Genomic DNA, 72,089 nt, shown 5'->3' on the forward strand with positions numbered 1-72,089 from the left:
TGATTAATTAAAATTTATAGTACTATATATGATTATTTTTTTATAAATACGAATCAAATATAACTTAGCAAAAATTTGACAAAAACGCATGAATCAAAATGGCATTTTATTAGCTTACAAAATATTATTTTTCTTGATTTTTTTTTTCATGTGTATATAATTGATTAATATTGAAATATATTATGTTTTATTTAAAAAAAAATCATACAATATTGTAAATTATATATTTTGGAATGGAAAGTTCATAGTTTTTTCCCTTGTGACATTATGTCCAAAATTTGGGAGAATCATAAAAGTACTTGGCCCTAATTGTCTTGTTATTGTTTATTTGTTTTCATATATACAGAAAATATAGATTAAAAATCTATGTATGGGTTCAATTTAGAGTTTTCCTAGCCACAATATTTTTTTAGGTTGGATGTGACTTGAGATATGAAGCATGTGAGTTTTTTGTACTATTAATCCCTATCCTTATATAAATAATAATCCTAATTAAAAATCCATCTCACTCCTCACTAACTTGATGTTCATTAATTTAAAACCAAAAAGTGGTCCTCACATTGGCCCTATAATTAATTAATACTACATAAAACCTTTTTTTAGTCCCATTTTGTAATGTAACAGAAAACAGAGAAACAGAGCAAGAAAAAGAAAAGAGAGAATTGAACAGCTCAATCTTTATTGAATGAATTAAGGCAGTATATATACAATGGAAACAAGAGGAGAACCAAAACGGAAAATAACAGAATTCTGACAGGTGTAACAGAATTCAACAACTGCCTACAGTAAAACTATCTTAACCACTAACTGAATTCTCAGTATCTGTTACATCCCCCCTCAAACTAAATGGGGTTGAGACCATGTTTAGTTTGGTTTTTAGATAAGAAAATCGATCTGTGGTTAAGGACTTGGTAAGTAAATCAGCAGCTTGGTCAATGGCCGGGACATAGCAAACTGAAACTTGTTTGTCCAAGATTTGATCTCTTACAAAGTGCAAGTCTATTTCAATATGTTTAGATCGAGCGTGGAAGACGGGATTAGCAGCAAGGGCAGTGGCACTTTGGTTGTCTACCCAAATGACAGGGCAGTGAACCAATGGGACATGAAGTTCAGTAAGGAGAGATCGAATCCATTTGATTTCGGCTGCAGCATTTGCTAAGGCACGAAATTCACTTTCAGTACTCGAACGGGCAACTACTTGTTGCTTTTTAACAGACCAACTGATCAAATTGCCTCCCAAGAACACCAAGTATGCACCAGTTGATCTACGATCATCAACACAACTCGCCCAGTCTGCATCAGAGTATGCATGAAGAGTGGGAACAGCAGCTGGTTTAAGCCAAATACCTTCTCTGAGTGTGCCTTTAAGGTACCGAAGCAGCCTCTTACAGGCTTCCCAGTGAAGTGTAGTAGGAGCTTGCAAGAATTGGCTGAGTTTGTTGATAATAAAGGCCACATCCGGACGAGTAAGAGATAGGTATTGAAGAGCCCCAATGGTACTTCGATATAGAGCAATGTCATGAAACGGATCTCCTTCTTTTAATGATAATTTCGTAGTGGCACTTGCTGGATTGGGACACGACTTTGCCCCCTCCATATGAACTTTTTGAAGAAGATCAGTAATGTACTTAGTTTGACTTAAGTACATGCCTGATTTGTCCCTGTAGATTTCGACTCCTAAGAAATAGTGGACAGGACCAAGATCTTTTAGAGAGAAGCTCTTGTTGAGATCCGAAACAAGCTTTGTAATCAAGTTGGCATTAGGTCCCGTTACCAATATGTCATCCACATAGACTAGGAAAATTACCAAACGGTTGCCTGAACCATAAACAAAAAGTGAACTATCTGATCGTGACTGAGTGAAACCCCAGCTGAGAAGAGTCTGTCTCAACATGTCATTCCACGCACGGGGTGCCTGTTTGAGACCGTAGAGTGCTTTGTGTAATTTGCACACATAGGTGGGGTAGTTCTTGTCTTCAAAACCAGGCGGTTGTTGCATATAAACAACTTCAGTTAATGGACCATTTAGGAAGGCATTTGCAACATCGAGTTGAGATACCTGCCAGTTGTTTGATACGGCTAAAGACAGAACAGTGCGCACAGTTGTGGGCTTTACTACGGGACTGAACGTCTCGTCAAAGTCTATGCCAGCCTCTTGAAGATACCCTTTTGCTACCAAACGCGATTTGTATCGATCAAGAGATCCATCTTTGTTCAATTTGACCCTATGAACCCACTTACATCCTATGACATGCATAGAGGGACTGTATGGAACTAAAGTCCAAGTTCTTGCTTTGTGTAAGGCTCCCATTTCTGTACTCATTGCATTATTCCAAAGTGGATTACTCAAAGCCTCTCTGAGTGTTCTCGGTTCAGATGGTAGCAGTGATTCTGGTAAAGGATGCCGTGTAGACAAGTAGGATTTCGGTTTAGAAATACCATTTTGAGACCGAGTGCGCATATGATGAGTTCTAGTGCCAGTGACAGCAACCTGTGGGACATTGGATGAAGGAGTGGCATTTGGGAGTGAAAGTGCAGTATCCTGGGGTAATGGTTGAGATGCTGTGTTTGTATTGGGTGATATTTCAGTAGCAGGCATGTTTGTGGGAGATGTAGGGTCTGGGAGATTATTTATGTTGGTAGCAGGGAAGGCCAGTTGGCTTGTTGCTGAAGTAGAAGGCATGACAGTAGGTGATGCATGGGCAAGTTGCTCAGTAACAAATGAGCCAAATTGATCCACAGGAATATGAGATGAGTTAGAAGCATGATTAGAAGGCCTGGAAGTAGAAAAAGTAGAACTAGGAACAGCAAAAGGTGGGTCAGAATGTACCTTGGTTGCTGATGCTACTGAAGTTGCAGGAAATGTTGTTTCATCAAAAATGACATTTCTTGCAATGAACAACCGGCCTTGAGAATTTTCACACAAATATCCTTTGTGAACAGAAGAGTAGCCTAGAAATGTACACTGCTGAGATCTATATTCCATCTTGTGGTTGTTGTAGGGTCTCAAGTGTGGATAACATGCGCACCCAAATGGTTTAAGGATTGAATAGTCAGGAATTTGGCCGAGCAAACACTCTAGAGGAGTTTGTTGTTGAAGCACCTGTGTGGGGAGCCGATTGATTAGAAAGGCTGCTGTATGAAATGCATGCCACCAGTATGTAAAGTCTAAGCCCGATTGTGCAAGCAAGGTAAGTCCCATCTCTGTGATATGTCTATGTTTGCGCTCTGCCCGTCCATTTTGTTCACTTGTTTTTGGACAAGGATGTGTAAACTGAATTCCTTGATCAGTGAGAAACTTAGCAAATGGTCTATATTCACCTCCCCAATCTGCTTGAACTCTCTTAATAGGGAGATTAAATTGTTTTTCTGCCATGCTTTTAAATTTAATAAAGGTGTCAAAGGCTTGGGATTTGAGGGTGAGAGGGTAGATCCATGTAAACCTACTATGATCATCAAGAAAATGAACATAGTAGTAATAGCCATCTTTAGATTTTATGTGGGAAGGGCCCCATAGGTCCGTGTGGATGAGTTCTAAAGGTTGAGAGGCTCTTGAGGTTGAGATGGGGAATGGAAGTTTATGGCTTTTACCCATTTGACAAGCTTGGCAAAAGTCTAACTGGTTTAAGGAACCAGTAGATGAGACATGAGGTAATATTTGACTTAGGACATTTTTAGAAGGATGTCCAAGTTTCTGGTGCCATAGGTTGATATCATGCTTGCAAGATATATAAGCAGTAGGACAAGAATCATTCTTTTTATTGCTTGAAGGAAAATTACAAGTAGTAGAATTGGGTACAAAGCTACTGTCAACAGCACTATTACATAGCATAGCAGTTGGATTACAAGCATAGACAATAGACTGAGGTGACTTAGGAGCAGTAGGTTCTTGGACACATTCAGCAAGCATGTATAGACCATCTTTAAGCATTCCCTTGAGCAGCACCTTCCCCGTTTGCTTGTCCTTGACAAAGCAACATGTTTTATGAAATTCAAGAAACACATTATTATCATGAGTTAGTTGAGATACACTAACTAAGTTCTTTGTCATTTTAGGAACATGAAGTACAGAATTTAATCGAAGAGACATAGATGTAAGAGATGGTAAATGACTAGAACCAATGTGAGAAATGGACAATTTCTTACCGTCTCCCACTGCTACACCTTCAGGACCCGTGTAGGTGATTGCTGTGTCAAGATTTTCAGCACCTGAACTGATATGATTGGTGGCTCCCGAGTCCACAAACCAGCCAGAGTCATCGCCAAAATCAGGCAAGAACGAGGTAGCATAAGCCTGTGGGTCATATTCAAACTCATGTTCAGTGAGAAGGGCACGAGTATTGTTGGATGGGAGTGTTGGTGGAGGATTTGAGCCTGGTTTGGGAGGTACCCAAGTCTTGTCAAATCGGTAATGGCACACAGGGGCAGTGTGGCCAAACCGAAGACACAATTGGCATTGAGGCCTGTTGTTTTGATTGACTCCACGATAACCTCCACGGTAGCCAACCTTTGAACCTTGTGGGGGCCTGTAAGAGTTGGATCTTGAACCAGAAAGAGCCATATGCGCTTGTAACTTCATATTGAGGTCAGTGACGGAGTTGTGGTGTTCCAGGCGGCTTTCGTGCGAGAGAAGGAGAGCCTGCACCTCCTCAGGAGTAAGAGAATCGCTTCGCGATGTGATGCCTGAAACTACGGAGTCAAATTCAGGACCAAGTCCGTTTAGCAGCTGAAGAACAAAGTCTTGGTCTGAAATTGGGGATCCAGCAATGGCCAAAGAATCGGTAATAGCTTGCATCTTATCAACATAATCAGCAATGGAGAGGCCTCCTTTTCTGAGATTAGAGAACTGTCCTTTTAATTGAAGGAGCTTGGCTTTGGATTGGCTTGAGAACCTTTGTTCCAATGACTTCCAAACAGAGTGAGAAGAAGTAAAGTTGGCAACGGAAGCAAGAACTCCCTCTGTCATGGAGGATCGAATCCAAGAAAGGAGTAATTGGTCTTGGCGTTTCCATTGCTGAAAGGCAGGATTGGGACCGCCAGAGACTAAGGTTGCAGGAGGAGGAATCCCTGTGAGCAATATCTCATCGAGATCGTGCCCTATAACCGTGGGAAGAACCTGAGATTTCCAAGAGAGAAAGTTAGAACGATCAAGTTTGATTGTTAAGGTTGAAGAAAGAGAGTGCGAAAAAGGATTCCAGGAGGAGTTCTGCTGGATTTGTGGGGCGCCGGTAGCCTGAGTGAGGACCGGAGAAGCCATGGGAGCTGTGGTAGCTTGAGCAGGATCAGTTGACGTAGACTCCATTGAAGACGTAGGTCAGGGGCGACTGATACCATGTAATGTAACAGAAAACAGAGAAACAGAGCAAGAAAAAGAAAAGAGAGAATTGAACAGCTCAATCTTTATTGAATGAATTAAGGCAGTATATATACAATGGAAACAAGAGGAGAACCAAAAAGGAAAATAACAGAATTCTGACAGGTGTAACAGAATTCAACAACTGCCTACAGTAAAACAATCTTAACCACTAACTGAATTCTCAGTATCTGTTACACATTTCAACTCTTATGAATCATAATGGCTCATTGAAGCCCTCTTTTTTTTTTTTTAATGGATTATTTTATGACCATTTTTTTTATTATTTAAATTCTTAAGCTATCGATTTTTTTAATTAAAATTGTTAAGTTGTACGAAATTTGAGTTAAGTTATAGTTTTACTATTAATTATATTTTGATACTTAGTAGTTTTTGCTCATAAATTTTATTTTATTTTTTGTCAAAAAAAAGGAGAAAATATTATAATCCCATATTTTGCAAAGTGTAAATATATAATAGCTATAAAAATTACCCTTGTTTTTTTTTTTTTAACTATAATTAAAAAATAAAAAATTTGCCCTCCTTTGTTTATGATCTTAATCATAATATATTTTATGGGTCGATTTGAAAGAATTTCACAAAAATGTGTTACTTGGGCCTTGATATATTTCAACAGAAACAACTTGGGCTAAAAAGAAGGCTTTTTATCAAAAATACAAAAGGTTCTTTTTCTTATTCATTTCTGTACAATTATTGTAAATATATACAATAATAACACATATTATTAGATAACACTATACACTATAATGATGTAAAATATATTCCAAAATGTAAAAAAAATCAGTCAACAATCAATTTTTTTTTTTTTAAATGAAGGTCATTATTTTACGATTAACTCAGTTACTAAGCTTGGTAACAACTCAACAAGAATATTGTCTAAATTGAAAAAGCGATTAGGGTGGAATATAGAGGTTCTAGCGAAAGAGTGAGCCACTATATTTGCTGATCGCTTTACAAAGTGAAAAAAAACATTACACAAAGCACATAATAAGGTCTTACATTAATCACTTTGCCAAACATAGAAATCATGACCGGAGAACTATGGATGGCTTGAACCACTAAAAGGCAGTCTGTTTCCAATGTGATCACATGAGGCCACGGATGGTCTTTGATCCAGCTCAACGGGACCCCAATAGCTTCGACCACCTCAGGAGATATCGAACCTTAGAACAACTTTGTACTGCCTTCCACAAAGCCAACTCCATAGTTAGAGGTTTCGCAAAACACTGCCGCATCGACATTAACTTTAATGGTATTAACACCTGGAGCAATTCATTGCTCAGCCCCGTCCCCCGGTATGTAACCAGTGAATAACAAATCATTGCTTGATTTTTGAGCAATAAGCCATTGATTAAGATAGTTCATTACTGAAACCACTCTCAACCCCCACTGTCTTGTTCTGCCATACTTTATTATTCGTTGCATTCCAAATTGCGAAATTGATCATATTTGAAAAAAATTAAGTCTTGATTATACAAATTAAATCTAACTAATTAATATAAAACATTAAATAAAATATTAAGTAGTCTATTTCAAAACTAAAAATATAATTAAGGCAAATTGACCAATTAATAAAACATAATCTATCCTTAAACAACCTGAAACATACCAATCCTTAATTGTAAGGTTTTTATTTCCTTACACAAATATTGTTATTTATGTTGATCTAGATAAAAAAATATTGTTTTGTTTTGACAATATTATGATCATAATATCGAACTGTGTAATGTGTTATACACCCTAATCAATTAAGTTATAAATAATACTTAATTTTACTTAAATAAAAGTTTAATGAGACCTTTGAGCCCCAAAAAATATGGGTCCTAAATATGAGTCTAGTCTAGCCCGCCATGTGCCTAAAGCTAACCCTGTATAGAGTAAATGTTACTATGAAAGCTCAAATCTCGCTCAAGAATATTCACTGTGACGTTTGGTTAGAGGTAATGAAATGACTTTTCCACTATTTTGGTGGAATGACTATTATATTTAGAAAGAAAGATCATTCTAATGGATGAAGAGAAAAAATTTTAATAATTTTTTTATTAATTTTTTTATGCATTTTAAATTTTATTCAATTCTATTATATTTTTATTCCTATATTCTCATTCCCATTTCTATTCTTATTTTATATCTCTTTGCACCAAACGTTACCTTAAAGATACGTTTAGTTGGGGTAATAAAATGGAATGGAATAGAATCAAATTTTATATTATTCTTTTATTTAATTAGTTACATTTGAAAATTCAGGATTGATTTTCACTATTTCTTTCGATCGAAATAAGTTCACACACAATTTTATTTCAATGCAATATAATACGTGGATAATGAGGATATTTAACCGACGGAAATTCCAGAAATATAACTTAAGTACTATTATTACAACTAAAAATTAAAATTAAATATTTTATAATGAGAGTTAATAAATTTATTTATGCCTCAAAAATTATTTAAAAAACTACACATTATAGTTTCATTTGTACGATTTTTTTATGTATAAGAATATTTAATTAATGGAAATGGTCTTGTTTAACTGAATATAATTAAGAAATGAATTAATAATTTATCTCAAAATAATAAGAGATTATTTATTTATTGTTTAACTTTTTTCCGATAAAGAAGATGAAAAAAATTAGATTCCTTCAAATCAATGGATTCCATTTTAAGTATTTTGTAAAGAATAACCCATATATTAATTTTGACCATTTTAAATTGCATGTGATAATAATTAAAAATACAAATATTAATTTCCTTATATATATTATTAATTAGAAGAGGTGATAGTTAATTAATAGTACTTAGTGAGATTTAAAACGAGTGGCTTAATTCAAGGAATAGCCAAAGACTTGGCCCTATTATGCCATCACATCCCATCCCTATATATATACTTAAATTTATATATAATATATACACACATTTTTACACACACTAGAGACCTATATATATATTTTTCTATATTATATATATATATATAAATAATTAAAGAGAGAACTATAATTCTCTACATGTAGAGAGTTAGAAGATCATAATAAATAAATAAATAAATAAATGGAGAAATATTTAAGGAAGAATTTTGACGTGGAAGCAAAGAGACCCTCCGAGGAAGCTTTGATACGGTGGAGATCCGCCGTCTCCGTCGTCAAGAATCGTCGCCGGAGGTTTCGCATGGTCGCTGATCTTCAGAAAAGAGCTGAAGCTGGAAAAAAACGCCTCAAACTTCAGGTATATACATATACATACATATATATATGATCAATATATCTCAATCATATTTTTATATATATATTTTAAGTATATATATTTGGTTGTTGTTATTACATGTAATATTGTGTAATTAATTAGCTTAGATCAAGTAATATTTAACCATATATATAAAATTTTACTACATTAGTCATATATATGATCAAATATACACACGTTATTATATATTATTATTATTCATTCTCATTCCATGTTATTAATTAATATTATATTATTAGATCGATATATGTCTATATAGAGAAAACGCAAGATCTTAATCGAGTAGTTTAATTTGATGATTTAATTTGCAAAAAAAAAAAAAAAACAGTTTGATGATTTATTATTATTATTATTATTATTATTATTATTTATTTAATTAAAGAAATATTATAGTAGAAGAGAGAATATAAATATAGTATTATATTACGTCATATATATATTTATAGGTCAAATGGTTGACGTGGATTCATATCAAGCCAACCATTTTGGAATTACAATATGTTTGATTTCTTTATAACATTTCTCTTTTTGAAATCTTTATTTAAGAATTAAAGATCCAATAATAAAGGAGAAATTTATAAATGTAGTTGAATAATTAGGCAACTTTAAATGTTGATGGACCTTTAATATTTCGTATCTCGTGACATATATATATTTATATATTATGATTTGAAAATTATAATTTTGCTATATATATATGTAACCTCATTTGAAGGAAACTGGGAAAATTATCGATAAAGACTAGGAAATTTTGTGAAAAGTCTTGTATGGTATAGTTGGTAATTGAATGAGAAATTTTTCCATATGACATTTTTATATCTATCTATATGTATTGTTTTTTTTTTTTTAAGGAAATTTCTTAGCTATAGGCTTTAGCTAGCCCCCATTTCGACTACTTTTCCACTCTGATATATACTAATTGAATTTAAGCTTATTAATTCATGAGATTTAAATTAATAATATAATAGTACTATATATAACTTCAATAAGGAAATAATAATATTAATATAAGAATGTTTTAATTGCATGATCTTAAAAACAATAAGTGATCATCAAGATCAAAACTAATTCATCGGGACTCAACTTATTTTTTTATTTTTTTGTTAAGCTCGAATTATAGTCTTTTATATATAAATAAGTTTTTTACTTGTTATATCAAATATTATCCACATAAAATATAAAATAAAATATGAGTTAATGATGTCGATATGTACTATACAATAACTTGATAGATCAATGTGAATGTTATTTTGACATATTTTAAAGTTAACAAATTTTGACATATTCATTACTCATAAAATGTATATGATGTTTCACTCAGTCTATCAAATTACATAATTTAAAGCATATTAGGTTATTTGTTTTTGGGATAATTTCACAAATGCACAAAAATAAAAAAAAAAAAATAACAAAAAAAAAAATAACAAAAATACGGTTTTACGGAATTTTAAACATTTTTACGATTTTTTTGATTTTATTTACATAAAATACGGTCTTTTTATGTTAAAATTTTGTTCATTTGTTGTTAAGTTTTTGTTACCTGTATGTTATTTTTTGTTGTTATTTTCATGTTACTTTTATGTTGTTTTCTTATTTATTTTATGTTGTTTTCGTGTTATTTTTTGGAAAACTGTAAAAATGTAAAAAAAATATTCATGGAACGTAAAAATGTAAATATTTTACAAAAAAATGGTGCCTTATGTAATTATTCTTTTTTTTTTCTCTAATATATATGTAATTTTTTTTAATATTAATAAAAAAATTGTGAGTAAATTAAACTACATGACAACTTGTGATTAAATAATTCTTCATAGTTAAAAGAAATTTTTAATTGCGACTAAAGAAAAAATATATATATTTGAAAATTGAATTAAAAAAATAACATTTAGCCGCAAATATAAGATATTATTTATAATAGAGGGGTTTTTATTTTTATAGATTTTAAATATAACTCTGTAAAAATATAATTTTTCTCAAAAAAATTATTTTATTGAAATTTTTTAGAAAAAAATTAAAAAATATGAAACCCTTTATAGTAACTGGTTATATACTTGGTTACCTTTAACTAATTTTCTCGTATTTTTTTAATTTTTTCTTCAATTTCTCATAAAATAATTTTTTTTTTTTAAAATAATCATATTAAAATTACAAAACATACTAGAAAAATCTTTTCATTACTAATTTATGCTAATATTTCCCATTAATTACTCTGTTATGGTATTTTTATCATATGTAACAGGAAAAGATAAGAGTAGCCTTATGTGTTCAAAAAGCAGCATTACAATTCATTGCTGGTATTCACTCCTTAAATCACTCAAATCATCTATTTATTATTTACATATTTTTCCTTGTAATAATAATGATCCAATTTTCACTTCATGTAGCTGGAAACAAAGCTAAACACAAGCTCTCCAAAGAGGCAGAGGAAGCTGGTTTCGGGGTTGAATCGAATGAGCTCTCGAACATAGTTCGATCCCACGATGAAATAACTCTAAAACAACATGGAGGAGTTGAAGGCATAGCAAGACAATTATGTGTTTCATTGAAAGATGGTATACTTTCAACTGATTTAACTGTCAGACAAAACATTTATGGACAAAATCGTTTTGTTGAGAAACCCCCTAAAGGTTTTTGGATGTTTGTTTGGGATGCTTGTCAAGATTTAACACTCATAATACTTATGATTTCTGCTGCAACATCAATTGGTGTTGGTGTTGCAACTGAAGGTTGGCCAAATGGTATGTATGATGGTTTAGGAATTTTACTTAGTATTTTCCTTGTTGTTATGGTAACTGCAATTAGTGACTACAAACAATCTTTGCAATTTCGGGATTTGGATAAGGAAAAGAAGAACATCGCGGTTCAAGTGACAAGAGATGGTTGTAGACAAAAGATTTCGATATATGAACTACTAGTTGGTGATCTTGTTCATCTTTCTATCGGTGATCAGGTTCCTGCTGATGGGATATTTGTTTCGGGATACAGCTTAACTGTTGATGAATCAAGCTTGTCTGGGGAAAGTGAGCCAATGAATGTAAGTAAAAACCGCCCTTTTCTCTTGTCCGGTACAAAGGTACAAGATGGTTCTGGTAAAATGCTTGTGACAGCAGTTGGTATGAGGACTGAATGGGGAAGACTTATGGAGACATTAAGTGAAAGTTGTGGTAATAATGAGACTCCTCTTCAAGTTAAGCTTAATGGGGTTGCAACAATTATTGGGAAAATCGGTTTGGTTTTTGCTGTTTTAACTTTCTTTGTTCTAACAACAAGGTTTTTAGTTGAAAAGGCAATGCATAATCAAATGGGAAATTGGTCTTCAAATGATGCTATGGAGCTTTTGAATTTCTTTGCAATTGCAGTTATAATCATTGTTGTTGCTGTACCGGAAGGACTTCCTTTAGCTGTGACATTAAGTCTTGCTTTTGCTATGAAGAAATTAATGTCTGATAAAGCTCTTGTGAGACACTTATCTGCATGTGAGACAATGGGTTCTGCTACTTGTATTTGTACTGATAAAACTGGTACTTTGACCACGAATCATATGGTCGTCAACAAGATATGGATGTGTGAAAATGTTAAAACGATAACAAATGATGAAAGAGCAGAAAGTGAGGTGAAATCCTTTGTCTCTCAGAGAGTTGTTAGCTATCTTTTACAATCGATATTCTTGAATACTACATCTGAGGTGGTTAAAGGGAAAGATGGGAAAAGAAATACAATCGGTACCCCAACAGAAGCTGCTTTAGTAGAGTTCGGTTTACATTTGGGAGGTAATTCAAAAACTTATAGTAAAGATTATGAGATAGTAAAAGTTGAACCTTTTAACTCATCAAAGAAACAAATGTCTGTTCTTGTGGCTCTACCGAATGGAGACGGGTTTAGAGCATTTCGTAAAGGAGCTTCGGAGATTGTGTTGGGAGTTTGTGACAAAGTTTTGAAATCTAATGGAGAAGTTGTGAGTTTATCTGAAGAGCAAAGAAGTAACATCTCAAATGTTATAAATGATTTTGCTTGTGAAGCTTTAAGAACTCTTTGTTTAGGTTTCAAAGATGTTAAAGATAATTGTGATGGAGATAGTATTCCTGATGGAAATTATACACTTGTAGCTGTTGTTGGAATTAAGGATCCTGTTCGTCCCGGTGTGAAAGAAGCTGTTAAGAGTTGTTTGGATGCTGGTATAACTATTAGAATGGTAACTGGTGATAACATTCATACTGCTAAAGCTATTGCTAGAGAATGTGGAATCTTGACTGAAGACGGTTTGGCTATAGAAGGGCCCGAATTTCGCAACAAAAATCCACAGGAAATCGATGAATTGTTACCAAAACTACAGGTTCGACAAATACTTTTTAACATTTTTATTTTTAGAATAATTTTATGTTTTTATTTTTATATAGTTAAGCTTGATCTTTTATTTTGGTAGCAATACTGCAAAATCAATAGCTAAGGAATGTGGTATTGATCTAGATAATAAAATCTGATAGAGATCTTAAATTTGGTGACATTTCTAGAAATAAGGGAATATTGTCAAAGAAAAAAAATATACGAGAATTTTGCTGCAAATTACTCTTATTTGTTTTTTTCTCTCAATTCACTGTATGTAAAAGAATTTTCTATGAAAAGTACAGGTAATGGCTAGATCAATGCCTTTGGACAAACACACATTAGTAGCTCATTTGAGGAATAGTGTGTTAAGGGAAGTTGTGGCGGTGACCGGTGATGGGACAAACGATGCTCCGGCTTTGCATGAAGCCGACATTGGACTTTCCATGGGAATTGCAGGAACTGAGGTAATAAGTTCGTTATCATTCATATATAATAGAATAAATAGAATCTATCCTCTTAAATTATTACAACATTCAAATTATGTTCTCTGAACTTTTTTGCTTGTTAAAAACTTTTCCCGAACTATTTATATCACTGAATTATATTCCTTTTGTCAACTTTAGTCATACGACGGTAACAAGTGGTATACACTTAGTATGAATTTTACTCGAATAGTTCGGGTAGACTTTTAACAAGCGGAAAAGTTCAGAGCATAACTTTACTATATCTTTCGATTTGTATACAATTTCTTCTGTCATAACTAATAAAATATTTTTGGGATCAATAGGTTGCAAAAGAAAACTCTGATGTGATTATAATGGATGATAACTTCACTACAATAGTGAATGTTGTTAGATGGGGTCGAGCTGTTTACATCAACATTCAAAAGTTTGTTCAGTTTCAGTTGACAGTTAATGTTGTTGCTCTTATGCTTAACTTCATTTCAGCATGCATCTCAGGTTGGTCTTTTCATACTCCTATAAACCAACAAAAATTTGGGTGGATTGAATATTATTTTTCTATGCCTAGTATAACTCGAATAAATTACACAAATTATAGTTGGTTAAAGTATGTTTTATTTATACTTTGAACTATATAAGGTTTAATTTTGAAATTTAGATTTTATAGTTGTTCATTTAAATTATATATTTGGATATTAAAATTGAAGTTTTTTATTTTAAAATAAATGTTTGTTTCATATTTTAATGTTAACAATTAATGTTGAGTAATTTGCGGGAAAACCCCCCAACTATCAATTTATTTGCGAAAATCATCCAACTTCATATTTTGGTGGGAAAACCCTCCAAAGTACTGTTCTGTTTACATTTTTAAGGTGTCGTCTGTCCAGACTCGTTAAGTCTTAATTTTACCAATGTGGCAATGACAGGTCACTAAAAAATTATCCTATGTGGCCATATTTTACAAAATAAAAATAAAAACTTTAAGAGTAATTTGCGGCAAAACCTCCCAACTATCAATTTACTTGCAAAAAATCATCCAAAAAACTTTAAGGTTGGATGGTTTTTTGCAAGTAAATTGATAGTTGGAGGAGTTTTGCTGCAAATTACTCTTAAATTTTTTATTTTTATTTAAATTTTATTTTGTAAAATATGGCCACGTAGGATAATTTTTTAATGACCTGTCATTGCCACATGGGCAAAATTAGGACTTAACTAGGCTGGACAGATGACACCTTAAAAATGTAAACGAAACAGTACTTTGGAGGGTTTTCCTATCAAAATATAAGGTTGGATGGTTTTTGCAAGTAAATTGATAGTTGAGGGGGTTTTGCCGCAAATTACTCATTAATGTTTGTTTCATTGTTAAGGTTTTAACATTGTAATTTCTAAGCTTAAATAATAAACACTAATAATAATCGGTTTGGATGAAAGGGGTTAAATTTTTTTATTTTCTTATCGGTATATAGAGAAATGTTCCTATGGTGCCTAACACTCTTGTAAGGTGTAATATCATTATTGGTACAATTCAATATCGGGTCTTACTTATTTTACTTTAATAAATATTATAAAAAATCGCTAACCACTTATAGGACGACACTTATAACAATGCTCTATTTACATTATATCAGTTAAAATATGTTATAACCCAATCAATGGACAGCCTACTCTTGAAGACAATGGAAAAAGACTAGACCTTCTTTGTTAACTTCATCAATGATTTTTTTCAGGGTCTGCTCCACTCACTGCAGTTCAAATGCTTTGGGTGAATTTGATAATGGACACTCTTGGTGCTCTAGCTTTGGCTACTGAACCACCAAATGATGGTTTAATGAAAAGGCCACCAATTGGAAGAAATGTAAATTTCATTACTCCAATAATGTGGAGAAACATAATTGGGCAAAGCATTTACCAGATTGGGGTTCTTTTAGTTCTTAAATTTTATGGCAAACAAATCTTAAATCTCACTGATTCAAATTCTACTTCAGTTCTCAACACAGTTATATTCAACTCCTTTGTGTTTTGCCAGGTATATAAAAATTATTATTTATGATTATCTTTTTCGTAAAAAAGTATAACAAAGATCAACAGAGATTCAGAATTGATATTACTTTTAGGACATGATTACAGTAAGAATATCACTTGTCTTTACTATAGAGACATTTTTGTTTTCAGTATTTTAATAAATTATAACTAATTTTTTTTTACACAACGTTCTACATTATATTTATAGTAGATATTCCACCCGTTTTTGAATTTTTTTGAATAATTTATGTTAAAAACAATCATTCAAGTTAAAGAAGTGCTTATTTCTTTTTACAAATGTATAATTCTGAATATTTGGGCTATAAATTATTCTAAATTTTTTCGAAAATAGATGAAATGTCTGCTATAACTACAATATACACAGTTTTATAATATATATATATATATAAAAAAAAAAATCTAAGTTATAATTTATCTAAATACTAACGTTACTAGTAGGTACATAATTTTTCATTAATTTTATTGGGTTTTTTGCGAACCAGATATTCAATGAAGTCAACAGCAGAGACATGGAGAAAATCAATGTTTTCAAAGGCATGTTTGAGAGTTGGCCATTTATGATGGTTATGGTCTCTACAGTAGTTTTCCAAGTCATTATAGTTGAACTTTTGGGGACTTTTGCTGGAACTGTACCTCTAAGTTGGGAATTTTGGCTACTTAGCATCTTGATCGGAGCGGTTAGTTTACCGGTAGCTGTTGTCTTCAAGTTCATTCCAGTTAAAATCAAAACCAAGAATCATCATCATCATGATGGTTATGAAGCTCTACCAAGTGGACCAGAATTGGTATAAAATAACAAGCTAATATAGCAAATAAATCAGTTGGATTATTCAATTTTCAGCACATTAATTTTAATTTTCATGACAATTTTGATTGATTAATTTAATTAATTGTTTCCAATTCGTTGATTCTCCTAAGTTGGTTGGTTACATTCAGCCTTAGTTTATTCTATTGTTATGTTAAATGTACATTTCTGACTCGAAGTAGAAAAGAACAATAGTCTTGCTTGTACTCCTAATGTTTTTTTTTTAAGTTATTTTAAATTCTCTCGAACAAATTGTGTCCCTTCATTTGAAATTCGAGACAACAATTTGGTAATGGTAAGGATAAAACTCAACAATTTAACAATAATTTAGAGATATTTGATCCTTTATTTGCTATAACCAGGGAAGTAAAGTATCCCACATCCCACATAAATGTGAGAATCCCATATAGAGAACAATAAATTGCAGGACAATTAAAAATGGAAACTGTACACAAAAACTACCAAAACTGCATTGACTACTTTCAATCCAATAGTACTTGTTTAAAGTTGTAAATTCTACTTTAACAATCTCATTAACTAAAACAATTGTAGAATGCAATTGCTACATAGCTTTTACATTCTACTAGTCTCTCAACAAGTTGAGATTCGTTCATGAAAGGTCTTATTATCCAAACACTATACTACAATCATTGTTAGTTATCACCTACTTCGATGAAGGTTCGACTTGCTTTTTGACAAAGAGCTTGTTTATGTCTTCTGTAACAACGTTGCTCCTGTTATGATACCAACCCAACAAGATATCAACAATGTTGTTGTGGATAAGCAGAACAAAATTGAATATGCAAAATTGTGATTCGATATAGATTCTTAAATCATGGCAAAATTTCGGTTTCAAAATGAAGCAAGGGTGAATTTCTGACATATTGAGCACTGATCCAAATAGCAATTGGTCTTAAAACAATAAAAATCTCTCAACTATTTAGGTTAAGACCAAATTCTACAAACAAAATATTTTCAAAGTGAAATCCACAATTGACAATGCAAATTCACTATAGTATACAACTCTTATCCTTCTTCTTCATAGAAAATCTTTCAATTCTACAAACAGCTATTCTACTTCTCATCGTAGATAAACTAAAATTAGCTCAAACCAATCCATTAATTGGTTTAAGAGATTAACAACTCGTTTGGTTACTTTAATACGCTGTATTAGATCATATTGTATTGTATTATATTAAATTGGATTATATATCATATTTTTATATAATACCATGTTAAATTTTAATTTGTACTAAAATATTATATATGTATATGCCAATAAAAGTTAATTAATACCACATATAGTTTTACATAAAATTATTACATAAAATACAATTCAATAATACTATACAATACAATATGGTGTACCAAACGAACTCTAAGTGAAAAGGGCATATGAGTCAATGTATTGAGTGCTGCTTTTGGGAGTGACAATAGAATAGTATAAATAGGTGAGTATATGGAGTGAGAGTTTATGCAAGAATTAACAGGTTATCATGGAGAGACTAGACCTCTCAAATTGTCTAGAATTGTCACTGTAATTCCCTGCTTACTGCAATATAATTTCAGTTAGTGTTCCTTTGGTTCTCTACTAGTTTTCGCTGCTGTTAATTCCTACATTTCCTAAGTGTAATCAATCGGGCTACATCATCATACCACCATACCATTCAGAAGTAAAGTCTCCCACACTAACTCTTGGCCTAATCCACAGATTGCCCCTTTCACGACGTCACTCTCACTTGAAGGTGCATGACTCTAATACCACTTAATACAACCACTAAGATAAAACTTACTCCCAAAAGCTAATCTAAGAGAGGAGGATGCCCAAATAGTTATATACTACTAACATGGTCAATATGGGATCAATTACCAAAATGAAATCCAATGTTGTCACTGCAAATTCACTTTCACAAACTGCAGTTTACAACTCCACCATTTTGACTCATACAAAACCTTCCAATTCCATAAACAGCTATTCTCAAAGTATTTTGCAGAAATAGTCATTATGAAATTTAACTTTTTTTAAAAAAAAATAAGCAAACTAACCATGATCGCACAAGCTACTAAAAATTACACTATGCGACCACAAAAAGAGCATTATGGTCGTTTTGCAACCATAAATTTACATTGTGTGTGACCATACAATGTTGTTATTTTGCTAATTCAATATTTTCATGTTATTAGTTCGACAAATTTCCCTATTCTCATCATTCATAAACTAAACTAAAATTAGCTCAAACCATTCCATTGGAAATACCATTCAGAAGCAAAGTCTCCCATATTAACACATAAAGCAATGACAAAACCATGAAATTGCAGAGAAATCATTTAAACAAAGAACTGACCTTCCACGAAGTTGGGGAGGAACAAGAATGCCACCAACAGTATCTGGAACACTCTTGGAATGACTCAAAATCCCTTTTGGAACTTTACTGCGCGGCAGAGACGAACCTAAACCAACTGGGTCTCTCTTCCTTGATGATGATGATGCACTTTGACCACTCAATGAACTATATGAAAATTCAGAAGAGTTCAACAGTTCTGAAGCATCAGGAAGTTTCACAATTTCAGGTTCAGGCTTCTCACTTGGTTCAGTACTATCCATAAACAAAGAAAAAAACTCCATTAAGGGTTTTAGAAAACAAAACAAAAAAGCCCCAAAACATTTCTGCCCAGATTTTCTAACCAAAATCGTAACTTTATCTCAGTAACTGATCATGATTGTATAGAATTTATTGCTAGAACAGTTGAAATTTTAAGAAATTGAAAAATGCAGAAATGGAATAATGAAACCTAATTATAAAGTTAAAAGTCTATCAATGATTCTGTGTGTGAAAATGAAAGAGGGAGAAGATTACAGCTGGTTGTGGTTTGGGCGAGGTTGAGGACCTTGAGGTTGAGCCTTGTCGTCTTCTCCGACGGGATCAACCGGAACGACGTCGTCTTCGTCGTCGGACGAGGCGTAATCTACCAACGACATCTCCGCGAGTCTCTCCTTCTCACGTGTGTATAATCCTTTTCATATACAAAACCATAATGAAAACGGTGTCGTATAGGAATATAAGTTTTTCTTTAAAGATTCAATTTTTTGCTCATAAAAATACTATAGTCAACTACTTCGTATATATATGTAAGACATATATTTATATGTTAACCTCCAAACTTTTTCTAATGGCCATCAATATTTAACACGTGACAAGAAGGATAATGTCACAGAGTTAAGTAGACTTGAGTCATAGCAGTTGACTTAGAAGGGATTTCACTATTATGTACCATAAAGGCATAGAGCAATCAATTCCAAACCCCGAGAGTTAACTAACATAAGTTAGTTATAACCGATCTTAACTAAACTTAACAGAAAATAACAAACTTGATAGCTGGGGTTTAGGTTCCCTTGACAACCCCCTTCAAACTTAGAGTGGTTGAGCAAACCGCACCAAGTTTGTCCCTAAGAACAGAGAACCTAGAACTAGAGATTGGTTTAGTTAAGGAGTCTGCAATTTGATGCTCAGCAGGAACATGTTGAATGATGATCTGTTTGGACAAAGCCTTGTCACGAACATAATGAAGGTCTATCTCAATATGCTTCGTGCGAGCATGCAAAATTGGATTGGCAGACAGATGCACGGTACTAAGATTGTCACACTAGATCAAAAGAGCAGATGATGGAAGCTGCTCCAGATCAGATAGTAATGATTGTATCCAGTTGATCTCAGTAACCACAATAGCCAAGCTTCGATACTCAGCCTCGGTAGATGATCTAGAGATTGTAGCTTGCTTCTTGGATTGCCAGCAGACTAGATTTCCTCTAAGAAAAATGCTATAACTCGTTGTTGATCGACGATCATCTAGGTGAGCAGCCCAGTCCGCATCACAAAAGGCCTCAAGATTCAGAGAAGATGGAGGCTTTAGGTGAATACCATAGTCTAAAGTTCCTACAAGGTACCTTAAGATCCTTTTTACTGCAACAAGATGAGACTGCAACAAATTCTGCATAAACTGGTAGATTTTGTTCACACTGAATGCAATGTCAGGCCAAGTGATTGTGGCATGTTGAAGAGCCCCAACCAAAGACCTGTAAGCAGTAGCATCAGTAACAGGGTCACTCCCATAATTTGATAATCTCAACCCATTGTTCATAGGAGAATTATGAGTTTTGCCTCCCTACAACTCAACTTTGCAAATAAGATCTTGAATGTACTTCTTTTGTGACAGTATAATGCCTTGGGATGTTTTCAGAACCTGAATGCCAAGAAAAAAATCCATAATCCCAAGGTCTTTCAATGCAAACTTGGAACTGAGGGCTTTGATGAGATTGGAGACTTGAGTATCACTGCCAGTTATGAGAATGTCATCTACATAGATGAGTATGTAGATGACAGTGCTTGGTGTGATTAAAGTAAACAGGGACTGGTCAGTTTTTGCTGATGTAAAGCCTAATTGCAGCAGGACTGTAGATAGCTTCTCAAACTAAGCTCTTGGAGCTTGTTTGAGACCATATATATATATACATGGCTTTGTGTAACTTGCAAACCATGTGTGGATGCTCAAGATCAACAAATCCTGGTGGTTGCATCATGTAAATGTCTTCATGAAGACCACCATTAAGGAATGCATTATTAACATCTAATTTCCTTACTGACTAACCCTTTGAAAGAGCTATTGTAAGAACAACCTGAATGGTTACTGGCTTTATCACTGGGATGAAGGTTTCATGAAAATCAAAACCAATTTGTTGATGAAACCCTTTTGTTACTAGTCTTGCCTTTAACCTTTAAACAGTGCCATCTTTGTTCTCTTTAACTCGAAAACCCCATTTACACTCTATTGGTTCTCTGTTGGGAGGTAGATTAACAAGGGAATAGGTTTTGTTTTTCTTTAAGGCATTGTTTTCATCTGACATGGCAGCAAACCACTTTGAATCTTTTAGTGCACTTTTGACTGATGTTGGTGTTAGAGAGGCCATAAGCACTTTGGGTTTGCGTATGCCATATTTGCTTCTGGTTGTCATAGAATGTTTGTTGACAGTAGCAACAACATCATCAGTTGGAGAAGCTGTGGTGTTTCTAATATCAAGAGCATGTGATGTTTCTGTTGCTCCTAAATTAGGGACTTTAGTATTAGGAGGCTCTTGACTTTGTGGAGAAGTGCAATGGGGTGCAATCTGATCATTGGTGGTGCCAACATGTTCAAATGAGGAGCTACTGTGAGCAATGGATGATATATTTAGTGGAACATGTGTTTGAATTAGAGCAGCCTGGGTAGAAGAAGCAGGAGCAGTTTGAGAGATAGTTGCTGGAGGTACTTGGAAAGCAGCAGCAGTTGCTGCTTGTGAAATTGCAGCTAGTGCAGTTGGATGATTATGAGTGAATCCAGGGGGTGGGAATTAATGGAATAGTAGGTCTTAGAATTGAGCTGGAAGTGGGAATATTTGTTGAGACAGGTAATAGAGATAGATTTGGAGAGGAATGTTTGGCTGCCTCAGTGGCATAAGGGAAGATATTCTCATCAAAGAGAACATCCCTAGAAATGTAAACTCTACCATCCTTCCATTACAAGCAGGATATGGGGAGACAGAGGGGGAACCAAGTCCAACTTGAGATTTGGTGTTGGCGAGGTTAGCTTCAGTCTTGGCCACATCAAGATCTTTGACAGCCTTATCCAATTGAACTTCTTGGGCCATCAGCAGGGCTTCGATCTCAGCAACACTGTAAGCTTCCGTTCTCGTGTTGACAGAGGTGATGAACACATTGTAATCTTAAGGCAGACCATTGAAGATGGCTTCAATATGGTTTGATGCAGATGTAGGATGTCCAATCGATGCTAGGGTATCGATTATGCTCTTTCTTTTGAGCAGATAGTCACTGAGGGATGCCTGCATTTTTGTGTTGCGAAGCAGAGTTTTATACTGTCCGATCTTGGCTCGATTAAGAGACATGTAGTATTCACGAAGATTGAGCTAGATTTGAGTTACAGAGTCAGATCCAACCATCCCAGTGAGTACTTTTTCCGACATTGACGAAAGGAGCCAAGATACAAGTATATTATCCTGTTGTTCCCAATCTTCGAACTCGGGACTGACTTTATTTGTAGCTCGATCCTCAGTTGTGAGATATTGAGGTGGAGCACTGTTTGGCCCAAGAAATCATTGCAGGCGACTGCCTTTGATTGCTGCCAAAACTTGGTGTTTCCATGGTAGATAGTTGAACTCGTCGAGACGAATAGAGAGAGAATGAGAGAAGGAAACAATATTAGTTTTAGGTAAATTGATTTGTTGAGACAAACTTGGGGGAGTCGACGATCCACCATTGTTGACAGCTGAAGAATGCTCCATGAAAGAACGATCAAAGCTCTGATACCATGTTAACTTTCAAGAAAGATGAGAACAAAAACAGAGAAAAGCGGAGGAAAACCAAAAAACAAAGAATTGTTTTATTGATTATCAATGGAGAAGACAAAGCTCCTTATATACAATACAATATGCACACGTGCAACAAAGAACTAACAAAAGTTAGTTATAATCGATCTTAACTAAACCTAACAGAAAAATAACAAACTTGACCGATGTAGTTTAGGTTCCCTTGACAATAAAATGCCCAAAAAAAAAAGGTAGGAATGAGTTTCAAGAATATCTTACTCATATTGTTCCCTGATTCATCCTCCAACTTCCATCTCAAGTTTTCAGTGCTTAGTTACATACAAAACAACTTCACTTTTGAATCTTTAACACAAAATATGGATAATTCTTCTTTTTATTATACATGTCGACCATATTCTAGGATACCCCCATAAGTACGATCATTTGCCCCAATGAAAAGCGATTCAGCCTCTGGACTGAACGATATGCCTGATGTCTGACCGAAAAAATCAATTTCCTGTTCTTTCTCGTACTTGCTCTTCACATCATAGATGTGCACATAGTCCACGGCCTCTGCTGCTGCCATGTAGCGACCATCAGAAGTGAAGCGGATTGAATGAATGGCTGCTAAGTTGCCGCCCAGAACAGCCACCGACTTAGATAGGTTGCGAATGTCCCAAACACGACAAGTTTTGTCCTGGCTTCCAGTAGCAAAAACAACCCCATTGGGGTGCCATGAAGAAGAGAATGAATAATCCTTGTGTTCACTGAATTCCTCCACTGTCTGCAAAATCATGAGAGTTAGTTATGGATCATTAGGTAGAAGGCTGAAATGCTTTGCTTTGCAAGTACCTTTCCAGTTTGAGGGTCCACCAACATTCCATTTGGATTGTCCCCAACTACCACGAGAAGTTTACTGTCAGGACTCAAAGAACAATGCTGCCACATCAAAAAGTGTACATCATTCAATAGGTAATATCCAATGACAAGTGAATTATAAACATCATATTAATGCAAGAGACTCACATTCACTGGCCAAGAGAAACGTAAATGCTTAGAAAGCTGAAATCTCTGCATATTGAATTCTCTGATTCCGCAGTCATTGCTCGAAGCTAGAAAGTGAATAGCGCCACTAATAAAAGAAGAAAGATTCCCTAGTTCAGCAAAGTCTATTTTCATAAATCTCAACAGAATTGGGGTTAGAATCAAAAGGGTAGAATCACTACCTGGGACTTGAATAAATCTCAACAGAATTGGTTATGGCATTGTTATCGTAAGTTGTCTTGTAGCAATAGCTAACTCCCGGCCAATCAAGAGCCTACATTTGTTAGGCCACATATTCTAGAAATATAAGTACTCATACTTGTATTCTGTAAGTAGTTTGTTGCTAAGTTGTAAAGTGTTTCGAAAGTCAAAAACTTGGAAAAATTGTAATTCTATCAGCATTCCAATTTCAAATGAAAAGAAAAAAACCAAGATTGATGGTATAATTCTTTCACAAAACAACTTAGTCCCAATACAAATTACTACTCAAGAAAACTCTGCAGTAGTCTTAGTTAATTGGTTTACTGACCTTGCAAATAAGTTCACCATTAAAGCCTCCAGCAACAAGTAGTTTATCTTTTACTGCAATGGTACTAATGTCAGTCGTTGTAAATCCCTCCAACAAACTTCCAGGATGTTTCTATAAGCAAAAACAGAATGATCGGTAAAAGTGTTTGTTGTATTTGTGCATATTTAATCATGTTTATGGTCAAAGTACCTCTGAAGGTGCCACATGTCTGGAAACATTGAGAACCTCAGACCTACTAGAAGTTAACGATGACCAATGAACAATAGATTTACTTTGATGAAGGTAAACATCATACTTTGATGTTGTCCACACCAAGTTCCTTAACTGCATTACCCAACAACCAAAATAGTAATTAAAATCACAGCTATACATTCCCATATGAATATGATATGCAAAAATGTAAAGCATGTGCTTATTATACAAACCTGAAAATGCAAAATGTGTGGTTTCACCAATGGTGCATTTCGTTTGAACTCATAATAAATCAATCCTTTCTCTGTAATCTTGTAGTCCTGCTTACAACAGAAATTTTTTTGTGAGCAAACTCTCACTAATCAATTATTACTATTAGTAATCCAGTATCAAGAGTCATATCCCTTACAAACATTCGATCTACACTTATGAGCAGACAAATAGTCACTATCTTAAGGGGGATATTAGACAATATTATCCCACATGAATTAAATGTAAAAATATTAAGTCATTTATAAAAACATTGGTTACTCCACTCATAACCTATGTGAAACTACAAAGAGCAAATCAATTAACAAAAACATAGATATAAACAAAAAGTAATTGATTTTTTTACCTTTCTTGACATCTCTCCTGAAAAAGGGATGTTTTCATGGTTCTTATATTTATCAGTCCTTCTTTGTCGGTATCCCTCTCTGCTCATGGGTAACTTATCCCAAGGAATACCTTGCATATCTTGTCTTCCTCTATCCTGCAATGCAAGTGTAATATGTTATTGTTCCAAAGTATGTAATACAAAAACAAATGAAAGAATATACATGCATTTGAAAGGTTGGCCATTGAATTGGAAAAAAGGTTGACCTATACAATTTTTCTTACGATCACCAAATACTAAAATTTCTAACTTTCTTACTTTTATACTGTGGGGCGGAATTTTTTTTAAAAATACTGTGTAAGTTTTATACTGTGTACTGTGTTAAGTTTTCACTGTTGTTTTACGGTTGTTTTTTAGTTGTTTCACTGTTGTTTTTAGTTGTTCTGTTTTGTGTTCCACTGTTGTTTTATAAAAATACAGTATTTTTGAAAAGATTTCCGTGTGACAGTATTTTTGTAAAAATTGACCCAAATTTCAATATTTTTTGTAAATTTCCCTTTTTCTTTTTTCTATACCGAACATGAGAATTTATTTTAATGCCTTAGTCTTTTCTCACCAAAGTCTAACTTCCAAACATAGCCTTAATAATGGTGAGACCGAGATGCTTAGCAGGCTTAAAATGCTCTTGTGAGAAACTCTTTTGTGTCTTAATGATTTGCATTTGAATATTGAAAGTATTCACATAAATATTCATAATATTATTGGCATCTACCTCAACTGTTTCCTCTTCTGATTGTTTATTCCTCAGTTCAGAATAAGACCTGTCCATAATAATTTCAAACAAGAATATTACTCAATAATTCAAATAAAAAAGAAAATGAGAAAGTTCATGTTGAATACAATAAGCTACATCTTCTATATGCTACACTTCATAGTTCATAATCAATAAAACTGGTCTTGCTACAAAAATGCTTGGGTAAGTATATCTAGGGGGGCAACATTCAATCCAATTCAATTGAACCAAACTAATCTAATCCAATCCAATTACAAAAAATTGGATATCCAATTACAATTGGATTGAATGTTAAAAGTTGGATTATAATTGAAATGGATCAGTTATTAGATGTCGTTCTCAAAATCCAATTAAAAACCGATCCAATCCAATTTCATTTATATATATATTAAAAAAATTATTTAAATTTTTTATATAAGAAATATATATTTTAATTATATATTTAGTAGTTTTTTTGTGTTGAATTTGTAACATTTAGTTGTTTTGTATATTTATTTTCATGATGTTTTGTTTTATTTTATTACTTGTAATGTTGTTGTTTTACTTATTTCATACTTTTAGTAGCATTACACTAGTAAAAAATGATATTTTAATGGAGTATTAAACATAAATAAAGATAATTTTTGGTTTTACCTATTTTTCTTCATATTTTATGTTAATATCAAAAATTAAGTGTGTAATTGGACATCCAATTAAAAAATCGGTTAATTGGATTTGATTGGATTTTGAGGTCTAATTGGATCGGTTCGGATAATAATTTTTCAAATTCAATTACTAATTAGATTGGATCGGATGAAGAGAAAAATGTTGGATTAGTTCGAATGCCCAACCCAACCCTATTGATATCCGAGCTAATTTATTATTTGATACATATAGTAATCCCACAAAAATTTATAGAATCAGCAAAGGGAAAAGTAAGAAGAATAAGAGAAAAGAGTACCAATTGATGCTTCTGCTTGTACCAATTGATGTAAATTCTTTCATTTCCTTCTTCTTAATATGATCTTTAAACTTAGTAGAAAGAGTCATATGATCAGGTATCTCTGTGATTGGAAACTCCATAAATTTAACACAATCATGAATCTCCAACTCCTTTAAACAAGATAAGACTCCAAAGCACTCTTCATCAAAGGCTTCAAGTTCATCACAAAAGGAAATCCTTAGTGAAGTTAAACTCAAAGGTAATCCTCCTTCAAGAAAAGACTTTTGTTCTGGACATCCAGAGATCTTCATATTTTTCAGACATGGAAATGCTGAGTCCATCTGATGATCCCTTGGCAGTAAAGGCATCAGTTGCTTACAACTCAACACTAGTAGAATTGTTAATGATGGAAGATAATCAGGCAAGTGAACATTTAACTTTGGACAATCTTCCAAATAAAGCTCTTTAAGTCTAGGAAAGACTACTCCATCTCTAGTACTGAATGACCATTCCTTCCATTCAGGCATGTTCCAAAAATGCAAAATCTCTAAAGATTGAAATGACTTAGAAAACTCTGAACTTATTATGACCACACTATCACATCCCCAAATCTCGAGCTTTTTAAGGTACGGTAGCTGTCCAAAGGGTGGCAACAAACAACAATTTTTACAAGAATGTAGACGCACTTCTACTACATTCGAAAAGGAATGATGTCCTACCCAATCTGATAATGTTGTACCTCTGTATCCATAGAAACAAAGTTGCTTTAAGTTGGTGTGAGGTTTGAGTGCATCTAGTATTTCCCTTTCTTTTTGTGAATCATCAGCGCCATTGCCACCGATACCCCATCTCAAAATCAGCCCATTAAGACGCTTCTTGTCCTTTAACTTAGCCTCCAAAACATCACCAACATTGACAACATTCTCAAGGCCTGAAATTTTAAGTATGCCTGACAAATTTTGAAGCCCTCCTAACTCCTTGATGCTAGAATCAGCCTGTCCTCTTCCCAAAACAAAATCAGTTAATGTCTCTAACTCTTTCAGCTTACAAATTTGAGATGGCATCTCTTTCAAAGAAATTGTATTACTAATGTCAAGATGGCGCAACTTGATTAGATTTCCTATCTTCATTGGCAAACGAATGAGATTCGTACAGTATGCTAATAGTAAAGTCTGCAAATTGTACAAGGCACAAACTGTATCAGGCAGTTCAGTAATTTCAGTTGAAGACAAGTCCAAATACCTTAAGTATTTCATATTGGCAATGGAATTGGGCAACTCTTTGATAAAAGACCCAGATAAAGAGAGTGTTTTTAACAATCTTCCTATACTTGACAATATTTCATCCATTGCTATGTGGTCTGGCAATGATGTAATTCCATGCAGTGGTGAAGAGTGGAATGAGAGAAAGGTGCGTAAAGATGATAACTTCTCAAGCTTATTGAACTCAAACTTTCCCCCAACATATGACAAATATCTAGTCTTCTCTGTAAGGTTGTTTAAGTTACTATTGTCATCCAATCTTACACAAAACTCACCTGATACAAAATTGGCTAAATCATGGACAAGATCATGCATAAAAATTGTTGATTCGTTCCAACTTGATTGTTGAAACAATGATCTTGATATTAGAGCATTGATGCATTCCTCCCCAACATCTTCCATTCTTTTTGTAGACTTATATTGATGTAGGATTCCTTCTGCCATCCACAACAAGATTAGTTGTCTCTTCTCATATTTAAAACCTTTGGGGAAAATTGAACAATAAGCAAAACATTGTTTTAGATGTGAAGGCAAATATTGGTAGCTCATCCATAAAGCTGGAATAACCTCAACACTCCCATTTCTTGCCAATGCAAATCCCATATATCATTTCTATGCAAATCCCATATATCATTTCTCAGAATCCTTCTCCATTCCTCCTGATTAAACTGAGATCGCAAAAGACCAGCAAGTGATTTTATTGCTAAAGGGAGTCCCTTACATTTCGCAACAATTTCACTACCAATTTTCTTTAGTTCCGGACATGCATCATCCAACTCCACATTGCTAAAGGCGTGTGTTGCAAATAATTTCCAACAATCATTGTCAGATATTACTTGTAGGTCATAAATTGTAGCATCACCCATCTTTTGTGCAACAGTTCTACTACGCGTCGTCACCATGATCTTACCTCCATTTGCTCCAAAATCAAAAGCACTTGCCAAACAGCTACTATAATTCTCCTTCCAAACATCATCCAAAACAATGAGAAACTTCCTTCCCTCCAAAGCCTCCTTCAGTTTAACTTGAAGCTTATATGAATCCTCAATATCACATTTCTGACAAGTAATGCTTTCAAAAATCAGTTTAAGTATCTTAACAACATCGTACTCATCTAATACTGTAATCCATACTTTTGACTCAAAATGCTCCTTCACTCTAAAATCATCAAAGATGAGCTGTGCAAGAGTGGTCTTGCCAATACCACCCATGCCAACGATTGGAATCACAGATATCCTATTCCCACTATCATCATTCGACAGCAATAACTTAATAATTGCATCTTTATCATCATCCCTTCCATAAACACCAGATTCTATTGCCAAAGGAGTAGGTAGCCTTTGCAGAATTCTATTTTGAACACCTCCTTTTAAGCCAATGACATCTTTTTGACCTATAACAAGCTTTAACCTACCAAGAATCCCAACTATCTTTGTTTTGACAGGGTTATCAAATTCCCAAAAAGAAGTAGTAGGGATGAATTTCAAGAACATCTTACTCATAATATTGTCAATATCTGATTCAACCTCCAAGCTGCGTCTCAAGGCTTCAGTGTTGATCTCGTCCACCACCTCATCTGCTTCATGAACAACTTCCTTAAAATCATTAAGCCATGTCCTGACAGTCTGATCTTGTAGCTGTTTCTCCTCAGCATCATTTAACAGTGAAGTAGCTGACAACAGGGTTAGATTCAACTCATTGAGTAAGTCTACAATGTGTTTCTTTCCATGGAAGAAGTCAACCACCTCCTTTGAAGCTAACCTATCAAATAACACTTGAAGAAAAGCAGAGAGAAAAGCTCCTCCAACAGCCAGTTCAGCCATGATTCTGTAATTGAACAAGGATATATATCTTAGATTAGATACACAAGATTTATGAAGCTTAAGTTAACTCTCATCTCAATAAATAGCAGAGGAGTGTTCTGTTTTCGTTTACTTTTTGCTCTATTCATGATAGTTGACCCAAGGGCCAAGTATTCTTATTTACTTTCTAAAATAAAAAAGGCCACTTGTCTTAGATAACCCAACTCTAATTTATTGAGAAGTCTTACTTGGGCAGAGTTAAACTATGGTCAGGGCGGCGTTGAGGTGAGACGAGTGAGGCGATCGCCTTAGGCTCCCACCGCGCTCAGGTCCCATTTCGAAAAATAAAATAAAAATTAAAACATAATTATTCATAAAATAAAAAATAATGTACATATTATTAAAAATATGTTGCAGTACTAAATGTTTAAAGTAATCACTTGAAGGAAACACAAACACAGATAGCGGAACATTCATGCTCCATGAAAATAATGTAACATGTTCACATATAGTAATACTAGGGAATTAACTTATTCTTTCGGTGTAGTTCAACTTTTATAATTTTTTTTATATTCGTTGTGACTAGTGGCAAAAAATATTCCGAGATTGGTCCGGGCCACATTTCACAAAGGGGTACCACTATCAGAAATGTGAGATTTTCACTATTTCGATTAAAATGATCGTTAGTGCAAGAAAACTAATTTTTCTCTCAACGTGTCCAAGAGAAAAGTGATGCAAAACGGTCTTGGCTAGGCCCCCGTGAAATTTCATGATCTTTAGAGATGTGTAGGTTGAGATTTTAACAGATAACTAACGAGTGTAAGAGTAAGGAAAAAACTTGTTAAAATTTCCCCTGAAAAGAAGAATATTTTCAATTAGGGGGCCATTTCAACAAATTTTAACCCAAAACCAATCTTCATATTCATATCTTAGTAGTACAAATTCGTTGTGACTAGTGGCAAAAAATATTCAAAGATTGGTCCGGGCCACATTTCACAAAGGGGTACCACTATCAGAAATGTGAGATTTTCACTATTTCGATTAAAATGATCGTTAGTGCAAGAAAACTAATTTTTCTCTCAACATGTCCAAGAGAAAAGTAATGCACAACGGTCTTGGCTAGGCCCCCGTGAAATTTCATGATCTTTGGAGATGTGTAGGTTGAGATTTTAACAGATAACTAACGAGTGTAAGAGTAAGGAAAAAACTTGTTAAAATTTCCCCTGAAAAGAAGAATTTTTCAATTAGGGGGTCATTTCAACAAATTTTAACCCAAAACCAATCTTCATATTCATTTCTTAGAAGTACAAATTGATTGTGACTCGTGGTAAAAAATATTCCCAGATTGGTCCGGGCCACATTTCACAAAGGGGTACGTACCACTATCAGAAATGTGAGATTTTCACTATTTCGAATAAAACGATTGTTAGTGCAAGAAAACTAATTTTTCTCTCAACGTGTCCAAGAGAAAAGTGATGCACAACGGTCTTGGCTAGGCCCCCGTGAAATTTCATGATCTTTGGAGATGTGTAGGTTGAGATTTTAACAGATAACTAACGAGTGTAAGAGTAAGGAAAAAACTTGTTAAAATTTCCCCTGAAAAGAAGAATATTTTCAATTAGGGGGCAATTTGAAAAAATTTTAACCCAAAACCAATCTTCATATTCATATCTTAGTAGTACAAATTCGTTGTGACTAGTGGCAAAAAATATTCCGAGATTGGTCCGGGCCACATTTCACAAAGGAGTACCACTATCAGAAATGTGAGATTTTCACTATTTCGATTAAAATGATCGTTAGTGCAAGAAAACTAATTTTTCTCTCAACGTGTCCAAGAGAAAAGTGATGCACAACGGTCTTGGCTAGGCCCCCGTGAAATTTCATGATCTTTGGAGATGTGTAGGTTGAGATTTTAATAGATAACTAACGAGTGTAAGAGTAAGAAAAAAACTTGTTAAAATTTCCCCTGAAAAGAAGAATATTTTCAATTAGGGGGCCATTTAACCAAATTTTAACCCAAAAACAATCTTAATATTCATGTGTTAGTAGTACAAATTCGTTGTGACTAGTGGCAAAAAATATTCCGAGATTGGTCCGGGCCACATTTCACAAAGGGGTACCACTATCAGAAATGTGAGATTTTCACTATTTCGATTAAAATGATCGTTAGTGCAAGAAAACTAATTTTTCTCTCAACGCGTCCGAGAGAAAAGTGATGCACAACGGCCTAGGCTAGGCCCCCGTGAAATTTCATGATCTTTGGAGATGTGTAGGTCGAGATTTTAACAGATAACTAACGAGTGTAAGAGTAAGGAAAAAACTTGTTAAAATTTCCCCTGAAAAGAAGAATATTTTCAATTAGGGGGCCATTTCAACAAATTTTAACCCAAAACCAATCTTCATATTCATATCTTAGTTTAACAAATTCGTTGTGACCAGTGGCAAAAAATATTCCGAGATTGGTCCGGGCCACATTTCACAAAGGGGTACCACTATCAGAAATGTGAGATTTTCACTATTTCGATTAAAATGATCGTTAGTGCAAGAAAACTAATTTTTCTCTCAACGTGTCCAAGAGAAAAGTGATGCACAACGGTCTTGGCTAGGCCCCTGTGAAATTTCATGATCTTTAGAGATGTGTAGGTTGAGATTTTAACAGATAACTAACGAGTGTAAGAGTAAGGAAAAAACTTGTTAAAATTTCCCCTGAAAAGAAGAATATTTTCAATTAGGGGGCCATTTCAACAAATTTTAACCCAAAACCAATCTTCATATTCATATTTTAGTAGTACAAATTCGTTGTGACTAGTGGCAAAAAATATTCCGAGATTGGTCCGGGCCACATTTCACAAAGGGGTACCACTATCAGAAATGTGAGATTTTCAATATTTTGATTAAAATGATCGTTAGTGCAAGAAAACTAATTTTTCTCTCAACGTGTCCAAGAGAAAAGTAATGCACAACGGTCTTGGCTAGGCCCCCGTGAAATTTTATGATCTTTGGAGATGTGTAGGTTGAGATTTTAACAGATAACTAACGAGTGTAAGAGTAAGGAAAAAACTTGTTAAAATTTCCCCTGAAAAGAAGAATATTTTCAATTAAGGGGTCATTTCAACAAATTTTAACCCAAAACCAATCTTCATATTCATTTCTTAGAAGTACAAATTGATTGTGACTAGTGGTAAAAAATATTCCCAGATTGGTCCGGGCCACATTTCACAAAGGGGTACCACTATCAGAAATGTGAGATTTTCACTATTTCGAATCAAACGATCGTTAGTGCAAGAAAACTAATTTTTCTCTCAACGTGTCCAAGAGAAAAGTGATGCACAACGGTCTTGGCTAGGCCCCCGTGAAATTTCATGATCTTTGGAGATGTGTAGGTTGAGATTTTAACAGATAACTAACGAGTGTAAGAGTAAGGAAAAAACTTGTTAATATTTCCCCCGAAAAGAAGAATATTTTCAATTAGGGGGCCATTTCAAAAAATTTTAACCCAAAACCAATCTTCATATTCATATCTTAGTAGTACAAATTCGTTGTGACTAGTGGCAAAAAATATTCCGAGATTGGTCCGGGCCACATTTCACAAAGGGGTAGCACTATCAGAAATGTGAGATTTTCACTATTTCGATTAAAATGATCGTTAGTGCAAGTAAACTAATTTTTCTCTCAACGTGTCCGAGAGAAAAGTGATGCACAACGGTCTAGGCTAGGCTCCCGTGAAATTTCATGATCTTTGGAGATGTGTAGGTCGAGATTTTAACTGATAACTAACGAGTTTAAGAGTAAGGAAAAAACTTGTTAAAATTTCCCCTGAAAAGAAGAATATTTTCAATTAGGGGGCCATTTCAACAAATTTTAACCCAAAACCAATCTTCATATTCATATCTTAGTAGTACAAATTCGTTGTGACTAGTGGCAAAAAATATTCCGAGATTGGTCCGGGCCACATTTCACAAAGGGGTACCACTATCAGAAATGTGAGATTTTCACTATTTCGATTAAAATGATCGTTAGTGCAAGAAAACTAATTTTTCTCTCAACGTGTCCAAGAGAAAAGTGATGCACAACGGTCTTGGCTAGGCTCCCGTGAAATTTCATAATCTTTGGAGATGTGTAGGTTGAGATTTTAACAGATACCTAACGAGTGTAAGAGTAAGGAAAAAACTTGTTAAAATTTCCCCTGAAAAGAAGAATATTTTCAATTAGGGGGCCATTTCAACAAATTTTAACCAAAAACCAATCTTCATATTCATTTCTTTGAATTACAAATTGATTGTGACTAGTGGTAAAAAATATTCCAAGATTGGTCTGGGCCACATTTCACAACGGGGTACCACTATCAATAATGTGAGATTTTCACTATTTCGATTAAAACGATCGTTAGTGCAAGAAAACTAATTTTTCTCTCAACGTGTCCAAGAGAAAAGTGATGCACAACGGTCTAGGCTAGGCCCCCGTGAAATTTCATGATTTTTGGAGATGTTTAGGTTGAGATTTTTACAGATAACTAACGAGTGTAAGTGTAAGGAAAAAACTTGTTAAAATTTCCCCTGAAAAGAAGAATATTTTAAATTAGGTGGCCATTTCAACAAATTTTAACCAAAAACCAATCTTCATATTCATTTCTTTGAATTACAAATTGATTGTGACTAGTGGTAAAAAATATTCCAAGATTGGTCTGGGCCACATTTCACAACGGGGTACCACTATCAATAATGTGAGATTTTCACTATTTCGATTAAAATGATTGTCACAGCAAGAAAACTAATTTTTCTCTCAACGTGTTTAAGAGAAAAGTGATGCAAACCAGTCTTGGCTAGACCCCCGTGAAATTTCATGATCTTTGGAGATATGTAGGTTGAGATTATAACTGATAACTAACGAGTGTAAGAGTAAGGAAAAAACTGGTTAAAATTTCCCCTGAAAAGAAGAATATTTTCAATTAGGGGGCCATTTCAACAAATTTTAACCCAAAACCAATCTTCATCTTCATTTCTTAGAAGTACAAATTGATTGTGACTAGTGTTAAAAAATATTCCAAGATTGGTCCGGGCCACATTTCACAAAGGGGTACCACTATCAGAAATGTGAGATTTTCACTATTTCGATTAAAATGATCGTTAGTGCAAGAAAACTAATTTTTCTCTCAACGTGTCCAAGAGAAAAGTGATGCACAACGGTCTTGGCTAGGCCCCCGTGAAATTTCATGATCTTTGGAGATGTGTAGGTTGAGATTTTAATAGATAACTAACGAGTGTAAGAGTAAGAAAAAAACTTGTTAAAATTTCCCCTGAAAAGAAGAATATTTTCAATTAGGGGGCCATTTAACCAAATTTTAACCCAAAAACAATCTTAATATTCATGTGTTAGTAGTACAAATTCGTTGTGACTAGTGGCAAAAAATATTCCGAGATTGGTCCGGGCCACATTTCACAAAGGGGTACCACTATCAGAAATGTGAGATTTTCACTATTTCGATTAAAATGATCGTTAGTGCAAGAAAACTAATTTTTCTCTCAACGCGTCCGAGAGAAAAGTGATGCACAACGGCCTAGGCTAGGCCCCCGTGAAATTTCATGATTTTTGGAGATGTGTAGGTCGAGATTTTAACAGATAACTAACGAGTGTAAGAGTAAGGAAAAAACTTGTTAAAATTTCCCCTGAAAAGAAGAATATTTTCAATTAGGGGGCCATTTCAACAAATTTTAACCCAAAACCAATCTTCATATTCATATCTTAGTTTAACAAATTCGTTGTGACCAGTGGCAAAAAATATTCCGAGATTGGTCCGGGCCACATTTCACAAAGGGGTACCACTATCAGAAATGTGAGATTTTCACTATTTCGATTAAAATGATCGTTAGTGCAAGAAAACTAATTTTTCTCTCAACGTGTCCAAGAGAAAAGTGATGCACAACGGTCTTGGCTAGGCCCCCGTGAAATTTCATGATCTTTAGAGATGTGTAGGTTGAGATTTTAACAGATAACTAACGAGTGTAAGAGTAAGGAAAAAACTTGTTAAAATTTCCCCTGAAAAGAAGAATATTTTCAATTAGGGGGCCATTTCAACAAATTTTAACCCAAAACCAATCTTCATATTCATATTTTAGTAGTACAAATTCGTTGTGACTAGTGGCAAAAAATATTCCGAGATTGGTCCGGGCCACATTTCACAAAGGGGTACCACTATCAGAAATGTGAGATTTTCAATATTTTGATTAAAATGATCGTTAGTGCAAGAAAACTAATTTTTCTCTCAACGTGTCCAAGAGAAAAGTAATGCACAACGGTCTTGGCTAGGCCCCCGTGAAATTTCATGATCTTTGGAGATGTGTAGGTTGAGATTTTAACAGATAACTAACGAGTGTAAGAGTAAGGAAAAAACTTGTTAAAATTTCCCCTGAAAAGAAGAATATTTTCAATTAGGGGGTCATTTCAACAAATTTTAACCCAAAACCAATCTTCATATTCATTTCTTAGAAGTACAAATTGATTGTGACTCGTGGTAGAAAATATTCCCAGATTGGTCCGGGCCACATTTCACAAAGGGGTACCACTATCAGAAATGTGAGATTTTCACTATTTCGAATAAAACGATCGTTAGTGCAAGAAAACTAATTTTTCTCTCAACGTGTCCAAGAGAAAAGTGATGCACAACGGTCTTGGCTAGGCCCCCGTGAAATTTCATGATCTTTGGAGATGTGTAGGTTGAGATTTTAACAGATAACTAACGAGTGTAAGAGTAAGGAAAAAACTTGTTAATATTTCCCCCGAAAAGAAGAATATTTTCAATTAGGGGGCCATTTCAACAAATTTTAACCCAAAACCAATCTTCATATTCATATCTTAGTAGTACAAATTCGTTGTGACTAGTGGCAAAAAATATTCCGAGATTGGTCCGGGCCACATTTCACAAAGGGGTAGCACTATCAGAAATGTGAGATTTTCACTATTTCGATTAAAATGATCGTTAGTGCAAGTAAACTAATTTTTCTCTCAACGTGTCCGAGAGAAAAGTGATGCACAACGGTCTAGGCTAGGCTCCCGTGAAATTTCATGATCTTTGGAGATGTGTAGGTCGAGATTTTAACTGATAACTAACGAGTTTAAGAGTAAGGAAAAAACTTGTTAAAATTTCCCCTGAAAAGAAGAATATTTTCAATTAGGGGGCCATTTCAACAAATTTTAACCCAAAACCAATCTTCATATTCATATCTTAGTAGTACAAATTCGTTGTGACTAGTGGCAAAAAATATTCCGAGATTGGTCCGGGCCACATTTCACAAAGGGGTACCACTATCAGAAATGTGAGATTTTCACTATTTCGATTAAAATGATCGTTAGTGCAAGAAAACTAATTTTTCTCTCAACGTGTCCAAGAGAAAAGTGATGCACAACGGTCTTGGCTAGGCTCCCGTGAAATTTCATAATCTTTGGAGATGTGTAGGTTGAGATTTTAACTGATAACTAACGAGTGTAAGAGTAAGGAAAAAACTTGTTAAAATTTCCCCTGAAAAGAAGAATATTTTCAATTAGGGGGCCATTTCAACAAATTTTAACCAAAAACCAATCTTCATATTCATTTCTTTGAAGTACAAATTGATTGTGACTAGTGGTAAAAAATATTCCAAGATTGGTCTGGGCCACATTTCACAACGGGGTACCACTATCAATAATGTGAGATTTTCACTATTTCGATTAAAACTATCGTTAGTGCAAGAAAACTAATTTTTCTCTCAACGTGTCCAAGAGAAAAGTGATGCACAACGGTCTAGGCTAGGCCCCCGTGAAATTTCATGATTTTTGGAGATGTTTAGGTTGAGATTTTTACAGATAACTAACGAGTGTAAGTGTAAGGAAAAAACTTGTTAAAATTTCCCCTGAAAAGAAGAATATTTTCAATTAGGTGGCCATTTCAACAAATTTTAACCAAAAACCAATCTTCATATTCATTTCTTTGAATTACAAATTGATTGTGACTAGTGGTAAAAAATATTCCAAGATTGGTCTGGGCCACATTTCACAACGGGGTACCACTATCAATAATGTGAGATTTTCACTATTTCGATTAAAATGATTGTCACAGCAAGAAAACTAATTTTTCTCTCAACGTGTTTAAGAGAAAAGTGATGCAAACCAGTCTTGGCTAGACCCCCGTGAAATTTCATGATCTTTGGAGATATGTAGGTTGAGATTTTAACTGATAACTAACGAGTGTAAGAGTAAGGAAAAAACTGGTTAAAATTTCCCCTGAAAAGAAGAATATTTTCAATTAGGGGGCCATTTCAACAAATTTTAACCCAAAACCAATCTTCATCTTCATTTCTTAGAAGTACAAATTGATTGTGACTAGTGTTAAAAAATATTCCAAGATTGGTCCGGGCCACATTTCACAAAGGGGTACCACTATCAGAAATGTGAGATTTTCACTATTTCGATTAAAACGATCGTTAGTGCAAGAAAACTAATTTTTCTCTCAACGTGTCCAAGAGAAAAGTGATGCACAACGGTCTAGGCTAGGCCCCCGTGAAATTTCATGATTTTTGGAGATGTGTAGGTTGAGATTTTAACTGATAACTAACGAGTGTAAGTGTAAGGAAAAAACTTGTTAAAATTTCCCCTGAAAAGAAGAATATTTTCAATTAGGGGGCCATTTCAACAAATTTTAACCAAAAACCAATCTTCATATTCATTTCTTTGAATTACAAATTGATTGTGACTAGTGGTAAAAAATATTCCAAGATTGGTCTGGGCCACATTTCACAACGGGGTACCACTATCAATAATGTGAGATTTTCACTATTTCGATTAAAACGATCGTTAGTGCAAGAAAACTAATTTTTCTCTCAACGTGTCCAAGAGAAAAGTGATGCACAACGGTCTTGGCTAGGCTCCCGTGAAATTTCATAATCTTTGGACATGTGTAGGTTGAGATTTTAACAGATAACTAACGAGTGTAAGAGTAAGGAAAAAACTTGTTAAAATTTCCCCTGAAAAGAAGAATATTTTCAATTAGGGGGCCATTTCAAAAAATTTTAACCCAAAACCAATCTTCATATTCATATCTTAGTAGTACAAATTCGTTGTGACTAGTGGCAAAAAATATTCCGAGATTAGTCCGGGCCACATTTCACAAAGGGGTACCACTATCAGAAATGTGAGATTTTCACTATTTCGATTAAAATGATCGTTAGTGCAAGAAAACTAATTTTTCTCTCAACGTGTCCAAGAGATAAGTGATGCAAAACGGTCTTGGCTAGGCCCCCGTGCAATTTCATGATCTTTGGAGATGTGTAGGTTGAGATTTTAACAGATAACTAACGAGTGTAAGAGTAAGGAAAAAACTTGTTAAAATTTCCCCTGGAAAGAAGAATATTTTCAATTAGGGGTTCATTTCAACAAATTTTAACCCAAAACCAATCTTCATATTCATTTCTTAGAAGTACAAATTGATTGTGACTAGTGGTAAAAAATATTCCAACATTGGTCCGGGCCACATTTCACAAAGGGGTACCACTATCAGAAATGTGAGATTTTCACTATTTCGAATAAAATGATCGTTAGTGCAAGAAAACTAATTTTTCTCTCAACGTGTCCAAGAGAAAAGTGATGCACAACGGTCTTGGCTAGGCCCCCATGAAATTTCATGATCTTTGGAGATGTGTAGGTTGAGATATTAACAGATAACTAACGAGTGTAAGAGTAAGGAAAACACTTGTTAAAATTTCCCCTGAAAAGAAGAATATTTTCAATTAGGGGGCCATTTCAACAAATTTTAACCCAAAACAAATCTACATATTCATTTCTTAGAAGTACAAATTGATTGTGACTAGTGGTAAAAAATATTCCAAGATTGGTCCGGGCCACATTTCACAAAGGGGTACCACTATCAGAAATGTGAGATTTTCACTATTTCGAATAAAACGATTGTTAGTGCAAGAAAACTAATTTTTCTCTCAACGTGTCCAAGAGAAAAGTGATGCACAACGGTCTTGGCTAGGCCCCCGTGAAATTTCATGATCTTTGGAGATGTGTAGGTTGAGATTTTAACAGATAACTAACGAGTGTAAGAGTAAGGAAAAAACTTGTTAAAATTTCCCCTGAAAAGAAGAATATTTTCAATTAGGGGGCAATTTGAAAAAATTTTAACCCAAAACCAATCTTCATATTCATATCTTACTAGTACAAATTCGTTGTGACTAGTGGCAAAAAATATTCCGAGATTGGTCCGGGCCACATTTCACAAAGGGGTACCACTATCAGAAATGTGAGATTTTCACTATTTCGATTCAAATGATCGTCACAGCAAGAAAACTAATTTTTCTCTCAACGTTTCCAAGAGAAAAGTGATGCAAAACGGTCTTGGCTAGGCCCTTGTGAAATTTTATGATCTTTGTAGATGTGTAGGTTGAGATTTTAACTGATAACCAACGAGGGTAAGAGTAAGGAAAAAACTTGTTAAAATTTCCCCTGAAAAGAAGAATATTTTCAATTAGGGGGCCATTTCAACAAATTTTAACCCAAAACCAATCTTCATATTCATTTCTTTGAATTACAAATTGATTGTGACTAGTGGTAAAAAATATTCCAAGATTGGTCTGGGCCACATTTCACAACGGGGTACCACTATCAGAAATGTGAGATTTTCACTATTTCGATTAAAACGATCGTTAGTGCAAGAAAACTAATTTTTCTCTCAACGTGTCCAAGAGAAAAGTGATGCACAACGGTCTAGGCTAGGCCCCCGTGAAATTTCATGATTTTTGGAGATGTGTAGGTTGAGATTTTAACTGATAACTAACGAGTGTAAGTGTAAGGAAAAAACTTGTTAAAATTTCCCCTGAAAAGAAGAATATTTTCAATTAGGGGGCCATTTCAACAAATTTTAACCAAAAACCAATCTTCATATTCATTTCTTTGAATTACAAATTGATTGTGACTAGTGGTAAAAAATATTCCAAGATTGGTCTGGGCCACATTTCACAACGGGGTACCACTATCAATAATGTGAGATTTTCACTATTTCGATTAAAACGATCGTTAGTGCAAGAAAACTAATTTTTCTCTCAACGTGTCCACAAGAAAAGTGACGTACAACGGTCTAGGCTAGGCCCCCGTGAAATTTCATGATTTTTGGAGATGTGTAGGTTGAGATTTTTACAGATAACTAACGAGTGTAAGTGTAAGGAAAAAACTTGTTAAAATTTCCCCTGAAAAGAAGAATATTTTCAATTAGGGGGCCATTTCAACAAATTTTAACCCAAAACCAATCTTCATCTTCATTTCTTTGAATTACAAATTGATTGTGACTAGTGGTAAAAAATATTCCAAGATTGGTCTGGGCCACATTTCACAACGGGGTACCACTATCAATAATGTGAGATTTTCACTATTTCGATTAAAACGATCGTTAGTGCAAGAAAACTAATTTTTCTCTCAAAGTGTCCAAGAGAAAAGTGATGCACAACGGTCTAGGCTAGGCCCCCGTGAAATTTCATGATTTTTGGAGATGTTTAGGTTGAGATTTTTACAGATAACTAACGAGTGTAAGTGTAAGGAAAAAACTTGTTAAAATTTCCCCTGAAAAGAAGAATATTTTCAATTAGGGGGCCATTTCAACAAATTTTAACCAAAAACCAATCTTCATATTCATTTCTTTGAATTACAAATTGATTGTGACTAGTGGTAAAAAATATTCCAAGATTGGTCCGGGCCACATTTCACAAGGGGTACCACTATCAGAAATGTGAGATTTTCACTATTTCGATTAAAACGATCGTTAGTGCAAGAAAACTAATTTTTCTCTCAACGTGTCCAAGAGAAAAGTGATGCACAACGGTCTAGGCTAGGCCCCCGTGAAATTTCATGATTTTTGGAGATGTTTAGGTTGAGATTTTTACAGATAACTAACGAGTGTAAGTGTAAGGAAAAAACTTGTTAAAATTTCCCCTGAAAAGAAGAATATTTTAAATTAGGTGGCCATTTCAACAAATTTTAACCAAAAACCAATCTTCATATTCATTTCTTTGAATTACAAATTGATTGTGACTAGTGGTAAAAAATATTCCAAGATTGGTCTGGGCCACATTTCACAACGGGGTACCACTATCAATAATGTGAGATTTTCACTATTTCGATTAAAATGATTGTCACAGCAAGAAAACTAATTTTTCTCTCAACGTGTTTAAGAGAAAAGTGATGCAAACCAGTCTTGGCTAGACCCCCGTGAAATTTCATGATCTTTGGAGATATGTAGGTTGAGATTTTAACTGATAACTAACGAGTGTAAGAGTAAGGAAAAAACTGGTTAAAATTTCCCCTGAAAAGAAGAATATTTTCAATTAGGGGGCCATTTCAACAAATTTTAACCCAAAACCAATCTTCATCTTCATTTCTTAGAAGTACAAATTGATTGTGACTAGTGTTAAAAAATATTCCAAGATTGGTCCGGGCCACATTTCACAAAGGGGTACCACTATCAGAAATGTGAGATTTTCACTATTTCGATTAAAACGATCGTTAGTGCAAGAAAACTAATTTTTCTCTCAACGTGTCCAAGAGAAAAGTGATGCACAACGGTCTAGGCTAGGCCCCCGTGAAATTTCATGATTTTTGGAGATGTGTAGGTCGAGATTTTAACTGATAACTAACGAGTGTAAGTGTAAGGAAAAAACTTGTTAAAATTTCCCCTGAAAAGAAGAATATTTTCAATTAGGGGGCCATTTCAACAAATTTTAACCAAAAACCAATCTTCATATTCATTTCTTTGAATTACAAATTGATTGTGACTAGTGGTAAAAAATATTCCAAGATTGGTCTGGGCCACATTTCACAACGGGGTACCACTATCAATAATGTGAGATTTTCACTATTTCGATTAAAACGATCGTTAGTGCAAGAAAACTAATTTTTCTCTCAACGTGTCCAAGAGAAAAGTGATGCACAACGGTCTTGGCTAGGCCCCCATGAAATTTCATGATCTTTGGAGATGTGTAGGTTGAGATATTAACAGATAACTAACGAGTGTAAGAGTAAGGAAAACACTTGTTAAAATTTCCCCTGAAAAGAAGAATATTTTCAATTAGGGGGCCATTTCAACAAATTTTAACCCAAAACAAATCTACATATTCATTTCTTAGAAGTACAAATTGATTGTGACTAGTGGTAAAAAATATTCCAAGATTGGTCCGGGCCACATTTCACAAAGGGGTACCACTATCAGAAATGTGAGATTTTCACTATTTCGAATAAAACGATTGTTAGTGCAAGAAAACTAATTTTTCTCTCAACGTGTCCAAGAGAAAAGTGATGCACAACGGTCTTGGCTAGGCCCCCGTGAAATTTCATGATCTTTGGAGATGTGTAGGTTGAGATTTTAACTGATAACTAACGAGTGTAAGAGTAAGGAATAAACTTGTTAAAATTTCCCCTGAAAAGAAGAATATTTTCAATTAGGGGGCAATTTCAAAAAATTTTAACCCAAAACCAATCTTCATATTCATGTCTTACTAGTACAAATTCGTTGTGACTAGTGGCAAAAAATATTCCGAGATTGGTCCGGGCCACATTTCACAAAGGGGTACCACTATCAGAAATGTGAGATTTTCACTATTTCGATTAAAATGATCGTCACAGCAAGAAAACTAATTTTTCTCTCAACGTTTCCAAGAGAAAAGTGATGCAAAACGGTCTTGGCTAGGCCCTTGTGAAATTTCATGATCTTTGTAGATGTGTAGGTTGAGATTTTAACTGATAACCAACGAGTGTAAGAGTAAGGAAAAAACTTGTTAAAATTTCCCCTGAAAAGAAGAATATTTTCAATTAGGGGGCCATTTCAACAAATTTTAACCCAAAACCAATCTTCATATTCATTTCTTTGAATTACAAATTGATTGTGACTAGTGGTAAAAAATATTCCAAGATTGGTCCGGGCCACATTTCACAAAGGGGTACCACTATCAGAAATGTGAGATTTTCACTATTTCGATTAAAACGATCGTTAGTGCAAGAAAACTAATTTTTCTCTCAACGTGTCCAAGAGAAAAGTGATGCACAACGGTCTAGGCTAGGCCCCCGTGAAATTTCATGATTTTTGGAGATGTGTAGGTTGAGATTTTAACTGATAACTAACGAGTGTAAGTGTAAGGAAAAAACTTGTTAAAATTTCCCCTGAAAAGAAGAATATTTTCAATTAGGGGGCCATTTCAACAAATTTTAACCAAAAACCAATCTTCATATTCATTTCTTTGAATTACAAATTGATTGTGACTAGTGGTAAAAAATATTCCAAGATTGGTCTGGGCCACATTTCACAACGGGGTACCACTATCAATAATGTGAGATTTTCACTATTTCGATTAAAACGATCGTTAGTGCAAGAAAACTAATTTTTCTCTCAACGTGTCCACAAGAAAAGTGACGTACAACGGTCTAGGCTAGGCCCCCGTGAAATTTCATGATTTTTGGAGATGTGTAGGTTGAGATTTTTACAGATAACTAACGAGTGTAAGTGTAAGGAAAAAACTTGTTAAAATTTCCCCTGAAAAGAAGAATATTTTCAATTAGGGGGCCATTTCAACAAATTTTAACCCAAAACCAATCTTCATCTTCATTTCTTTGAATTACAAATTGATTGTGACTAGTGGTAAAAAATATTCCAAGATTGGTCCGGGCCACATTTCACAAAGGGGTACCACTATCAGAAATGTGAGATTTTCACTATTTCGATTAAAACGATCGTTAGTGCAAGAAAACTAATTTTTCTCTCAACGTGTCCAAGAGAAAAGTGATGCACAACGGTCTAGGCTAGGCCCCCGTGAAATTTCATGATTTTTGGAGATGTTTAGGTTGAGATTTTTACAGATAACTAACGAGTGTAAGTGTAAGGAAAAAACTTGTTAAAATTTCCCCTGAAAAGAAGAATATTTTCAATTAGGTGGCCATTTCAACAAATTTTAACCAAAAACCAATCTTCATATTCATTTCTTTGAATTACAAATTGATTGTGACTAGTGGTAAAAAATATTCCAAGATTGGTCTGGGCCACATTTCACAACGGGGTACCACTATCAATAATGTGAGATTTTCACTATTTCGATTAAAATGATTGTCACAGCAAGAAAACTAATTTTTCTCTCAACGTGTTTAAGAGAAAAGTGATGCAAACCAGTCTTGGCTAGACCCCTGTGAAATTTCATGATCTTTGGAGATATGTAGGTTGAGATTTTAACTGATAACTAACGAGTGTAAGAGTAAGGAAAAAACTGGTTAAAATTTCCCCTGAAAAGAAGAATATTTTCAATTAGGGGGCCATTTCAACAAATTTTAACCCAAAACCAATCTTCATATTCATTTCTTAGAAGTACAAATTGATTGTGACTAGTGTTAAAAAATATTCCAAGATTGGTCCGGGCCACATTTCACAAAGGGGTACCACTATCAGAAATGTGAGATTTTCACTATTTCGATTAAAACGATCGTTAGTGCAAGAAAACTAATTTTTCTCTCAACGTGTCCAAGAGAAAAGTGATGCACAACGGTCTTGGCTAGGCCCCCGTGAAATTTCATAATCTTTGGAGATGTGTAGGTTGAGATTTTAACAGATAACTAACGAGTGTAAGAGTAAGGAAAAAACTTGTTAAAATTTCCCCTGAAAAGAAGAATATTTTCAATTAGGGGGCCATTTCAAAAAATTTTAACCCAAAACCAATCTTCATATTCATATCTTAGTAGTACAAATTCGTTGTGACTAGTGGCAAAAAATATTCCGAGATTGGTCCGGGCCACATTTCACAAAGGGGTACCACTATCAGAAATGTGAGATTTTCACTATTTCGATTAAAAGGATCGTTAGTGCAAGAAAACTAATTTTTCTCTCAACGTGTCCAAGAGAAAAGTGATGCACAACGGTCTTGGCTAGGCCCCCGTGTAATTTCATGATCTTTGGAGATGTGTAGGTTGAGATTTTAACAGATAACTAACGAGTGTAAGAGTAAGGAAAAAACTTGTTAAAATTTCCCCTGAAAAGAAGAATATTTTCAATTAGGGGGTCATTTCAACAAATTTTAACCCAAAACCAATCTTCATATTCATTTCTTAGAAGTACAAATTTATTGTGACTAGTGGTAAAAAATATTCCAAGATTGGTCCGGGCCACATTTCACAAAGGGGTACCACTATCAGAAATGTGAGATTTTCACTATTTCGAATAAAACGATCGTTAGTGCAAGAAAACTAATTTTTCTCTCAACGTGTCCAAGAGAAAAGTGATGCACAACGATCTTGGCTAGGCCCCCGTGAAATTTAATGATCTTTGGAGATGTGTAGGATGAGATTTTAACAGATAACTAACGAGTGTAAGAGTAAGGAAAACACTTGTTAAAATTTCCCCTGAAAAGAAGAATATTTTCAATTAGGGGGCCATTTCAACAAATTTTAACCCAAAAAAAAATCTACATATTCATTTCTTAGAAGTACAAATTGATTGTGACTAGTGGTAAAAAATATTCCAAGATTGGTCCGGGCCACATTTCACAAAGGGGTACCACTATCAGAAATGTGAGATTTTCTCTATTTCAATTAAAACGATTGTTAGTGCAAGAAAACTAATTTTTCTTTCAACGTGTCCAAGAGAAAAGTGATGCACAACGGTCTAGGCTAGGCCCCCGTGAAATTTCATGATCTTTGGAGATGTGTAGGTTTAGATTTTAACAGATAACTAAGGAGTGTAAGAGTAAGGAAAAAACTTGTTAAAATTTCCCCTGAAAAGAAGAATATTTTCAATTAGGGCGCCATTTCAATAAATTTTAACCCAAAACCAATCTTCATATTCATATCTTAGTAGTACAAATTCGTTATGACTAGAGGCAAAAAATATTGCGAGATTGGTCCGGACCACATTTCACAAAGGGGTACCACTATCAGAAATGTGAGATTTTCACTATTTCGATTAAAATGATCGTCACAGCAAGAAAACTAATTTTTCTCTCAACGTGCTTAAGAGAAAAGTGATGCAAACCAGTCTTGGCTAGACCCCCGTGAAATTTCATGATCTTTGGAGATGTGTAGGTTGAGATTTTAACTGATAACTAACGAGTGTAAGAGTAAGGAAAAAACTTGTTAAAATTTCCCCTGAAAAGAAGAATATTTTCAATTAGAGGGCCATTTCAACAAATTTTAACCCAAAACCAATCTTCATCTTCATTTCTTAGAAGTACAAATTGATTGTGACTAGTGTTAAAAAATATTCCAAGATTGGTCCGGGCCACATTTCACAAAGGGGTACCACTATCAGAAATGTGAGATTTTCACTATTTCGATTAAAACGATCGTTAGTGCAAGAAAACTAATTTTTCTCTCAACGTGTCCAAGAGAAAAGTGATGCACAACGGTCTAGGCTAGGCCCCCGTGAAATTTCATGATTTTTGGAGATGTGTAGGTTGAGATTTTAACTGATAACTAACGAGTGTAAGTGTAAGGAAAAAACTTGTTAAAATTTCCCCTGAAAAGAAGAATATTTTCAATTAGGGGGCCATTTCAACAAATTTTAACCAAAAACCAATCTTCATATTCATTTCTTTGAATTACAAATTGATTGTGACTAGTGGTAAAAAATATTCCAAGATTGGTCTGGGCCACATTTCACAACGGGGTACCACTATCAATAATGTGAGATTTTCACTATTTCGATTAAAACGATCGTTAGTGCAAGAAAACTAATTTTTCTCTCAACGTGTCCACAAGAAAAGTGATGTACAACGGTCTAGGCTAGGCCCCCGTGAAATTTCATGATTTTTGGAGATGTGTAGGTTGAGATTTTTACAGATAACTAACGAGTGTAAGTGTAAGGAAAAAACTTGTTAAAATTTCCCCTGAAAAGAAGAATATTTTCAATTAGGGGGCCATTTCAACAAATTTTAACCAAAAACCAATCTTCATATTCATTTCTTTGAATTACAAATTGATTGTGACTAGTGGTAAAAAATATTCCAAGATTGGTCAGGGCCACATTTCACAAAGGGGTACCACTATCAATAATGTGAGATTTTCACTATTTCGATTAAAACGATCGTTAGTGCAAGAAAACTAATTTTTCTCTCAACGTGTCCAAGAGAAAAGTGATGCACAACGGTCTAGGCTAGGCCCCCGTGAAATTTCATGATTTTTGGAGATGTTTAGGTTGAGATTTTTACAGATAACTAACGAGTGTAAGTGTAAGGAAAAACTTGTTAAAATTTCCCCGAAAAGAAGAATATTTTCAATTAGGGGGCCATTTCAACAAATTTTAACCCAAAACCAATCTTCATATTCATTTCTTTGAATTACAAATTGATTGTGACTAGTGGTAAAAAATATTCCAAGATTGGTCTGGGCCACATTTCACAACGGGGTACCACTATCAATAATGTGAGATTTTCACTATTTCGATTAAAATGATTGTCACAGCAAGAAAACTAATTTTTCTCTCAACGTGTTTAAGAGAAAAGTGATGCAAACCAGTCTTGGCTAGACCCCCGTGAAATTTCATGATCTTTGGAGATATGTAGGTTGAGATTTTAACTGATAACTAACGAGTGTAAGAGTAAGGAAAAAACTGGTTAAAATTTCCCCTGAAAAGAAGAATATTTTCAATTAGTGGGCCATTTCATCAAATTTTAACCCAAAACCAATCTTCATATTCATTTCTTAGAAGTACAAATTGGTTGTGACTAGTGGTAAAAAATATTCCGAGATTGGTCCGGGCCACATTTCACAAAGGGGTACCACTATCAGAAATGTGAGATTTTCACTATTTCGATTAAAACGATCGTTAGTGCAAGAAAACTAATTTTTCTCTCAACGTGTCCAAGAGAAAAGTGATGCACAACGGTCTAGGCTAGGCCCCCGTGAAATTTCATGATTTTTGGAGATGTGTAGGTTGAGATTTTAACAGATAACTAACGAGTGTAAGTGTAAGGAAAAAACTTGTTAAAATTTCCCCTGAAAAAGAAGAATATTTTCAATTAGGGGGCCATTTCAACAAATTTTAACCAAAAACCAATCTTCATATTCATTTCTTTGAATTACAAATTGATTGTGACTAGTGGTAAAAAATATTCCAAGATTGGTCTGGGCCACATTTCACAACGGGGTACCACTATCAATAATGTGAGATTTTCACTATTTCGATTAAAACGATCGTTAGTGCAAGAAAACTAATTTTTCTCTCAACGTGTCCACAAGAAAAGTGATGTACAACGGTCTAGGCTAGGCCCCCGTGAAATTTCATGATTTTTGGAGATGTGTAGGTTGAGATTTTTACAGATAACTTACGAGTGTAAGTGTAAGGAAAAAACTTGTTAAAATTTCCCCTGAAAAGAAGAATATTTTCAATTAGGGGGCCATTTCAACAAATTTTAACCAAAAACCAATCTTCATATTCATTTCTTTGAATTACAAATTGATTGTGACTAGTGGTAAAAAATATTCCAAGATTGGTCTGGGCCACATTTCACAACGGGGTACCACTATCAATAATGTGAGATTTTCACTATTTCGATTAAAACGATCGTTAGTGCAAGAAAACTAATTTTTCTCTCAACGTGTCCAAGAGAAAAGTGATGCACAACGGTCTAGGCTAGGCCCCCGTGAAATTTCATGATTTTTGGAGATGTTTAGGTTGAGATTTTAACAGATAACTAACGAGTGTAAGAGTAAGGAAAACACTTGTTAAAATTTCCCCTGAAAAGAAGAATATTTTCAATTAGGGGGCCATTTCAACAAATTTTAACCCAAAAAAAAATCTACATATTCATTTCTTAGAAGTACAAATTGATTGTGACTAGTGGTAAAAAATATTCCAAGATTGGTCCGGGCCACATTTCACAAAGGGGTACCACTATCAGAAATGTGAGATTTTCTCTATTTCAATTAAAACGATTGTTAGTGCAAGAAAACTAATTTTTCTTTCAACGTGTCCAAGAGAAAAGTGATGCACAACGGTCTAGGCTAGGCCCCCGTGAAATTTCATGATCTTTGGAGATGTGTAGGTTTAGATTTTAACAGATAACTAAGGAGTGTAAGAGTAAGGAAAAAACTTGTTATAATTTCCCCTGAAAAGAAGAATATTTTCAATTAGGGCGCCATTTCAACAAATTTTAACCCAAAACCAATCTTCATATTCATATCTTAGTAGTACAAATTCGTTATGACTAGAGGCAAAAAATATTCCGAGATTGGTCCGGACCACATTTCACAAAGGGGTACCACTATCAGAAATGTGAGATTTTCACTATTTCGATTAAAATGATCGTCACAGCAAGAAAACTAATTTTTCTCTCAACGTGTTTAAGAGAAAAGTGATGCAAACCAGTCTTGGCTAGACCCCCGTGAAATTTCATGATCTTTGGAGATATGTAGGTTGAGATTTTAACTGATAACTAACGAGTGTAAGAGTAAGGAAAAAACTGGTTAAAATTTCCCCTGAAAAGAAGAATATTTTCAATTAGGGGGCCATTTCAACAAATTTTAACCCAAAACCAATCTTCATCTTCATTTCTTAGAAGTACAAATTGATTGTGACTAGTGTTAAAAAATATTCCAAGATTGGTCCGGGCCACATTTCACAAAGGGGTACCACTATCAGAAATGTGAGATTTTCACTATTTCGATTAAAACGATCGTTAGTGCAAGAAAACTAATTTTTCTCTCAACGTGTCCAAGAGAAAAGTGATGCACAACGGTCTAGGCTAGGCCCCCGTGAAATTTCATGATTTTTGGAGATGTGTAGGTTGAGATTTTAACTGATAACTAACGAGTGTAAGTGTAAGGAAAAAACTTGTTAAAATTTCCCCTGAAAAGAAGAATATTTTCAATTAGGGGGCCATTTCAACAAATTTTAACCAAAAACCAATCTTCATATTCATTTCTTTGAATTACAAATTGATTGTGACTAGTGGTAAAAAATATTCCAAGATTGGTCTGGGCCACATTTCACAACGGGCTACCACTATCAATAATGTGAGATTTTCACTATTTCGATTAAAACGATCGTTAGTGCAAGAAAACTAATTTTTCTCTCAACGTGTCCACAAGAAAAGTGACGTACAACGGTCTAGGCTAGGCCCCCGTGAAATTTCATGATTTTTGGAGATGTGTAGGTTGAGATTTTTACAGATAACTAACGAGTGTAAGTGTAAGGAAAAAACTTGTTAAAATTTCCCCTGAAAAGAAGAATATTTTCAATTAGGGGGCCATTTCAACAAATTTTAACCAAAAACCAATCTTCATATTCATTTCTTTGAATTACAAATTGATTGTGACTAGTGGTAAAAAATATTCCAAGATTGGTCTGGGCCACATTTCACAACGGGGTACCACTATCAATAATGTGAGATTTTCACTATTTCGATTAAAACGATCGTTAGTGCAAGAAAACTAATTTTTCTCTCAACGTGTCCAAGAGAAAAGTGATGCACAACGGTCTAGGCTAGGCCCCCGTGAAATTTCATGATTTTTGGAGATTTTTAGGTTGAGATTTTTACAGATAACTAACGAGTGTAAGTGTAAGGAAAAAACTTGTTAAAATTTCCCCTGAAAAGAAGAATATTTTCAATTAGGTGGCCATTTCAACAAATTTTAACCCAAAACCAATCTTCATATTCATTTCTTTGAATTACAAATTGATTGTGACTAGTGGTAAAAAATATTCCAAGATTGGTCTGGGCCACATTTCACAACGGGGTACCACTATCAATAATGTGAGATTTTCACTATTTCGATTAAAATGATTGTCACAGCAAGAAAACTAATTTTTCTCTCAACGTGTTTAAGAGAAAAGTGATGCAAACCAGTCTTGGCTAGACCCCCGTGAAATTTCATGATCTTTGGAGATATGTAGGTTGAGATTTTAACTGATAACTAACGAGTGTAAGAGTAAGGAAAAAACTTGTTAAAATTTCCCCTGAAAAGAAGAATATTTTCAATTAGGGGGCCATTTCAACAAATTTTAACCCAAAACCAATCTTCATATTCATTTCTTAGAAGTACAAATTGATTGTGACTAGTGTTAAAAAATATTCCAAGATTGGTCCGGGCCACATTTCACAAAGGGGTACCACTATCAGAAATGTGAGATTTTCACTATTTCGATTAAAACGATCGTTAGTGCAAGAAAACTAATTTTTCTCTCAACGTGTCCAAGAGAAAAGTGATGCACAACGGTCTTGGCTAGGCCCCCGTGAAATTTCATGATCTTTGGAGATGTGTAGGTTGAGATTTTAACAGATAACTAACGAGTGTAAGAGTAAGGAAAAAACTTGTTAAAATTTCCCCTGAAAAGAAGAATATTTTCAATTAGGGGGCCATTTCAACAAATTTTAACCCAAAACCAATCTTCATATTCATATCTTAGTAGTACAAATTCGTTGTGACTAGTGGCAAAAAATATTCCGAGATTGGTCCGGGCCACATTTCACAAAGGGGTACCACTATCAGAAATGTGAGATTTTCACTATTTCGATTAAAAGGATCGTTAGTGCAAGAAAACTAATTTTTCTCTCAACGTGTCCAAGAGAAAAGTGATGCACAACGGTCTTGGCTAGGCCCCCGTGAAATTTCATGATCTTTGGAGATGTGTAGGTTGAGATTTTAACATATAACTAACGAGTGTAAGAGTAAGGAAAAAACTTGTTAAAATTTCCCCTGAAAAGAAGAATATTTTCAATTAGGGGGCCATTTCAACAAATTTTAACCCAAAACCAATCTTCATATTCATTTCTTAGAAGTACAAATTGATTGTGACTAGTGGTAAAAAATATTCCAAGATTGGTCCGGGCCACATTTCACAAAGGGGTACCACTATCAGAAATGTGAGATTTTCACTATTTCGATTAAAACGATCGTTAGTGCAAGAAAACTAATTTTTCTCTCAACGTGTCCAAGAGAAAAGTGATGCACAACGATCTTGGCTAGGCCCCCGTGAAATTTCATGATCTTTGGAGATGTGTAGGTTGAGATTTTAACAGATAACTAACGAGTGTAAGAGTAAGGAAAACACTTGTTAAAATTTCCCCTGAAAAGAAGAATATTTTCAATTAGGGGGCCATTTCAACAAATTTTAACCCAAAACAAATCTTCATATTCATTTCTTAGAAGTACAAATTGATTGTGACTAGTGGTAAAAAATATTCCAAGATTGGTCCGGGCCACATTTCACAAAGGGGTACCACTATCAGAAATGTGAGATTTTCACTATTTCGATTAAAACGATCGTTAGTGCAAGAAAACTAATTTTTCTCTCAACGTGTCCAAGAGAAAAGTGATGCACAACGGTCTAGGCTAGGCCCCCGTGAAATTTCATGATCTTTGGAGATGTGTAGGTTGAGATTTTAACAGATAACTAACGAGTGTAAGAGTAAGGAAAAAACTTGTTAAAATTTCCCCTGAAAAGAAGAATATTTTCAATTAGGGGGCCATTTCAACAAATTTTAACCCAAAACCAATCTTCATATTCATATCTTAGTAGTACAAATTCGTTGTGACTAGTGGCAAAAAATATTCCGAGATTGGTCCGGGCCACATTTCACAAAGGGGTACCACTATCAGAAATGTGAGATTTTCACTATTTCGATTAAAATGATCGTTAGTGCAAGAAAACTAATTTTTCTCTCAACGTGTCCAAGAGAAAAGTGATGCACAACGGTCTTGGCTAGGCCCCCGTGAAATTTCATGATCTTTGGAGATGTGTAGGTTGAGATTTTAACAGATAACTAACGAGTGTAAGAGTAAGGAAAAAACTTGTTAAAATTTCCCCTGAAAAGAAGAATATTTTCAATTAGAGGGCCATTTCAACAAATTTTAACCCAAAACCAATCTTCATATTCATTTCTTAGAAGTACAAATTGATTGTGACTAGTGGTAAAAAATATTCCAAGATTGGTCCGGGCCACATTTCACAAAGGGGTACCACTATCAGAAATGTGAGATTTTCACTATTTCGATTAAAACGATCGTTAGTGCAAGAAAACTAATTTTTCTCTCAACGTGTCCAAGAGAAAAGTGATGCACAACGGTCTAGGCTAGGCCCCCGTGAAATTTCATGATTTTTGGAGATGTGTAGGTTGAGATTTTAACAGATAACTAACGAGTGTAAGTGTAAGGAAAAAACTTGTTTAAATTTCCCCTGAAAAGAAGAATATTTTCAATTAGGGGGCCATTTCAACAAATTTTAACCAAAAACCAATCTTCATATTCATTTCTTTGAAGTACAAATTGATTGTGACTAGTGGTAAAAAATATTCCAAGATTGGTCTGGGCCACATTTCACAACGGGGTACCACTATCAATAATGTGAGATTTTCACTATTTCGATTAAAACGATCGTTAGTGCAAGAAAACTAATTTTTCTCTCAACGTGTCCACAAGAAAAGTGATGTACAACGGTCTAGGCTAGGCCCCCGTGAAATTTCATGATTTTTGGAGATGTGTAGGTTGAGATTTTTACAGATAACTAACGAGTGTAAGTGTAAGGAAAAAACTTGTTAAAATTTCCCCTGAAAAGAAGAATATTTTCAATTAGGGGGCCATTTCAACAAATTTTAACCAAAAACCAATCTTCATATTCATTTCTTTGAAGTACAAATTGATTGTGACTAGTGGTAAAAAATATTCCAAGATTGGTCTGGGCCACATTTCACAACGGGGTACCACTATCAATAATGTGAGATTTTCACTATTTCGATTAAAACGATCGTTAGTGCAAGAAAACTAATTTTTCTCTCAACGTGTCCAAGAGAAAAGTGATGCACAACGGTCTAGGCTAGGCCCCCGTGAAATTTCATGATTTTTGGAGATGTGTAGGTTGAGATTTTTACAGATAACTAACGAGTGTAAGTGTAAGGAAAAAACTTGTTAAAATTTCCCCTGAAAAGAAGAATATTTTCAATTAGGTGGCCATTTCAACAAATTTTAACCAAAAACCAATCTTCATATTCATTTCTTTGAATTACAAATTGATTGTGACTAGTGGTAAAAAATATTCCAAGATTGGTCTGGGCCACATTTCACAAAGGGGTACCACTATCAATAATGTGAGATTTTCACTATTTCGATTAAAATGATCGTTAGTGCAAGAAAACTAATTTTTCTCTCAACGTGTCCAAGAGAAAAGTGATGCAAACCAGTCTTGGCTAGACCCCCGTGAAATTTCATGATCTTTGGAGATGTGTAGGTTGAGATTTTAACTGATAACTAACGAGTGTAAGAGTAAGGAAAAAACTTGTTAAAATTTCCCCTGAAAAGAAGAATATTTTCAATTAGGGGGCCATTTCAACAAATTTTAACCCAAAACCAATCTTCATATTCATTTCTTAGAAGTACAAATTGATTGTGACTAGTGGTAAAAAATATTCCAAGATTGGTCCGGGCCACATTTCACAAAGGGGTACCACTATCAGAAATGTGAGATTTTCACTATTTCGATTAAAACGATCGTTAGTGCAAGAAAACTAATTTTTCTCTCAACGTGTCCAAGAGAAAAGTGATGCACAACGGTCTAGGCTAGGCCCCCGTGAAATTTCATGATTTTTGGAGATGTGTAGGTCGAGATTTTAACTGATAACTAACGAGTGTAAGTGTAAGGAAAAAACTTGTTTAAATTTCCCCTGAAAAGAAGAATATTTTCAATTAGGGGGCCATTTCAACAAATTTTAACCAAAAACCAATCTTCATATTCATTTCTTTGAAGTACAAATTGATTGTGACTAGTGGTAAAAAATATTCCAAGATTGGTCTGGGCCACATTTCACAAAGGGGTACCACTATCAGAAATGTGAGATTTTCACTATTTCGATTAAAACGATCGTTAGTGCAAGAAAACTAATTTTTCTCTCAACGTGTCCAAGAGAAAAGTGATGCACAACGGTCTAGGCTAGGCCCCCGTGAAATTTCATGATTTTTGGAGATGTGTAGGTTGAGATTTTTACAGATAACTAACGAGTGTAAGTGTAAGGAAAAAACTTGTTTAAATTTCCCCTGAAAAGAAGAATATTTTCAATTAGGGGGCCATTTCAACAAATTTTAACCAAAAACCAATCTTCATATTCATTTCTTTGAAGTACAAATTGATTGTGACTAGTGGTAAAAAATATTCCAAGATTGGTCCGGGCCACATTTCACAACGGGGTACCACTATCAATAATGTGAGATTTTCACTATTTCGATTAAAACGATCGTTAGTGCAAGAAAACTAATTTTTCTCTCAACGTGTCCAAGAGAAAAGTGATGCACAACGGTCTAGGCTAGGCCCCCGTGAAATTTCATGATTTTTGGAGATGTGTAGGTTGAGATTTTAACAGATAACTAACGAGTGTAAGAGTAAGGAAAAAACTTGTTAAAATTTCCCCTGAAAAGAAGAATATTTTCAATTAGGGGGCCATTTCAACAAATTTTAACCCAAAACCAATCTTCATATTCATTTCTTAGAAGTACAAATTGATGTTGACTAGTGGTAAAAAATATTCCAAGATAGGTCCGGGCCACATTTCATAAAGGGGTACCACTATCAGAAATGTGAGATTTTCACTATTTCGATTAAAACGATCGTTAGTGCAAGAAAACTAATTTTTCTCTCAACGTGTCCAAGAGAAAAGTGATGCACAACGGTCTAGGCTAGGCCCCCGTGAAATTTCATGATTTTTGGAGATGTGTAGGTTGAGATTTTTACAGATAACTAACGAGTGTAAGTGTAAGGAAAAAACTTGTTAAAATTTCCCCTGAAAAGAAGAATATTTTCAATTAGGTGGCCATTTCAACAAATTTTAACCAAAAACCAATCTTCATATTCATTTCTTTGAATTACAAATTGATTGTGACTAGTGGTAAAAAATATTCCAAGATTGGTCTGGGCCACATTTCACAACGGGGTACCACTATCAATAATGTGAGATTTTCACTATTTCGATTAAAATGATCGTTAGTGCAAGAAAACTAATTTTTCTCTCAACGTGTCCAAGAGAAAAGTGATGCAAAACAGTCTTGGCTAGGCCCCCGTGAAATTTCATGATCTTTGGAGATGTGTAGGTTGAGATTTTAACAGATAACTAACGAGTGTAAGAGTAAGGAAAAAACTTGTTAAAATTTCCCCTGAAAAGAAGAATATTTTCAATTAGGGGGCCATTTCAACAAATTTTAACCCAAAACCAATCTTCATATTCATTTCTTAGAAGTACAAATTGATTGTGACTAGTGGTAAAAAATATTCCAAGATTGGTCTGGGCCACATTTCACAAAGGGGTACCACTATCAGAAATGTGAGATTTTCACTATTTCGATTAAAACGATCGTTAGTGCAAGAAAACTAATTTTTCTCTCAACGTGTCCAAGAGAAAAGTGATGCACAACGGTCTAGGCTAGGCCCCCGTGAAATTTCATGATTTTTGGAGATGTGTAGGTCGAGATTTTAACTGATAACTAACGAGTGTAAGTGTAAGGAAAAAACTTGTTTAAATTTCCCCTGAAAAGAAGAATATTTTCAATTAGGGGGCCATTTCAACAAATTTTAACCAAAAACCAATCTTCATATTCATTTCTTTGAAGTACAAATTGATTGTGACTAGTGGTAAAAAATATTCCAAGATTGGTCTGGGCCACATTTCACAACGGGGTACCACTATCAATAATGTGAGATTTTCACTATTTCGATTAAAACGATCGTTAGTGCAAGAAAACTAATTTTTCTCTCAACGTGTCCAAGAGAAAAGTGATGCACAACGGTCTAGGCTAGGCCCCCGTTAAATTTCATGATTTTTGGAGATGTGTAGGTTGAGATTTTTACAGATAACTAACGAGTGTAAGTGTAAGGAAAAAACTTGTTAAAATTTCCCCTGAAAAGAAGAATATTTTCAATTAGGGGGCCATTTCAACAAATTTTAACCAAAAACCAATCTTCATATTCATTTCTTTGAAGTACAAATTGATTGTGACTAGTGGTAAAAAATATTCCAAGATTGGTCTGGGCCACATTTCACAACGGGGTACCACTATCAATAATGTGAGATTTTCACTATTTCGATTAAAACGATCGTTAGTGCAAGAAAACTAATTTTTCTCTCAACGTGTCCAAGAGAAAAGTGATGCACAACGGTCTAGGCTAGGCCCCCGTGAAATTTCATGATTTTTGGAGATGTGTAGGTTGAGATTTTAACAGATAACTAACGAGTGTAAGAGTAAGGAAAAAACTTGTTAAAATTTCCCCTGAAAAGAAGAATATTTTCAATTAGGGGGCCATTTCAACAAATTTTAACCCAAAACCAATCTTCATATTCATTTCTTAGAAGTACAAATTGATTGTGACTAGTGGTAAAAAATATTCCAAGATTGGTCCGGGCCACATTTCACAAAGGGGTACCACTATCAGAAATGTGAGATTTTCACTATTTCGATTAAAACGATCGTTAGTGCAAGAAAACTAATTTTTCTCTCAACGTGTCCAAGAGAAAAGTGATGCACAACGGTCTAGGCTAGGCCCCCGTGAAATTTCATGATCTTTGGAGATGTGTAGGTTGAGATTTTAACAGATAACTAACGAGTGTAAGATTAAGGAAAAAACTTGTTAAAATTTCCCCTGAAAAGAAGAATATTTTCAATTAGGGGGCCATTTCAACAAATTTTAACCCAAAACCAATCTTCATATTCATATCTTAGTAGTACAAATTCGTTGTGACTAGTGGCAAAAAATATTCCGAGATTGGTCCGGGCCACATTTCACAAAGGGGTACCACTATCAGAAATGTGAGATTTTCACTATTTCGATTAAAATGATCGTTAGTGCAAGAAAACTAATTTTTCTCTCAACGTGTCCAAGAGAAAAGTGATGCAAAACAGTCTTAGCTAGGCCCCCGTGAAATTTCATGATCTTTGGAGATATGTAGGTTGAGATTTTAACAAATAACTAACGAGTGTAAGAGTAAGGAAAAAACTTGTTAAAATTTCCCCTGAAAAGAAGAATATTTTCAATTAGGGGGCCATTTCAACAAATTTTAACCCAAAACCAATCTTCATATTCATTTCTTAGAAGTACAAATTGATTGTGACTAGTGGTAAAAAATATTCCAAGATTGGTCCGGGCCACATTTCACAAAGGGGTACCACTATCAGAAATGTGAGATTTTCACTATTTCGATTAAAACGATCGTTAGTGCAAGAAAACTAATTTTTCTCTCAACGTGTCCAAGAGAAAAGTGATGCACAACGGTCTAGGCTAGGCCCCCGTGAAATTTCATGATTTTTGGAGATGTGTAGGTCGAGATTTTAACTGATAACTAACGAGTGTAAGTGTAAGGAAAAAACTTGTTAAAATTTCCCCTGAAAAGAAGAATATTTTCAATTAGGGGGCCATTTCAACAAATTTTAACCCAAAACCAATCTTCATATTCATTTCTTTGAAGTACAAATTGATTGTGACTAGTGGTAAAAAATATTCCAAGATTGGTCTTGGCCACATTTCACAACGGGGTACCACTATCAATAATGTGAGATTTTCACTATTTCGATTAAAACGATCGTTAGTGCAAGAAAACTAATTTTTCTCTCAACGTGTCCACAAGAAAAGTGATGTACAACGGTCTAGGCTAGGCCCCCGTGAAATTTCATGATTTTTGGAGATGTGTAGGTTGAGATTTTTACAGATAACTAACGAGTGTAAGTGTAAGGAAAAAACTTGTTAAAATTTCCCCTGAAAAGAAGAATATTTTCAATTAGGGGGCCATTTCAACAAATTTTAACCCAAAACCAATCTTCATATTCATTTCTTTGAAGTACAAATTGATTGTGACTAGTGGTAAAAAATATTCCAAGATTGGTCTGGGCCACATTTCACAACGGGGTACCACTATCAATAATGTGAGATTTTCACTATTTCGATTAAAACGATCGTTAGTGCAAGAAAACTAATTTTTCTCTCAACGTGTCCAAGAGAAAAGTGATGCACAACGGTCTAGGCTAGGCCCCCGTTAAATTTCATGATTTTTGGAGATGTGTAGGTTGAGATTTTTACAGATAACTAACGAGTGTAAGTGTAAGGAAAAAACTTGTTAAAATTTCCCCTGAAAAGAAGAATATTTTCAATTAGGTGGCCATTTCAACAAATTTTAACCCAAAACCAATCTTCATATTCATTTCTTAGAAGTACAAATTGATGTTGACTAGTGGTAAAAAATATTCCAAGATAGGTCCGGTCCACATTTCAGAAAGGGGTACCACTATCAGAAATGTGAGATTTTCACTATTTCGATTAAAATGATCGTTAGTGCAAGAAAACTAATTTTTCTCTCAACGTGTCCAAGAGAAAAGTGATGCACAACGGTCTTGGCTAGGCCCCCGTGAAATTTCATGATATTTGGAGAATTGTAGGTTGAGATTTTAACAGATAACTAACGAGTGTAAGAGTAAGGAAAAAACTTGTTAAAATTTCCCCTGAAAAGAAGAATATTTTCAATTAGGGGGCCATTTCAACAAATTTTTACCCAAAAACAATCTTCATATTCATTTCTTAGAAGTACAAATTGATTGTGACTAGTGGTAAAAATATTCCAAGATTGGTGCGGGCCACATTTCACAAAGGGGTACCACTATCAGAAATGTGAGATTTTCACTATTTCGATTAAAACGATCGTTAGTGCAAGAAAACTAATTTTTCTCTCAACGTGTCCAAGAGAAAAGTGATGCACAACGGTCTAGGCTAGGCCCCCGTTAAATTTCATGATTTTTGGAGATGTGTAGGTTGAGATTTTTACAGATAACTAACGAGTGTAAGTGTAAGGAAAAAACTTGTTAAAATTTCCCCTGAAAAGAAGAATATTTTCAATTAGGGGGCCATTTCAACAAATTTTAACCCAAAACCAATCTTCATATTCATATCTTAGTAGTACAAATTCGTTGTGACTAGTCGCAAAAAATATTCCGAGATTGGTCCGGGCCACATTTCACAAAGGGGTACCACTATCAGAAATGTGAGATTTTCACTATTTCGATTAAAATGATCGTTAGTGCAAGAAAACTAATTTTTCTCTCAACGTGTCCAAGAGAAAAGTGATGCACAACGGTCTTGGCTAGGCCCCCGTGAAATTTCATGATATTTGGAGAATTGTAGGTTGAGATTTTAACATATAACTAACGAGTGTAAGAGTAAGGAAAAAACTTGTTAAAATTTCCCCTGAAAAAGAAGAATATTTTAAATTAGGGGGCCATTTCAACAAATTTTAACCCAAAACCAATCTTCATTTTCATATCTTTGTAGTACAAATTCGTTGTGACTAGTGGCAAAAAATATTCCGAGATTGGTCCGGGCCACATTTCACAAAGGGGTACCACTATCAGAAATGTGAGATTTTCACTATTTCGATTAAAATGATCGTTAGTGCAAGAAAACTAATTTTTCTCTCAACGTGTCCAAGAGAAAAGTGATGCACAACGGTCTTGGCTAGGCCCCCGTGAAATTTCATGATATTTGGAGAATTGTAGGTTGAGATTTTAACAGATAACTAACGAGTGTAAGAGTAAGGAAAAAACTTGTTAAAATTTCCCCTGAAAAGAAGAATATTTTCAATTAGGGGGCCATTTCAACAAATTTTAACCCAAAACCAATCTTCATATTCATTTCTTAGAAGTACAAATTGATTGTGACTAGTGGTAAAAAATATTCCAAGATTGGTCCAGGCCACATTTCACAAAGGGGTACCACTATCAGAAATGTGAGATTTTCACTATTTCGATTAAAACGATCGTTAGTGCAAGAAAACTAATTTTTCTCTCAATGTGTCCAAGAGAAAAGTGATGCACAAAGGTCTAGGCTAGGCCCCCGTGAAATTTCATGATTTTTGGAGATGTGTAGGTTAAGATTTTAACAGATAACTAACGAGTGTAAGTGTGAGGAAAAAACTTGTTAAAATTTCCCCTGAAAAGAAGAATATTTTCAATTAGGGGGCCATTTCAACAAATTTTAACCCAAAACCAATCTTCATATTCATTTCTTAGAAGTACAAATTGATTGTGACTAGTGGTAAAAAATATTCCAAGATTGGTCCGGGCCACATTTCACAAAGGGGTACCACTATCAATAATGTGAGATTTTCACTATTTCGATTAAAACGATCGTTAGTGCAAGAAAACTAATTTTTCTCTCAACGTGTCCAAGAGAAAAGTGATGCACAACGGTCTAGGCTAGGCCCCCGTGAAATTTCATGATTTTTGGAGATGTGTAGGTTGAGATTTTTACAGATAACTAACGAGTGTAAGTGTAAGGAAAAAACTTGTTAAAATTTCCCCTGAAAAGAAGAATATTTTCAATTAGGGGGCCATTTCAACAAATTTTAACCCAAAACCAATCTTCATATTCATATCTTAGTAGTACAAATTCGTTGTGACTAGTCGCAAAAAATATTCCGAGATTGGTCCGGGCCACATTTCACAAAGGGGTACCACTATCAGAAATGTGAGATTTTCACTATTTCGATTAAAATGATCGTTAGTGCAAGAAAACTAATTTTTCTCTCAACGTGTCCAAGAGAAAAGTGATGCACAACGGTCTTGGCTAGGCCCCCGTGAAATTTCATGATATTTGGAGAATTGTAGGTTGAGATTTTAACAGATAACTAACGAGTGTAAGAGTAAGGAAAAAACTTGTTAAAATTTCCCCTGAAAAAGAAGAATATTTTAAATTAGGGGGCCATTTCAACAAATTTTAACCCAAAACCAATCTTCATTTTCATATCTTTGTAGTACAAATTCGTTGTGACTAGTGGCAAAAAATATTCCGAGATTGGTCCGGGCCACATTTCACAAAGGGGTACCACTATCAGAAATGTGAGATTTTCACTATTTCGATTAAAATGATCGTTAGTGCAAGAAAACTAATTTTTCTCTCAACGTGTCCAAGAGAAAAGTGATGCACAACGGTCCTGGCTAGGCCCCCGTGAAATTTCATGATATTTGGAGAATTGTATGTTGATTTTAACAGATAACTAACGAGTGTAAGAGTAAGGAAAAAACTTGTTAAAATTTCCCCTGAAAAGAAGAATATTTTCAATTAGGGGGCCATTTCAACAAATTTTAACCCAAAACCAATCTTCATATTCATTTCTTAGAAGTACAAATTGATTGTGACTAGTGGTAAAAAATATTCCAAGATTGGTCCGGGCCACATTTCACAAAGGGGTACCACTATCAGAAATGTGAGATTTTCACTATTTCGATTAAAACGATCGTTAGTGCAAGAAAACTAATTTTTCTCTCAACGTGTCCAAGAGAAAAGTGATGCACAAAGGTCTAGGCTAGGCCCCCGTGAAATTTCATGATTTTTGGAGATGTGTAGGTTAAGATTTTAACAGATAACTAAAGAGTGTAAGTGTGAGGAAAAAACTTGTTAAAATTTCCCCTGAAAAGAAGAATATTTTCAATTAGGGGGCCATTTCAACAAATTTTAACCCAAAACAAATCTTCATATTCATTTCTTTGAAGTACAAATTGATTGTGACTAGTGGTAAAAAATATTCCAAGATTGGTCCGGGCCACATTTCACAAAGGGGTACCACTATCAGAAATGTGAGATTTTCACTATTTCGATTAAAACGATCGTTAGTGCAAGAAAACTAATTTTTCTCTCAACGTGTCCAAGAGAAAAGTGATGCACAACGGTCTGGGCTTGGCCGCCGTGAAATTTCATGTATTTTGGAGATGTGTAGGTCGAGATTTTAACAGATAACTAACGAGTGTAAGAGTAAGGAAAAAACTTGTTAAAATTTCCCCTGAAAAGAAGAATATTTTCAATTAGGGCGCCATTTCAACAAATTTTAACCCAAAACCAATCTTCATATTCATATCTTAGTAGTACAAATTCGTTATGACTAGAGGCAAAAAATATTCCGAGATTGGTCCGGACCACATTTCACAAAGGGGTACCACTATCAGAAATGTGAGATTTTCACTATTTCGATTAAAATGATCGTTAGTGCAAGAAAACTAATTTTTCTCTCAACGTGTCCAAGAGAAAAGTGATGCACAACAGTCTTGGCTAGGCCCCCGTGAAATTTCATGATCTTTGGAGATATGTAGGTTGAGATTTTAACAGATAACTAACGAGTGTAAGAGTAAGGAAAAAACTTGTTAAAATTTCCCCTGAAAAGAAGAATATTTTCAATTAGGGGGCCATTTCAACAAATTTTAGCCCAAAACCAATCTTCATATTCATTTCTTAGAAGTACAAATTCGTTGTGACTAGTGGTAAAAAATATTCCAAGATTGGTCCGGGCCACATTTCACAAAGGGGTACCACTATCAGAAATGTGAGATTTTCACTATTTCGATTAAAACGATCGTTAGTGCAAGAAAACTAATTTTTCTCTCAACGTGTCCAAGAGAAAAGTGATGCACAACGGTCTAGGCTAGGCCGCCGTGAAATTTCATGATTTTTGGAGATGTGTAGGTCGAGATTTTAACTGATAACTAACGAGTGCAAGAGTAAGGAAAAAACTTGTTAAAATTTCCCCTGAAAAGAAGAATATTTTCAATTAGGGGGCCATTTCAACAAATTTTAACCAAAAACCAATCTTCATATTCATTTCTTTGAAGTACAAATTGATTGTGACTAGTGGTAAAAAATATTCCAAGATTGGTCTGGGCCACATTTCACAACGGGGTACCACTATCAATAATGTGAGATTTTCACTATTTCGATTAAAACGATCGTTAGTGCAAGAAAACTAATTTTTCTCTCAACGTGTCCAAGAGAAAAGTGATGCACAACGGTCTAGGCTAGGCCGCCGTGAAATTTCATGATTTTTGGAGATGTGTAGGTCGAGATTTTAACAGATAACTAACGAGTGTAAGAGTAAGGAAAAACTTGTTAAAATTTCCCCTGAAAAGAAGAATATTTTCAATTAGGGGGCCATTTCAACAAATTTTAACCCAAAACCAATCTTCATATTCATATCTTAGTAGTACAAATTCGTTGTGACTAGTCGCAAAAAATATTCCGAGATTGGTCCGGGCCACATTTCACAAAGGGGTACCACTATCAGAAATGTGAGATTTTCACTATTTCGATTAAAATGATCGTTAGTGCAAGAAAACTAATTTTTCTCGCAACGTGTCCAAGAGAAAAGTGATGCACAACGGTCTTGGCTAGGCCCCCGTGAAATTTCATGATATTTGGAGAATTGTAGGTCGAGATTTTAACTGATAACTAACGAGTGCAAGAGTAAGGAAAAAACTTGTTAAAATTTCCCCTGAAAAGAAGAATATTTTCAATTAGGGGGGCATTTCAACAAATTTTAGCCCAAAACCAATCTTCATATTCATTTCTTAGAATTACAAATTCGTTGTGACTATTGGCAAAAAATATTCCGAGATTGGTCCGGGCCACATTTCACAAAGGGGTACCACTATCAGAAATGTGAGATTTTCACTATTTCGATTAAAACGATCGTTAGTGCAAGAAAACTAATTTTTCTCTCAACGTGTCCAAGAGAAAAGTGATGCACAACGGTCTTGGCTAGGCCCCCGTGAAATTTCATGATCTTTGGAGATGTGTAGGTTGAGATTTTAACTGATAACTAACGAGTGTAAGAGTAAGGAAAAAACTTGTTAAAATTTCCCCTGAAAAGAAGAATATTTTCAATTAGGGGGCCATTTCAACAAATTTTAACCCAAAACCAATCTTCATATTCATTTCTTAGAAGTACAAATTGATTGTGACTAGTGGTAAAAAATATTCCAAGATTGGTCCGGGCCACATTTCACAAAGGGGTACCACTATCAGAAATGTGAGATTTTCACTATTTCGATTAAAACGATCGTTAGTGCAAGAAAACTAATTTTTCTCTCAACGTGTCCAAGAGAAAAGTGATGCACAACGGTCTAGGCTAGGCCGCCGTGAAATTTCATGATTTTTGGAGATGTGTAGGTCGAGATTTTAACTGATAACTAACGAGTGCAAGAGTAAGGAAAAAACTTGTTAAAATTTCCCCTGAAAAGAAGAATATTTTCAATTAGGGGGCCATTTCAACAAATTTTAACCAAAAACCAATCTTCATATTCATTTCTTTGAAGTACAAATTGATTGTGACTAGTGGTAAAAAATATTCCAAGATTGGTCTGGGCCACATTTCACAACGGGGTACCACTATCAATAATGTGAGATTTTCACTATTTCGATTAAAACGATCGTTAGTGCAAGAAAACTAATTTTTCTCTCAACGTGTCCAAGAGAAAAGTGATGCACAACGGTCTAGGCTAGGCCCCCGTGAAATTTCATGATTTTTGGAGATGTGTAGGTTGAGATTTTTACAGATAACTAACGAGTGTAAGTGTAAGGAAAAAACTTGTTAAAATTTCCCCTGAAAAAGAAGAATATTTTAAATTAGGGGGCCATTTCAACAAATTTTAACCCAAAACCAATCTTCATATTCATTTCTTAGAAGTACAAATTGATTGTGACTAGTGGTAAAAAATATTCCAAGATTGGTCCGGGCCACATTTCACAAAGGGGTACCACTATCAGAAATGTGAGATTTTCACTATTTCGATTAAAACGATCGTTAGTGCAAGAAAACTAATTTTTCTCTCAACGTGTCCAAGAGAAAAGTGATGCACAACGGTCTAGGCTAGGCCCCCGTGAAATTTCATGATTTTTGGAGATGTGTAGGTCGAGATTTTAACAGATAACTAACGAGTGTAAGTGTAAGGAAAAAACTTGTTAAAATTTCCCCTGAAAAGAAGAATATTTTCAATTAGGGGGCCATTTCAACAAATTTTAACCCAAAACCAATCTTCATATTCATTTCTTAGAAGTACAAATTGATGTTGACTAGTGGTAAAAAATATTCCAAGATAGGTCCGGGCCACATTTCATAAAGGGGTACCACTATCAAAAATGTGAGATTTTCACTATTTCGATTAAAACGATCGTTAGTGCAAGAAAACTAATTTTTCTCTCAACGTGTCCAAGAGAAAAGTGATGCACAACGGTCTAGGCTAGGCCCCCGTGAAATTTCATGATTTTTGGAGATGTGTAGGTTGAGATTTTTACAGATAACTAACGAGTGTAAGTGTAAGGAAAAAACTTGTTAAAATTTCCCCTGAAAAGAAGAATATTTTCAATTAGGGGGCCATTTCAACAAATTTTAACCCAAAACCAATCTTCATATTCATATCTTAGTAGTACAAATTCGTTGTGACTAGTCGCAAAAAATATTCCGAGATTGGTCCGGGCCACATTTCACAAAGGGGTACCACTATCAGAAATGTGAGATTTTCACTATTTCGATTAAAATGACCGTTAGTGCAAGAAAACTAATTTTTCTCGCAACTTGTCCAAGAGAAAAGTGATGCACAACGGTCCTGGCGAGGCCCCCGTGAAATTTCGTGATATTTGGAGAATTGTAGGTTGATTTTAACAGATAACTAACGAGTGTAAGAGTAAGGAAAAAACTTGTTAAAATTTCCCCTGAAAAAGAAGAATATTTTAAATTAGGGGGCCATTTCAACAAATTTTAACCCAAAACCAATCTTCATATTCATATCTTAGTAGTACAAATTCGTTGTGACTAGTGGCAAAAAATATTCCGAGATTGGTCCGGGCCACATTTCACAAAGGGGTACCACTATCAGAAATGTGAGATTTTCACTATTTCGATTAAAATGATCGTTAGTGCAAGAAAACTAATTTTTCTCTCAACGTGTCCAAGAGAAAAGTGATGCACAACGGTCTTGGCTAGGCCCCCGTGAAATTTCATGATATTTGGAGAATTGTAGGTTGAGATTTTAACAGATAACTAACGAGTGTAAGAGTAAGGAAAAAACTTGTTAAAATTTCCCCTGAAAAGAAGAATATTTTCAATTAGGGGGCCATTTCAACAAATTTTAACCCAAAACCAATCTTCATATTCATTTCTTAGAAGTACAAATTGATTGTGACTAGTGGTAAAAAATATTCCAAGATTGGTCCGGGCCACATTTCACAAAGGGGTACCACTATCAGAAATGTGAGATTTTCACTATTTCGATTAAAACGATCGTTAGTGCAAGAAAACTAATTTTTCTCTCAACGTGTCCAAGAGAAAAGTGATGCACAACGGTCTAGGCTAGGCCCCCGTGAAATTTCATGATTTTTGGAGATGTGTAGGTTGAGATTTTAACAGATAACTAACGAGTGTAAGTGTAAGGAAAAAACTTGTTAAAATTTCCCCTGAAAAGAAGAATATTTTCAATTAGGGGGCCATTTCAACAAATTTTAACCCAAAACCAATCTTCATATTCATTTCTTTGAAGTACAAATTGATTGTGACTAGTGGTAAAAAATATTCCAAGATTGGTCAGGGCCACATTTCACAAAGGGGTACCACTATCAGAAATGTGAGATTTTCACTATTTCGATTAAAACGATCGTTAGTGCAAGAAAACTAATTTTTCTCTCAACGTGTCCAAGAGAAAAGTGATGCACAACGGTCTAGGCTAGGCCGCCGTGAAATTTCATGTATTTTGGAGATGTGTAGGTCGAGATTTTAACAGATAACTAACGAGTGTAAGAGTAAGGAAAAAACTTGTTAAAATTTCCCCTGAAAAGAAGAATATTTTCAATTAGGGGGCCATTTCAACAAATTTTAACCCAAAACCAATCTTCATATTCATATCTTAGTAGTACAAATTCGTTGTGACTAGTGGCAAAAAATATTCCGAGATTGGTCCGGGCCACATTTCACAAAGGGGTACCACTATCAGAAATGTGAGATTTTCACTATTTCGATTAAAATGATCGTTAGTGCAAGAAAACTAATTTTTCTCTCAACGTGTCCAAGAGAAAAGTGATGCAAACCAGTCTTGGCTAGACCCCCGTGAAATTTCATGATCTTTGGAGATGTGTAGGTTGAGATTTTAACTGATAACTAACGAGTGTAAGAGTAAGGAAAAAACTTGTTAAAATTTCCCCTGAAAAGAAGAATATTTTCAATTAGGGGGCCATTTCAACAAATTTTAACCCAAAACCAATCTTCATATTCATTTCTTAGAAGTACAAATTGATTGTGACTAGTGGTAAAAAATATTCCAAGATTGGTCCGGGCCACATTTCACAAAGGGGTACCACTATCAGAAATGTGAGATTTTCACTATTTCGATTAAAACGATCGTTAGTGCAAGAAAACTAATTTTTCTCTCAACGTGTCCAAGAGAAAAGTGATGCACAACGGTCTAGGCTAGGCCCCCGTGAAATTTCATGATTTTTGGAGATGTGTAGGTCGAGATTTTAACTGATAACTAACGAGTGTAAGTGTAAGGAAAAAACTTGTTTAAATTTCCCCTGAAAAGAAGAATATTTTCAATTAGGGGGCCATTTCAACAAATTTTAACCAAAAACCAATCTTCATATTCATTTCTTTGAATTACAAATTGATTGTGACTAGTGGTAAAAATATTCCAAGATTGGTGCGGGCCACATTTCACAAAGGGGTACCACTATCAGAAATGTGAGATTTTCACTATTTCGATTAAAACGATCGTTAGTGCAAGAAAACTAATTTTTCTCTCAATGTGTCCAAGAGAAAAGTGATGCACAACGGTCTAGGCTAGGCCCCCGTGAAATTTCATGATTTTTGGAGATGTGTAGGTTGAGATTTTTACAGATAACTAACGAGTGTAAGTGTAAGGAAAAAACTTGTTAAAATTTCCCCTGAAAAGAAGAATATTTTCAATTAGGGGGCCATTTCAACAAATTTTAACCCAAAACCAATCTTCATATTCATATCTTAGTAGTACAAATTCGTTGTGACTAGTCGCAAAAAATATTCCGAGATTGGTCCGGGCCACATTTCACAAAGGGGTACCACTATCAGAAATGTGAGATTTTCACTATTTCGATTAAAATGATCGTTAGTGCAAGAAAACTAATTTTTCTCTCAACGTGTCCAAGAGAAAAGTGATGCACAACGGTCTTGGCTAGGCCCCCGTGAAATTTCATGATATTTGGAGAATTGTAGGTTGAGATTTTAACAGATAACTAACGAGTGTAAGAGTAAGGAAAAAACTTGTTAAAATTTCCCCTGAAAAGAAGAATATTTTCAATTAGGGGGCCATTTCAACAAATTTTAACCCAAAACCAATCTTCATTTTCATATCTTTGTAGTACAAATTCGTTGTGACTAGTGGCAAAAAATATTCCGAGATTGGTCCGGACCACATTTCACAAAGGGGTACCACTATCAGAAATGTGAGATTTTCACTATTTCGATTAAAATGATCGTTAGTGCAAGAAAACTAATTTTTCTCTCAACGTGTCCAAGAGAAAAGTGATGCAAACCGGTCTTGGCTAGGCCCCCGTGAAATTTCATGATCTTTGGAGATGTGTAGGTTGAGATTTTAACAGATAACTAACGAGTGTAAGAGTAAGGAAAAACTTGTTAAAATTTCCCCTGAAATGAAGAATATTTTCAATTAGGGGGCCATTTCAACAAATTTTAACCCAAAACCAATCTTCATATTCATTTCTTAGAAGTACAAATTGATGTTGACTAGTGGTAAAAAATATTCCAAGATAGGTCCAGGCCACATTTCAGAAAGGGGTACCACTATCAGAAATGTGAGATTTTCACTATTTCGATTAAAACGATCGTTAGTGCAAGAAAACTAATTTTTCTCTCAACGTGTCCAAGAGAAAAGTGATGCACAACGGTCTAGGCTAGGCCCCCGTGAAATTTCATGATTTTTGGAGATGTGTAGGTCGAGATTTTAACTGATAACTAACGAGTGTAAGTGTAAGGAAAAAACTTGTTTAAATTTCCCCTGAAAAGAAGAATATTTTCAATTAGGGGGCCATTTCAACAAATTTTAACCCAAAACCAATCTTCATATTCATTTCTTTGAAGTACAAATTGATTGTGACTAGTGGTAAAAAATATTCCAAGATTGGTCCGGGCCACATTTCACAAAGGGGTACCACTATCAGAAATGTGAGATTTTCACTATTTCGATTAAAACGATCGTTAGTGCAAGAAAACTAATTTTTCTCTCAACGTGTCCAAGAGAAAAGTGATGCACAACGGTCTAGGCTAGGCCCCCGTGAAATTTCATGATTTTTGGAGATGTGTAGGTTGAGATTTTTACAGATAACTAACGAGTGTAAGTGTAAGGAAAAAACTTGTTAAAATTTCCCCTGAAAAGAAGAATATTTTCAATTAGGGGGCCATTTCAACAAATTTTAACCCAAAACCAATCTTCATATTCATATCTTAGTAGTACAAATTCGTTGTGACTAGTCGCAAAAAATATTCCGAGATTGGTCCGGGCCACATTTCACAAAGGGGTACCACTATCAGAAATGTGAGATTTTCACTATTTCGATTAAAATGATCGTTAGTGCAAGAAAACTAATTTTTCTCTCAACGTGTCCAAGAGAAAAGTGATGCACAACGGTCTTGGCTAGGCCCCCGTGAAATTTCATGATATTTGGAGAATTGTAGGTTGAGATTTTAACAGATAACTAACGAGTGTAAGAGTAAGGAAAAAACTTGTTAAAATTTCCCCTGAAAAGAAGAATATTTTAAATTAGGGGGCCATTTCAACAAATTTTAACCCAAAACCAATCTTCATATTCATATCTTAGTAGTACAAATTCGTTGTGACTAGTGGCAAAAAATATTCCGAGATTGGTCCGGGCCACATTTCACAAAGGGGTACCACTATCAGAAATGTGAGATTTTCACTATTTCGATTAAAATGATCGTTCGTGCAAGAAAACTAATTTTTCTCTCAACGTGTCCAAGAGAAAAGTGATGCACAACGGTCTAGGCTAGGCCCCCGTGAAATTTCATGATATTTGGAGATGTGTAGGTTGAGATTTTAACTGATAACTAACGAGTGTAAGAGTAAGGAAAAAACTTGTTAAAATTTCCCCTGAAAAGAAGAATATTTTCAATTAGGGGGCCATTTCAACAAATTTTAACCCAAAACCAATCTTCATATTCATTTCTTAGAAGTACAAATTGATTGTGACTAGTGGTAAAAAATATTCCAAGATTGGTCCGGGCCACATTTCACAAAGGGGTACCACTATCAGAAATGTGAGATTTTCACTATTTCGATTAAAACGATCGTTAGTGCAAGAAAACTAATTTTTCTCTCAACGTGTCCAAGAGAAAAGTGATGCACAACGGTCTAGGCTAGGCCCCCGTGAAATTTCATGATTTTTGGAGATGTGTAGGTTGAGATTTTAACAGATAACTAACGAGTGTAAGTGTAAGGAAAAAACTTGTTAAAATTTCCCCTGAAAAGAAGAATATTTTCAATTAGGGGGCCATTTCAACAAATTTTAACCCAA

The 72,089-nt window shown here is 34.6% G+C and overlaps 3 protein-coding genes and 1 pseudogene across 3 annotated transcripts; 1 reads left to right on the forward strand and 3 right to left on the reverse strand.

Moving 5' to 3' along the window:
* Window positions 1-8,336: 8,336 nt before the first annotated feature.
* Window positions 8,337-16,341, forward strand: LOC115710290 (putative calcium-transporting ATPase 11, plasma membrane-type). Its single transcript, XM_030638652.2, has 7 exons — window positions 8,337-8,593; window positions 10,851-10,905; window positions 10,996-12,944; window positions 13,240-13,401; window positions 13,725-13,896; window positions 15,126-15,424; window positions 15,924-16,341. Exons 1-7 carry the CDS (start codon window positions 8,420-8,422, stop codon window positions 16,230-16,232), a joined length of 3,120 nt encoding a protein of 1,039 aa, XP_030494512.2. The 5' UTR covers window positions 8,337-8,419; the 3' UTR covers window positions 16,233-16,341.
* A 351-nt stretch (window positions 16,342-16,692) lies between these two features.
* Window positions 16,693-19,280, reverse strand: LOC115710291 (uncharacterized). The gene is made up of 3 exons (XM_030638653.2): window positions 19,105-19,280; window positions 18,592-18,843; window positions 16,693-16,980 (listed from the first exon to the last, which is right to left on the reverse strand). The coding sequence occupies exons 1-3, from the start codon at window positions 19,224-19,226 to the stop codon at window positions 16,911-16,913; spliced, it is 444 nt and encodes a 147-aa protein (XP_030494513.2). The 5' UTR covers window positions 19,227-19,280; the 3' UTR covers window positions 16,693-16,910.
* Window positions 19,281-22,656: 3,376 nt separating this feature from the next.
* Window positions 22,657-29,243, reverse strand: LOC133035558 (putative disease resistance RPP13-like protein 1; annotated as a pseudogene).
* A 13-nt stretch (window positions 29,244-29,256) lies between these two features.
* On the reverse strand, window positions 29,257-29,764 carry LOC133035514 (putative disease resistance RPP13-like protein 1). The gene is made up of 2 exons (XM_061111350.1): window positions 29,356-29,764; window positions 29,257-29,291 (listed from the first exon to the last, which is right to left on the reverse strand). The coding sequence occupies exons 1-2, from the start codon at window positions 29,762-29,764 to the stop codon at window positions 29,257-29,259; spliced, it is 444 nt and encodes a 147-aa protein (XP_060967333.1).
* Window positions 29,765-72,089: the final 42,325 nt, after the last annotated feature.

This window comes from Cannabis sativa, chromosome 3 (genome assembly GCF_029168945.1).
Source record: "Cannabis sativa cultivar Pink pepper isolate KNU-18-1 chromosome 3, ASM2916894v1, whole genome shotgun sequence".
NCBI classification, from domain to species: domain Eukaryota; kingdom Viridiplantae; phylum Streptophyta; class Magnoliopsida; order Rosales; family Cannabaceae; genus Cannabis; species Cannabis sativa.

Bases quoted from the DNA above. Each gene is read 5' to 3' on its own strand.
- LOC133035514 (XM_061111350.1), bottom strand. From the start codon at position 29,764: ATGGCTGAACTGGCTGTTGGAGGAGCTTTTCTCTCTGCTTTTCTTCAA. The intron at 29,292-29,355 runs GTAGGTTAAAGC...TGTTCAAAATAG, and splicing joins AAAGATAGTTGGGATTCTTG to AATTCTGCAAAGGCTACCTA.
- LOC115710290 (XM_030638652.2), top strand. From the start codon at position 8,420: ATGGAGAAATATTTAAGGAAGAATTTTGACGTGGAAGCAAAGAGACCC. The intron at 10,906-10,995 runs GTATTCACTCCT...CACTTCATGTAG, and splicing joins AGCATTACAATTCATTGCTG to CTGGAAACAAAGCTAAACAC. The intron at 15,425-15,923 runs GTATATAAAAAT...TTTGCGAACCAG, and splicing joins ACTCCTTTGTGTTTTGCCAG to ATATTCAATGAAGTCAACAG.
- LOC115710291 (XM_030638653.2), bottom strand. From the start codon at position 19,226: ATGTCGTTGGTAGATTACGCCTCGTCCGACGACGAAGACGACGTCGTT. The intron at 18,844-19,104 runs GTAATCTTCTCC...GTTTATGGATAG, and splicing joins CGCCCAAACCACAACCAGCT to TACTGAACCAAGTGAGAAGC. The intron at 16,981-18,591 runs GTCAGTTCTTTG...GTATCATAACAG, and splicing joins CCTCCCCAACTTCGTGGAAG to GAGCAACGTTGTTACAGAAG.